General features: G+C 38.8%; 1 protein-coding gene across 11 annotated transcripts; it reads right to left on the bottom strand.

Annotated features, from left to right (window-relative positions):
* Positions 1–16971: 16971 nt before the first annotated feature.
* On the bottom strand, positions 16972–66406 carry RRAGB (Ras related GTP binding B). 11 transcript variants are annotated; one of them, XM_048213697.2, is made up of 12 exons: positions 66339–66364; positions 64828–64861; positions 63347–63485; positions 62416–62515; positions 58050–58133; positions 56065–56131; positions 52240–52462; positions 29977–30072; positions 27680–27802; positions 19670–19761; positions 18480–18595; positions 16972–17492 (listed from the first exon to the last, which is right to left on the bottom strand). In XM_048213697.2, exons 4-12 carry the CDS (start codon positions 62504–62506, stop codon positions 17395–17397), a joined length of 990 nt encoding a protein of 329 aa, XP_048069654.1. In that variant the 5' UTR covers positions 62507–62515; positions 63347–63485; positions 64828–64861; positions 66339–66364; the 3' UTR covers positions 16972–17394. The 11 variants fall into 11 exon arrangements, with proteins under 11 accessions (XP_048069654.1, XP_048069655.1, XP_026345131.1 ...); XM_048213698.2 differs by having other exon boundaries at positions 66334–66360; XM_026489346.4 differs by lacking the exon at positions 63347–63485 and having other exon boundaries at positions 66339–66406.
* Between the last annotated feature and the right edge of the window lie 5683 nt (positions 66407–72089).

The raw sequence follows: 72089 nt of genomic DNA, 5'->3' as shown, positions 1-72089 counted from the left end.
GAAGGATACTTGGCTGCATGTTTTTCTCTGAAAGAGCTTTAAACATGCTCCCCCAACCCTTTCTCTCATTCCAGGTCTGTGTAGACAGGTCTGACATAATTCTGATGCCTTTGCCTTGGTACGTGAGAAATTTCTTTGCCCTGGGTGCTTTCAATACTGTATCCTTGGATCTAATATTTGCGAATTGCACTATGATGTGACGTGGCGTAGGTTTGTCGTGGTTGAGCTTGGCAGGGGTCCTCTCTGCCTCTTGGACACGAATGTTCGTTTCCCTTGCTAGATTAGGGAAGTTTTCAGCTACAATTTGTTCAAATATCTCTTCTAGACCTCTGTTTTTCTCCACCCCCTCGGGGATGCCGATGATTCTAACATTGGATCGTTTCATTGAGTCAGTAATTTCCCGTAGCCAACATTCGTGGGCGTGGATTTTTTTAAAAGCATCTTCTATTTTCATTTTTTCCTCTATTAACCCATCCTCCAATTCACTAACCCTTTCCTCTGCTTCTGTGACCCTGGCCGTCAGAGCCTCTAGTTTTGCCTGCATTTGGCTCATAGAATTTTTAATTTCTGTCAAATTCGCTCTCATTTCTGTCCTTAGGGATTCTATATTCTCAGAAACCTTTCGTTAATACTTTTTTCAATTCTGCTCATCATTTTGACCATTGTTACTCTGAATTCCATTTCTGATAATTTGGTTACATCCATATCCATTATTTCTGTGGCAGAGGCCACAGACTCACTGTCTTTTCTTTGCTGGGCGGTGCTTCTCCTTCTTGTCATTCTGATGAGGAGAGGTTGCGGGGTTGTCCAGAGCCCAAATTATTGACTGGGTCCCAGGCCGTGCCCCTTGTTTTATAGGGATCTTAGAGATGTGGGCTTCTTCTTTAAAGATTTTATTTATTTATTTATCTGAGAGAGGGAGACAGACAGCAAGAACGGGAACAGAAGCAGGGGAGTGGGAGAGGAAGAAGCAGGCTCCCAGCAGAGATGCCCGATGAGGGACTCCTTTCCGGAACGCTGGTATCATGCCCTAAGCCGGAGATAGGCACCACCCAGGCGCCCCGGGTTGTGGGCTTCTTGATTTTTCAGCCTGCCTTCTGTGTTCTGGGGGAGGGGCCTGCCGCGCCGATACTCAGGCAACCCTGTTTGGGTAGAGTCTCCGTGTCCCCTGCGAGGGGGGATGGGGATGGGCACTCTCTGAGCCGGTATTTCCAGGCTTTTGTTCTCTGGCGGCTTTCCCTGGCAGTCGGCTATGCCTCTTCTGAGAGTCAGAGCAGCAGAGGCTGCATTGTCACAGAACAGAGGGATTGCGGCCCGTTCTCCACTGATGTTCTGGCCACTTTAACTCTGTTACTGTTGGTGATGCTCAACCCTGCAGCGTCCCGGGATGTGCGCCCCACACCCGGCTTCCCTGGCCTCACTTCCAGGGCCATCGCGTCTCTGTCCTTTGTGTTTCTAATGCCGCCAGCCACCCGCCGTCCTGCGTGCTCCCGGGTCTCCCAGTCTCAGTCTATGCCCGGTGAGCACAACGCGATTCCGGAGTTCTGTGAGAAGCCTGGTGGCGCGTGCACCCAGTTCAGGGTCTCAGTCTGCTGTTTCGTGGGTGCTGACCACGAGTCCGCCCGCTCCCCTGTGCAGGTGGCCCGCCAGCCACCAGCCGCCCCGCGCACGCTCCGGGAGCTCCCGGTCTCAGTCTGGATCCCGTGAGCACACCGGGATTCTGGTGTTCCGCGAGATGCCTGGTGGCATGCGTTCACGGCTCACCGGTCTCAGTCCGCTCTCTCGCGGGTGCCCACCATGGGTCCGCCCGCTCCCCCGTGCAGGTGGCTGCCGCTTCCCGGCGCCCAAACGCGGCAGCTCCCTCCCGCTTCCTTTATCTTCCGATATCTGCGCGGTTTTACGGCTCCCCTCTTGGTACCTCAATACTCAGCGCTGGAGATGTTCATTTGTAGAGATCCAGATGTATCTTCCTGCGTCTCAGGCTGATTCCGTCTCAGGCTGGTCTGTTACCTATCCAGCTCGACTCGGGGACCGGCTGAAAAAGGGGTCCCCTACTCCTCCGCCATCTTAACTCCCTCTCTACAGCATCCTTTCTTGATTAAAACTCTTCAAAGTGTAGGAATAGAGGGAATATATCCAAACATCATAAAAGCCATCCGGGAAAATCCACAGGAAATATCATTCTGAGTGGGGAAAAACAGAGTTTTTACCCTGAGGTCAGGAACACGACAGGGATGCTCACTCTCATCACTGTTGTTCAACATAGTACTACTAGAAGTCCAAGCTTAGCAATCAGACAACAAAAAGAAATGAAAGGCATCCTAATCAGAAAAGGAGAAGTCAAACTTTCACTCTTCCCAGACAACAAGATACTTTATGTAGAAAACCTGAGAGAGGAGAGGAGACAAGATGGCGTAATAGTACGGGGCCTTGTTTCATCTGGTCCACTGAATTAGCTGGATAACTATTGCACTATTCTGAACAGCCATGAATTTAGCCTGAGATGTAAGAAAATATGTCTGGAACTCCACTGGTAGAAAAGCAACTGCTGGCCACTTGTGTGGCTGTCAGTTAAGTGTCTGCCTTAGGCTCAGGTCATGACCCCAAGGTCCTGGTATCGAGGCCCACATAGGGCATCCTGCTCTGCATGGAGTCTTCTTCTCCCTTTCCTCTGCCTGTCCTCCACTCATTCTCCCAATCTCTCTCTCACTCAAATAAATAAATAAAATCTTTATTAAAAAATGTGACTGCTTTTTGCAAGGAAGGAGGTATGGAGAAATGAATCTGGGGGAGATATCAGAATATAAATGGAGGGGGGAGGGAGCCTCCATTATCTGGCTACCAGACATAGCCCCAAGCCAAAATCAGAACACTTAGAAAACTGCTCCAGTGAGAGGGGCTCAGGGGATGAAAAGGGCAGAATTCTAGTTGGCTTAGTGAGGTCTCAGGATCCCAGGAGTCACAGAACTAGTGGAGGAGACTAAAGTGGTAGAGTGCCCAAGCAGTGGAGCAGGGAAACTGGTTAAGACCAGTGAGCCCAGGAAGGGAGGCTCAGCTTGAGTCATCATAAACCATGAGCCAGGCCAATTAGGTGACTGCTCTCCACCTGAGCACCCTGAAAAGGACTAGAGTGTGGAGGCCATCTGCCATTCCCTGGAGGGGCAAAACAGGTGTGGCCATGCCTGGGAAACAGCCGTCAGGGCAGCAGTCCCAGAAAGAACAGAAAGGCGACACTCAGTCTCCCCCAAGAGCAGCAGAGCATGGAACCCGTACAAGCCCACAACCTCTCTCAGCCCCAGGGCACAGGAAAGGCAGTAACTCAGGTCTCTAGGACTATCCCCAGGAGGATGGCTATGGGGAGGCTCCACAGGAGTCTGTGGAGTTTGGCACACACTAAGTTAAGACTGTCCCAGAGGGTTTACTGAAGAGGGGGATATGATCTTTCAGCTCTGGGGCTGGAGATCTGGGTATAGCCATTTTTATTCTGATCCTCTAAAGAGGCATGGAAAGCCTTCAGGGAAAAAAATCGACACAGAGGACCAGCTTACACTGAGCCCAGGCCCTGGCAAGGGGTGGTGCAACTCCGCCCAGGCAAAGACACATGAGAAGCAGCACAGCAGGCCCCTCCCCCAGAAGAACAACCAGAGGAACCAGTACTCAATGAGTTTACAGATCCCAGAATAGTGTAAAACTCAAGCAGTAAGGGAAATTAGTATATAGAACTTGAGGTTTTTTTCTCATTATTCATTTATATTTCAGTCTAAAATCTTCCACTTCTTTTTTTTTTCTTTTTTCTCTTTTCGACTAGTTTCTTATTTTATCAACTCTTTGATTTTAACTTTCTTTTTAACTTTTATTTTATACATCTACCTTTTATAGACATTCATTTTTGGCCTTTTTACACTCTATTCAATTTTATTTTTGAATATATAAGTTTTGCTTTTGTTGAAGATATAAGTTTTGCTTTCATTGAAATTTTTGAAGACTTAGTGTCTTCTAACACATAGACCAAAATTCACTCAAGAATGAGTAAATCACTGCATTGTCCACCCTGTGAGATTATAGTTTCTCTTTCCCCCACCTCCTTTTTTCCCTCTTTTTCTTTTTTGTTTTGTTTTTGTTTGATTTTCTCTTTTGGTTTCTGACCACTTCGGATTTGTCTAGGGTGTATTTTGCTTGGGTCATGGTTGATATTTTTTATTCTGCTCACACACTCACCCATTCTTCTCTGGGCAAAATGACTAGAAAGAGGAACTCACAACAAAACAATGAAACAGAGGTAAAGTTCTCTGCCACAGATCTAATCAATATGGATATAAGTAAGATGTCAGAGATGGAATTCAGGATAACAATTATAAAAATAATAGCAGGACTTGAAAAAAGCATAAAAGAGAGTAGAAAATCTCTTAATGCAGAAATGAGATCTAATCAGGCTGAACTTAAAAATGCTGTAACTGAGATGCAGTCTAAATTACATGCTCTAATAGCTAGGGTGAATGAGGCAGAAGAGGGAATAAATGATCTACAGGACAGGCTGATGGAAAAGAAGATAGTTGAGAAAAGAGAGAAAGACAACTAATAGTCCATGAACAAAGGTGTTGAAAAATTAATTATGCCATGAAACATACCAATGTCAGAATTTTGGGGGTGTCTGAAGGGGAAGGGGGCAGAAGGTATATTTCAGCAAATCATAGCTGAGAACTTCCCTAATCTCAGGAAGGAAACAAGCGTTCATGTCCAAGAGACAAAAAGGACCCATCCAAAAATCAATAAAAACAAATCAATACCCCAAAATATACTAGTGAAGCTTGCAAATATTAGAGAAAAAGAGAGAATCCTGAGAGCAGCTCAAGACAATAGGCTACTTTCCTACAGAGGGGGGAACATTAGACTACCATCAGACCAAAACAGAAACCTGGCACGGCATGTCAGAAGGGGCTGGCATGATATATTCAGGGTACTAAATGAGAAAAACAGGCAGCCAAAAGTACTTTATGTAGCACAGCTGTCATTCGGAATGGGTGGAGAGATAAAGAGCTTCCAGGACAAACAGAAACTGAAAGAATATGTGACCACTAAGCCAGCCCTGCAAGAAATATTAAGGGGAAGGGTCCTATAAGTGAAGAGAGAGCCCAAGAGTCATATAGACCAGAAAGAAACAGATAATCTACAGAAACAGGGACCTTAAAGGCAATAAAATAGCCCTAAATTCATATCTTTCAATATTTATTCTGAATATAAATGGTATAAATGTTACGATCACAAGAAATAGGGTATCAGATTGGATAAAAAAGCAAGACCCATCCATATGCTGTCTACAAGATACCCATTTGAGACCTAAAGACACCACCAGACAGAATGTGAAGGGGTGGAGAAAAATTTACCATGTTATTGGACCAAGGATATCCACGCCAAGATAGAGATAGAGATCGGTAGGAAAAGAAAGGGTTAAAGAAGGGGGGGTAATCAGAAGGGGGAATGAAGCATGAGAGACTATGGACTCTAAAAAACAAACTGAGGGCTTCAGAGGGGAGGGTAGTGGGGGATTGGGATAGGCTGGTGATGGGTAGTAAGGAGGGCACGTATTGCATAGTGCACTGGGTGTTATACGCAACTAATGAATCATTGAACTTTACATCAAAAACCAGGGATGTACTGTATGTTGACTAACATAATATAATAAAAAAATATTATTATAAAAAAAAGAACATTCCTTCCTAAAACAGCTGAATACACATTCTTTTCAAGTTCACATGGGACACTGTTCAGAATAGATCACATATTAGGTCACAAAACAGGTTCATGAAATACAAAATCATTGAAGTCATACTATGCATCTTTTCTGACCATAACACTATTAAAGTCAACCACAAGAAAAAATCAGGAAAGGCCATAAATACAAGGAGTTTAAACAACATGCTATTCAACAATGAATGTAAATCAAAGAAGAAATTTTTAAAAAAATACATGGAAACAAATAAAAATGAAAACACTACAGTCTAGAAAGCTGGTTCTTTAAAAAAAAATAATAAAATTGATAAACCTCTAGTCAGACTTATCAAAAAGAAAAGAGACAGGATTCAAATAAATAAATTTCTAACAAATGAGAGAGGATAAATAATATCCAACACCATAAAACTACAAACAATTATAAGATAATACTATGTAAAACTCTGTGCCAACTAATTGGACCACCTAGAAGAGATGGATAAATTCCTAGAAATGGATTAAGTACCAAAACTGAAACAGGAAAAATAGAAAACTTGAACAGATTGATAACCAGAAGAAATTGAAGCAGTAATCAAAAAATATCCCAACAAAGTCCAGGGCCAGATGGTTTCACAGTTGAATTCTACCAAATATTTAGAGAGAAGTTAATACCTATTCTTCTCAAACTATTCCAAAAAATAGAAGAGGAAGGAAAATTTCCAAATTTATTCTATGAGGCCAGAATTACCCTGATATCAAAACCAGATAAAGACTTCACTAAAAAAGAGAACTATAGGCCAATATCCTTGATGAACATGGATGCAAAAATTCTCAGTAAAATACTAGCATATTGAATTCAACAATACATTTAAAAACCTGTCATGGGAGGGAGGCAAGAGGGTGGAGGAGTAGGGCACCTTGTTTCAAGTGGTCCCCTGAATTTATCTGGATATCTCTCAAAACATTTTAAATACCCACAAAATCAGCCTGAGATGTAAGATTATATATCTGCATCTCTACAAGCTGAAAAGCGACTACTTTTTGCAAGGTAGCACAGGTGGAGTCACAAATCTGTGGGGAGATATCAGAAGATAAACAGAAGGGGGAGGAAGACTCCATAAGCTGGCTCCTGGAAAGTGATATAACATTGGAGCACAAAATTGGAACCCTTAAGAATCTGCTTTAGTGAGAGACATCACTCTCTGAAAGGGACTCTGGAACTGAAAAGGCAGAATTCTAGGTGGGGCATTGTGGTCTTGGGATCCAAAGAGTCACAGTGTGAATGGGGATGCCTGAACTGGTGAGTATCCAAGTAGGGGAGCTGGGAAGCAGGTTATGGTCAGCGAGCCCAGGAGCTGACCCTTAGCTCGGGTGGCCATAAACTGTGAGCCAGACCTGTTGGTAATCACGCATTTCCTGAGCAGACTAAAAAGACTGGAAACTGGGGGCCATTTACCATCCCCTGGGAGGGGTGAAACAGCTGAATCCATGACTGGGCACAAGCTCACAGGGCGGTAGTGGCCTGGAAAGGAGTTTAGGGTGGCACCCAGACATGATCCAGGAGTTTTGGGTGCCTGCGCAAGCTTGCAGCCACTTGAGATATGAGAGTCACAAAGGGGAGTGGCACTCCCGGGCACCTAGGACTACATCTGAGAGAGTTTTAGTGGGCTCACACAGCAAGAGGCTGTGTTTTTTGGCGCATATAGAAGAGGAGACTCTTCCAGAGGCTTTATTAAAGAGGGCAGACTCAAATTTTCTGCTCTGGGCCAGAGGACTGGGTGGGGACATTTTTGCTCTGATCCTCTGAAGAGGCGCGGAAGGCTTCTAGGGAACAAAAGCCGCACTGAGGATCAATTTGCACTGAGTCCATCCCCCTGATGGGATGGGAAAACTCCACCCAGGCAGGGATACCTGTGAAACAGTGTGACAGGCCTCTACCCCAGAAGACAGACTAGAAGAACAGGTGGATGACAAGCCTATGGATCCCGCAACACTGCAAAATTCCAATGCCAGGGGAAAATAGTATATTGAGCTCCAGGTGTTGCCTCATGAGTAATTTTTCAGATAAAATTCTCCTTTTCTTTTCTTTTTTTTTCTAATGCTTTCTAATGCTTTTTCTCTTTTTTTTTCCTTTTTAACTTTTGCCCATTCAACTAGATGCTTATTATACCAATTTATATTTCACAGTCGCTTTTTAACATCTATTTAGTCACATCTACGTTTTATAGATATATGCTTCATTTTAGTCCTTTCTTCACTCTTCTCTCATATATATATATATATATATATATATATATATATATATATATATAGTTACTTTCCTTGCAATATTGGGATGTAGTGTCTTCTAACAAATAGACCAAAATTCATCCAGGAAAAGTGGATCACTCTGCTAGTCACTCTTCCCCTCCCCTCTTTTTAAAAAATTTTTATTCTGGGGCGCCTGGGTGGCACAGCGGTTAAGCGTCTGCCTTCGGCTCAGGGAGTGATCCTGGCGATCTGGGATCAAGCCCCACATCAGGCTCTTCCGCTATGAGCCTGCTTCTTCCTCTCCCACTCCCCCTGCTTGTGTTCCCTCTCTCGCTGGCTGTCTCTATCTCTGTCAAATAAATAAATAAAATCTTTACAAAAAAAATTTTTTTTATTCTATTCTTGTGTTTCCTTTTGGCTTCATTTGTTTTTCTGTGGTGGCTTCCAACAATTACAGATTTTTCTAAGGTGCATCTTGCTTGGGCTGTGGCTGATATTTTGGACTGTGTTCATTCGTTCACCCATCGTTCTCTGGACAGAATGACTAGAAGGAGAAACACACACACAAAAAGAAGAATCAGAGACAGTGTTCTCTGCCACAGAGCTAATTGGTATGGATATAAATAAGATGTCAGAGATAGAATTCAGGATAGCAATAATAAAGTTAATAGCTAGGCTTGAGAAAAGCATAAGTGACAATATAGAATCTCTAAGGGTAGAAATGAGATCTAATCAGGCCAAACTTAAAGATGCTATGAATGAGATGTGGTCTAAATTGGATGCTTTAACAGCTAGGGTCAATGAGTCAGAAGAGAGAATAAATGATCTAGAGGACAACATGATGGAAATGAAGGAAGTTGAAAACAGAGATAGACAACTAATGGCCCATAAAAAAGGCTTGGAGAGATTAATGCTGACATGAAACATTCCAAATACAGAATTATTGGGATCCCCGAGTGGTTGGAGAGAAAGAGAGGGCTAGAAGGTATATTTGACCAAATCATGGCTGAGAACTTCCATAATGTGGGAAAGGAAAGAAGCATTCATGTCCAAGAGGCAGAGAGGAATCCTCCCAAAATCAATAAAAAAAACAGATCAACACCCGGACATACACTAGTGAGGCTTGCAATTCTTAGAGCCAAGGAAACTATCCTGAGAGCAGCTGGGGAGATGAGGTTCCATACTTATGGAGGAAGGAACATCAGAATAACATCAGACCTATCCACAGAAACCTGGATAGCCAGAAAGGGCTGGCAAAACATATTCAGGGTACTAAATGAAAAGAACATGTAGCCAAGAATACTTTATCCAGCAAGGCTGTCATTCAGAATGGTTGGAGATAAAGACCTTCCAGGACAGGCAGAAACTGAAAGAATACGTGACCACCAAGCCAGCCCTGCAAGAAATTTTAAGGGGGATTCTGTAAGTGAAGAGAGACCCCAAGAATAACATAGACCAGAAAGTAACAGAGGCAATATACAGAAACAGGGACTTTACAGGCAATAAAATGACACTAAATTAATACCTTTCAATAGTTACTCTAAGTGTGAATGGGCTGAATGCTCCCATCAAAAGACACAGGGTTTCAGATTGGATAAAAAAGAAGGACCCCCGGGGCGCCTGGGTGGCACAGCAGTTAAGCGTCTGCCTTCGGCTCAGGGCGTGATCCTGCCGTTATGGGATCGAGCCCCACATCAGGCTCCTCCTCTATGAGCCTGCTTCTTCCTCTCCCACTCCCCCTGCTTGTGTTCCCTCTCTCGCTGGCTGTCTGTCTCTCTGTCAAATAAATAAATAAAATCTTAAAAAAAAAAGAAGGACCCCATTCATATGCTGTCTAGAAGATACTAATTTTAATGTAAACATACCTTCATATTGAAAGTGAGGGGATGGAGAACCATTTACCACGCTAATGGACCTCAAAAGAAAGCTGGGGTAGCAATCCTCATATCAGACAAGTTAGATTTTAAAGCAAAGACTGAAGTGAGAGATGTAGAGGGATACTATATCATACTTAAAGGGTCTATCCAACAAGAAGAACTAACAATTGTAAATATCCATGCCCTTAACGTAGGAGCAGCCAATCATATAAACCAATTAATAACCAAAATAAAGAAACATATTGATAAAAATACATTAATAGTAGGAGATGTCAACACTCTACTCACAGCAATGGACAGATCATCTAAGCAGAAGATCAACAAAGAAACAAGAGCTTTGAAGGACACATTGGACCAGATGGAGTTCGTAGATACATACAGAACATTCCATCCTAAAACAACAGAATACTCATTCTTCTCAAATGCATATGGAATTTTCTCCAGAATAGATCACATACTGTGTCACAAATCAGGTCCCAACCAATATCAAAATATTGAGATTAGTACCTGCATTATTCCAGACCACAATATTTTGAAACTGGAACTAAATCACAAGAAGAAATTTGGAAGGAACTCAAACACTTGGAGGTTAAAGAGCATCCTGCCAATGAATGAATGGGTCAACCAGGAAATTAAAGAACTTAAACAATTCATTTAAACCAATGAAAATATAAACACATCATTTCAAAACCTATGGAATACTGCAAAGGCAGTCCTAAGATGAAAGTATATAGCCATCCAAGCCTCTCTCAAAAAATCAGAAAAATCAAATGCACAAGCTAACCTTACATCTAAAGGGCCTGGGGAAAGAAGAGCAAATAAAGCCTAAACCAAGCAGAAGAGAAATAATAAAAATTAAAGAAGAAATCAATGAAATATAAACTACAAGAACAGTAGAACAGATCAATGAAACTAGAAGCTGGTTCTTTGAAAGAACCTCTGGACAGACTTAACCAAAAGAAAAGAAAAAGGACACAAATTAATAAAATCATGAATGAAAGGGGAGAGATCACGACTAATGCCAAGGAAATAGAGAAAATTTTTAGAACTTAAAAAGAGCAGGTATATGCCAACAAAGTAGGCAATCTGGAAGAAATGGATGCATTCCTGGAAAGTTATAAACTAGCAGGACTGAAACAGGAAGAAATAGACAATCTGAAATGACCAATAACCAGCAAGGAATTTGAAGCAGTAATAAAAAACCTTCCAAAAATTAGAGTCCAGGGCCAGAGGGCCTCCCAGGGGAATTTTACCAAACATTTAAAGAAGAAATAATACCTATTCTACTGAAGTGGTTTCAAATAATAGAAATGGAAGGAAAACTTCCAAACTCATTCTATGTGGCCAGCATTATCCTGATCCAAAACCAGACAAAGGCCCCATCAAAAAGGAGAATTACAGAACAATATCCCTGATGAACATGGATGCCAAAATACTCAACAAGATACTAGCCAAGAGTATCCAACAGTACATTTACAGGATTATTCACTATAGCCAGGTGGGATTTATTCCTAGGATGCAAGGGTGGTACTACATTCGCAAATCAATCAACATGATAGAGCACATTAATAAAAGACAAGAAACATATGATCCTCTCAATTGATACAGAAAAAGCATTTGACAAAATAAACATCCTTTCTTGATTAAAACTCTTCAAAGTATAGGGATAGAGGGAACATACCTCAGTATCATAAAAGTCATCTACGAAAAGCCCACAGAGAATATCATTCTCAATGAGGAAAATCTGAGAGCTTTTCCCTTAAGGTCAGGAATAGGACAGGGATGTCCATTCTTACCATGGTTGTTCAACAGAGTACTAGAAGTCCTAGTTTCAGCAATCAGACAACAGAAAGAAATAAAAGGCATTCAAATTTGCAATGAAGTCAAACTCTCCCTCTTCACAGATGACATGATACTTTACATGGAAAACCCAAAAAACTCCACCCCCAAATTACTAGAACTCATACAGCAGTTCAGCAACGTGGGAGGATACAAAATCAATGCATAGAAGTCAGTTGCATTTCTATAGACTAACAATGTAACTGAAGAAAGAGAAATTAGGGAATCAATTCCATTTACAACAGCTCCAAAAACCATAAGATACCTAGGAATAAACCTAACCAAAGAGGTAAAGGATCTCTACTCTAGAAATTACAGGACACTTATGAAACAAATTGAGGAAGACACAGAGAGAAAAACATTCCATGCTCATGGATTGGAAGAATACACATCGTCAAAATGTCTATGCTACCCAGAGCAATTTACACTTTCAGTGCAATCCATATCAAAATACCACTGACGTTTTTCACAGAGCTGGAAGAAATGATCCTAAAATTTTTATGGAACCAGCAAAGATCCTAAATTTCCAGGGGAATGTTGAAAAAGAAAACCAAAGCTGGGGGCATCACAATGCCTGTCTTCAAGCTATATTAGAAAGCTGTAGTAATCAGGACAGCATGGTATTGGCACAAAAACAGACACATAGATCAATGGAATAGAATGGAGACCCCAGAAGAGGACCCTCAACTCTGTGGTAAACTAATCCTTGACAAAGCAGTAAAGAATATCCAATGGAAAAAGATATTCTCTTCAATAAATGGTGCTGGGAAAATTGGACAGCCACATGCAGAAGAATGAAACTGGACCATTCTCTTACACCAAGATAAACTCAAAATGGATGAAAGACCTCAATGTGAGACAGGAATCCATCACAACCCTAGAGGAAAACACAGGCAGCAACCTTTTTGACCTCGGCCCCAGCAACTTCTTTCAAGACTCATCTCTAAAGGCAAGGGAAACAAAAGTAAAAATGAACTCTTGGGACTTCATCAAGATAAAAAGCTTCTGCACAGCAAAGGAAACAGTCAACAAAACTAAAAGGCAACCCAGGAATGGGAGAAAATACTTGCAAATGACAGTTTGGATAAAGGACTAGTATCCAAGATCTATAAAGAACTTGTCAAACTCAACACCCAACAAACAAACAATCCAGTCAAGAAATGGGCAGAAGACATGAACAGCACTTCTCCAAAGAATACATCCAAATGGCTAACAGACACATGAAGAAATGCCCCACATCACTTGGCATCAGGGAAATAAAATCGAAACTCCAATGAGATACCACCTTACACCAGTTAGAATGGCAAAAATTAACATGACAGGAAACAACAAATGTTGGTGAGGATGTGGAGAAAGGGGACCCTCTTATACTGTTGGTGGGAATGCAAGCTGGTACAGCCACTCTGGAAATCAGTATGGAGTTTCCTCAAGACATTAAAAATAGAGCTACCCTGTGACCCAGCAATTGCACTACTAGGTATTTACACCAAAGATACAGATGTAGGGAAAAGAAGGGGTACCCAATGTTCATAGCAGGAATGTCCACAATAGCCAAACTGTGGAAAGAGCTGAGATGTCCTTCAACAGATGAATGGATAAAGATGTGGTTCATATATAAACGGAGTATTACTCAATCTTCAGAAAGGATGAATTCCTACCATTTGCACTGACATGAATGGAACTGGAGGGGATTATGCTAAATGAAATAAGCAGAGAAAGACAATTATCATAAGGTTTCACTCGTATGTGAAATATAAGGAATAGCACAGAGGACCTAGGTGAAGGGAGGGAAAACTGAATGGAAAGGAATCAGTGAGGGAGACAAACCAAACCACTGGGAAGCAAACTGAGAGTTACAGAAGGGAGGGGTTTGGGGGATGGGGTAACCAGGTGATGGGTATTGAGGGCATGTGATGTGATGAGCACTGGGTGTTATAAAGAACGGATCATTGAACACTACATCAAAAACTAATTGTGTACTGTAGGCTAATTGAACATAATAAAATAGATATGCGGGTGAGAATAAAATAATTATTTTTTTTAAATTTTAAAAATTGTTCACCAGGAGCTATTGGGATTTATTCCTGGGCTGCAAGGTTGTTCAATATTCACAAATGAATCAACGTGATATACCACATTAATAAAAGGATAAGAATCATATGATCATTTCAATAGATGCTGGAAAAGTATTTGACAAACTACATCCATTCACGATAAAAACTCTCAACAAAGTAGGTTTAGTGGGACTATAACTTCAATATAATAAATGCCATCTATGAAAGACCTACAGCTCGTATCATCTTGAATGTGGAAAAAATGGAAAGCTTTTCCTTTAGGGTCAGAAACAAGATAGGGATATCCATTTCGTCCTATTTTTAAAGGGCCCAAAGAATTAGAGGCTAATTTATGCTCACAGTGGCCCAATTCTGGGGAGGATCCCTGAATACTGAAAAACTCCTTAAATTTGACTTAAATTCTTCAAGGTGGAATTTTTTTTTATCCTGAATCTGCTTTTCATTGCATATTGTGTTAAAGCTTTTTATTCCATGTGGCAAAGCCCCAGTGAAGACAGGAATAAGAGAGGTAAACAAGCATTTGGTTTACTATTTGCACAGTAGCCAACACAGTGGGAGTCTCACAGTTAGGTACCACACCTGGATGCACCTCACATTCTCCATTCTGAGTAGGCTCTTATTCAGGGAGGCCATATAACTTCAAGGTTAAAGTTAAGTGCACAAACTCTGGTGTTAGATTACCTAAGTTCAAACGTCAGCCTCACCACTACTGCATAACTGGGCAAATTTCTTATCCTCTCTGGGTCTAGTTTAGTCATCTCATTTATGGAACATAAGAAGTAGGAAGATCGGTAGGAGAAGAAAGGGAAGAAGCAAAGGGGGGGGTAAACAGAAGGGGGAATGAACCATGACAGACTATGGACTCTGGGAAACAAACTGAGGGCTTCAGAGGGGAGGGGGGTGGGGGAATGGGATAGGCTGGTGATGGGTATTAAGGAGGGCACGTATTGCATGGTGCACTGGGTGTTATACGCAAGTAATGAATCATGGAACTTTACATCAAAAACTAGGGATGTACTGTATGGTGACTAACATAATAAAAAATATTATTAAAAAAATTACCAAAAAAATAATAAATAAATAAATGGAACAGAGATAGTACTTACCTCAAAAAGTTATTGTGAAGATTGAATGAGGTAATCCTTATAAAGCATTTACAAGCTGACAGTAAATACTCAACTAAAGGTAATAGTGTTCTCCTTTGGCAACCCACATAAATTTTTATGATATCCTATTGAGGTAGAAAATAAAGCTGGTTGAAACTGGGAAAAGCTAGCTCCCTACATAAATCACTTCTCATACTCTATGCTAATAATGGTTTCTGTTTCCAACATATCACTTATGAAATAAAAGCTTCCTGGTCATTATGTTTGTGTAAAACAGTACTTCGCAAACATTTAGATCACTTTGAGAATCAGTGGTCTATACTATATATATTTTACTTGGTACAATGCCTTCAACTTATCCTTATAAACTTAGTGAATACATGTTGTCCTACTCCTGCTTCTACATTTCCTTTTTTTCCCTAAAGCAGTGGTTCCTGAAGTATAGTCCCTGGACCAGTAGGATCAGTAGCAGCTTCACCTGTTAACTTGTGAGAAATGCAGATTTCTGGGCTCCACCCCAGACCTACAGAATCAGAAACTCTCACTGGTGCATGCGGGGTAGGAGTGTATTTTAACAATTCCCTTCCAAGTGATTCTGATGCCTGCTCAAGTTTGAAAACTATTGCTCTATCTTACTAACATCACTAACATAGTCTATAAAAAGCACATTTCATTGTTATCAGTAATCCCATAATTTTCACATCTCTGGTTTTGATTTCATCTCTCCTTTTCTGTGTATATGTTTTCACTGTCCACTTCTGTTAAATTCAGTTTCTAGGTCGTTCCATCTTTGAACAAATGTCTATTTCAAAACTTTTTTTTGTTTTCAGTGACAAAGACGACTGGCTGGTCATTACAATAATAAAGATTAAGCTGAATCATAACCTTATTTTTCTAACCTTTCAACCTCTTATAGTCCAAGTTATAACTAGAAAATGAGCAAGGGTTGAACCAAGAGCAAATAATGATGTAACTGTATTTTTTTCATGCTCATTTAATGTCTGTATCTGTAGCTATCTATCCACTTTCTTAAAAAAAAAAAAAAAAGCAAAAAGCAAAACACCGACTTTTGTGTAGTTCCTTCAAATCCCACCCCAGATATTGAGGATAATGAGAACATGTCAAATCATGACTCATATTAGTCACAGAACAGACCCCTGGTTCATTTGCTTTTTTCATTTTCCTAGATATTAAGAAGATAAAGTATCTGGAACATCTACTAAAAAACTCCCATTCTGCAGAGGATTAATACAACTGTTGATAAAATTAGTTCCATGAGCTTTTAAAGCTGGAGAATTTTAATCTATGTAATGTAGGCTACCTAAACACCATGTTCTTCACTGCTTAGTGAAAACTATTTCTCTCAACTAGGAATGACAAGATTGGGAAAGGTGAGATTCTGTTGGTCTGGAAGTTTCTTCATGATACAGAGACAAAAGAAATGAGATGAATATACTGTGCTATAGATTCCCTAAATGCTTCTGTATTCTGTTATTACATCTATGGAAGCTGAAAAAATTAGGGCTTTGATTGAGTAATTCTAGTTAGTGCTGTCAAGCTCCATTTCTCCCAGTTCACAATGCTTCATCTTTTCTTTAGGGGATGAAGTTAAACACAACTTCCTGAAAAACATTTTAATACTACTGGACAAGGCATGCATTAGATGGAATATATAAAATTAACCATTCCTGGACTACAGAGAAAGAAGACTTAGATCTCATAAACCCTATCTCTTCTCCCTCAACTTTTTATTCATTCCTTCTCCAGTTGCATCCTGGAAGAGATTTTCAACACACCTCAGGCCTACATTACTGCCACAGCTTCCCCAAATACCACCAGTCAGCCCATACAGTCTAGGTTAATTTTCTTTCAAAATTCCTTTCACGTAATTCCCCTTCTCAAAAGCCTATAATGGTTTCCTATTTCTTATCACATTATATCTAAACTCTTCTACCTAACTTTAAGGCTATAATCTGGCTCCATCCTTCCATTCAACTTTATTCTGTAATATTTCCCAAACAGCACAACCCCTCTCCCTAGAATAACTGTGAAATTCATTTACTCTTTCTTAGGGAAAAGTTGAAGAAACAAGGAAAAGAAAAACAGACACTGAAATCCCTAACAGCAAAGTTTATTTATATTTCAAGTTAAGGAATATTTTTAATGCATGCTGAGAAAACAGTAATATTCCAAACTTACAGGTTGCTATCTGATAAGGAATACAAGATGATGTTGGGAAAGGCTTTGGCATACACAACTATTAGAACCAGGCTATCAGAACACACACAATTAGAATCTTGTTATCAGAACTTACATATCACATAATTTTATGTCACATCAAGTCCATGAACAGCTCATCTTCTAACTTCTTACTGGCTATTTCAGTAAATAGCATTCAAGGTTAAACATTAAGACTAGAGAGTAGGAAAGAAATACAGAAATGGTAAGCATCACATTTCAGAGCCTACATATACGAATACATTAACATTAATTAAGAAACAGTATTTCAAAATTTTTTGAAACAACATTTGGCAATGTTTAGCGCATGAGAAGACACTGCTTTGGTCCATCCACCCTTTCCAGCTTTTCAAAGTGTTTTCTGGCATTGCGGATGTTGATCAGAGTAGCGGCAGAAGCTGAGGGTAGGGGTGGAGGAGACAGCCAACAGAATAAGTACAGGCAGCCAAAGTAATGTCTGACTAATAAAAACAAATAAACTCTCTCAACATATGTCACAGAGAACATATAGGAATAGGAGATCCCAGGTTAACCATGACTTAATTTTTCTGAATAAGTAGACTTATTTATATTCTAAATACTACGTTTCCAAAATAAAATTTCAAAATCTTTTAGTTTGTTTTACTTTTAGAATAAAACCCATTATCTTATGTTGTATTTTAATATTAACCTAAGGTAGGAAAAGTGAGTGGATCAGAGATAATTTAAACTTCTGGGAACATCCTAGAAATATTAAACTAACGAAACATTGAACATTATATTAAAAACCAATGATGTACTATACCTTGGCTAAGTGAACTTAAAAAAAAGAAATACTGCTAGAACCTTTATTTCAGTGGGTATGATAAATATGGCTATTATGTCATGGAAGTACCAAATACCTCCCTTTATACCCATAACACAAAAGGGAATATGGTACTTAGGAATATACAATGACATATAAAATGGTTCAATATTTAGTAGTTCAGAACTTTGATTAGTCTTTTAAAAATGTTCATATATGAAGCATAAATCATACATTTGGGTTCTCTTTAAAATCCCTAGATTTAGTAACTTCATTTTTGAAATACCTTGAAGTAAAAACAAAATACCCTAGAGTCTAAATTATTTTTAAGCTTCAAAATATAAGTCTATGAAACAAAAAACTACTTACTACTAGTACTATTTTAAAATAGCTTTTTTATTGTGGTAAATAATACATAACAAAAAAATTACCATATTAAACATTTCAAAATATACAGGTCAGTGGCATTAATTATATTCATACTGCTATACAACCATCCCCACTACAAAATGTTTTTTTATTATCTAATAAAGTACTACCTCTAGGGCAATTAGTTTAAAGAATGTGGCTTTAAACCTATGTCAGCTAAGTTTAAACTTACGAATGGATGGATCGGACATCACAACCATCACATAAGTGTTGGAGGTAAAGATGTCAATGAAAGCAGCAAAGTTAGAATTTCTGACTTCCATGCTCTGAAAAGAAGCAGCTAGTTTGCTATAAGAGAAATAAGTAAAAGAAGTAAAGAACATAAAATAATATCAATATAAAACATTCTTACCTTTTATGTTAAACATTTCATACCATTATACCTTGATTCACCACTTCATTAAGATAATTAATCACTAACCCCACTTTGTCTTCCAAGGAAACTTTCATGCTAAATTTAGTATGTTTTGGAAAGTGACTTAGACAGAAAGTGAATTAGGGCTTGATATTGACTGTCAAATGGGCTTAGACCCAGATCCATGTTAAAATATCATGTTACAAAAGATTTCTCTAATATTTAAGAAGCTTACGTTGAAATTTTCCTATCATTGTGATTAATAACTGTATTTTTTGAACGTTAGTTATATTGAAATTCAAGAAATGATCTCATTTCTTCAAAAACAAACAAGATAATTATATTTGCATGTCATTTGCTATTTCTTCTTAAAAATGTAGGCATAAACATGCCAGTAAGTCTCAGAGAGTGCTAAGGCATAAAAAGAGTAAATTTATACCTGTACTTATACCTGTCCTATTGTCTGGGCATCAAAGTTTTACCAGGATAAGAATTTTGCTGATTAAATCTTTACTAAATTATAACTTTCCACCATTCTTTCTTCCTATATTCACAATGCTATGATTCAAACTGTATTTTATCAAAGGTGAGACATCATGGTTAGGCATTTCTAGAATCTATTCTGTACTATTCCTGAATCATTACCTCGCTATTTTAATTACTGTAGTTTTATAGTAAATCTTAATATTTGGTAGGGTAAATACTCCTTTCTTCTTTTTCAAAACTCTCTTGGACATTTTCTGTTTATTTCTTCCTAAATAGTATCAAGTATCTCGAAAGGGTATTCTGTTTAGTTATTTTTCACATGCTTCTTCTCTAACAGTTGAGTTTGCATTAAAGGACAATGACTTTTACCTCAGTCAATTACAGGCTCCCTTAAAGGTTAACTTTCTTTTCAATTAAATGAACTTTTCTGAATATAGAAATGCAGTCTACTATAGTTATTTGAACCTCTCAAAAACGATAATTTCTTTCCAGACATAAAGAAATCACATAAGATTTCTTACCTGCAGCTCAGCTTAAACTGTTTAATAATGTTGCTGATTTTCTCAAATCTGTGGGCATCACGCTGCTCTTTACACTGATAGTGAGAAATCACCTACGAAAAAGAGCAATGCCTTTAAATATGCAATGTAGTCATATCACCCTCTTCTACCTACTCCTCAAGGCAGACCTCTGTCAGTCTCCTGGTCACCCTGATTTTCAGGGTAGACTTGGCACCTGGCTTAATGTCTCTTCTTTCCCATATCATGTCAATGTTCTGCATAATTTCAACATCCCTATGGATAACCAATAGTAGTGTTTGGTTATAATTTTATTAGAGCATTAAAGTATTATCTATTTTGGTTCAGTGTTGTTCTTCCTCACTTATTTTAATCATTAAATGTTCATCTTATTTCAATATTTCACAGCATGTTTTTGGTTAAATAAGTACTAATTAAAAAGGAAAAATATAAAATTTTTAGCTGTTCTTCACAAGGACCTAATGTATTGATTTTAATGAAGGCTATAACTTCATTATGTAACTTTGGTATTACATTTAAAAATCTTAATTATGCAGTGAAGCAAGCCCCCGCCTGTCCCCACCTTTCTTATCAGTATCCTCTCCATGCTCCTAGCTGACTGTCCCATGGGGCCTGAAGTGTTTACTTTGAAACAGTGTTCAAAGCAGGACCATAAAGCATAAAGCAGGATTTTTTCCATAGCTGCGTGGATAGGTAGCTAGTAATTATGGAATAAGACTGTGGTTCTATTTTGTTGGTTTTCAAAACTGAGGGCAGGATTAGGAAGAACGGTCAGGGGCATTCACATTGCACTGCTACAGGTCTAATTCTTAGACTGGCCGAGACACACAAGAGTGAAAATACTTGCCAAGAATGTTTTCATTAATTAAGAATGAATGCTGGAGGTTCAAATACGATCAGATACCATTGTAGTTTCAACTACAAATGATGCTGACTGATGATGCAGCAGCATATTATAATCATGAACTGTGAGGCAGCTTCCAGGAAACCAAAGTCCTTGGGTTCCAAAGGGAATCTTTGGGTTTCAGAGGTTACAAAGCTGCAATTTAAAGGAATTGATGGAAGGGCACCACCCATCCTGGAGCCTATGGCTTAATTTGACTCAACACTGGAAACCTCACCCAGCCTGGACATGGACAGGATTGACACTGAAAGCTCTTTCCCAATTCTGTGCATGGTGGTGCATGGCTGTTCTTATTCAGTGGAGTAATTTGCCTGGTTAATTCCTATAATGAACAAAACTCTGGCATGCTAACTAGTACATGACTCCCAAGCTAGAAGCACCCAAATGCATAAAGCAGTTAATAACAAACATAAAGGAACTAATCAATAATAATACAATAATAGTAGGGGATTTTATATCACACTTACATCAATGGACAGATCATCTAAACAGAAAATCAACAAGGGAACAATGGCTTTCAAAGACCTAATGTAACAGATGGATTTAATAGATATATTCAAAACATTCCATCCTAAAACAACAGAATACACATTCTTCTCAAGTGCACACAGAACAATCTCCAGAAGATATCACATATTAGCCCACAAAACAAACCTCAACAAATTCAAGAATATAGAAATCACACCGTGTGTATTTTCTGACCACAATGCTATGAAACTAGAAGTCAACCACAAGAAAAAAATGGGAAAGACCACAAATACATGGAGGTTAAATGACACACTACTAAACACTGAATGAGTCAACCAAGAAATCAAAGAAAAAATTAAAAAGTACATGGAAACAAATGAAAATGAAAACACAATGGTCCAGATCCTCTGGGATGCAGCAAAACCAGTTCTAAGAGGGAAGTTTATAGCATTACAAGCCTACCTCAAGAAGCAAGAAAAATCTCAAATAAACAAGCTAACCCTACACCTAAAGGAGGTATAAAAAGAACAACGAAACAAAACCTAAGCCAGCAGAAGGAAGGAAAAAATAAAAATTAGAGCAGAAATAAATGATAAAGACATATAAAAAACAACAGAACAGATCAATGAAACCAGTAGCTGGTTCTTTGAAAAAGTTAATAAAATTGATAAACCTTTAAGCCAGACTTATCACGAAAAAAAGAGAAAGGACCAAAATAAATAAAATCATAAATGAAAGAGGAGAAAAAACAACCAACCATACAATCATAAAAGAGTATTATGAAAATGACAACGCAGAAGAAATGGATAAATTCCTAGAAACATATAAACTACCAAAACTGAAACAGGAAGAAATAGAAACCTTGAACAGCCTGATAACCAGGAAAGAAATGGAATCAGAAATAAACAAAAGTCCAGGGCCAGATGGCTTCACTGGCAAATCCCTCTAAACAATTACCTCTAAAATTCCTCTAAAAAATTACCTTAGGTGAATTCCACTAAACATTTAAAGAAAAGTTAATGCCTATGGTTCACAGTATTCCAAAAAATAGAAAAAGAAGAAAAACTTCTAAATTCATTCTATGAGGCCAGTATTACCCTGATAGCAAAACCATATAAAGACATCAATAAAAAGAGAACTACAGGTCAATACCCCTGATGAACATAGATGTAAAAATTGCCAACTAAATACCAGCAAAATGAATTCAACAATACATTAAAAAAATCATTCACCAGCCTATAGGCTGGTGATGGGTAGTAAGGAGGGCACGTATTGCATGGTGCACTGGGTGTTATACGCAAGTAATGAATCATGGAACTTTACATCAAAAACTAGGGATGTACTGTATGGTGACTAATATAATAAAAAATATTATTAAATAAAAAAATCATTCACCATGATCAAATGGGATTTATTCCTGGGTTACTAGATTAGTTCAATATTTGCAAATCAATCAACATGATACATCACATTAATAAGAGAAAGGGTACTATATGATCATTTCAATAGACTCAAAGCATTTGACAAAGTACAACATTATTTCATTATAAAAATCCTCAACAAAGTAGGTTTACAGAGAATATACCTCAACATAATAAAGGCCATACATGAAATGCTGACAGCTAACATCATCCTTAATGGGGAAAAACTGAGAGCTTTCTCCCTAAGGTTAGGAACAATTGGGACATGGATGTCCACTCACACCACTTTTATTCAACATAGCACTGGAAGTCCTAGCCACAGCAATCAGACAGCAAAAAGGAAAAAAAGCCATCTAAATTGGTAAGGAAGACATAAAACATTGACAACTGGCAGAGGACATGAAACTATATATATGGAAAACCTGAAAAACTGCACCAAAAAACTGCTAGAACTGATAAATTTATTAAAGTCACAGGATACAAAATCAGTGTACAGAAATCTCTTGCACATCTATATACCAATAATGAAGCAGCAGAAAGAGAAATTACAAAAGCAACACCATTTATAATTGCAACAAAAATATGAAGATACCTAGGAATAAACCTAGCCAAAGAGATGAAAGACTTGTACTCTGAAAACAATGAAACACTGATAAAAAAAAATTGAAGAGGACACAAAGAAATGGAAAAACACTGCATGCTCAGGGACTGGAAGAGCAAATCTTGTTAAAATGTCCATACTACCCAAAGCAATCTACACATTTAATGAAATCTCTATCAACATACCAACAATTTTTCACAGAACGAGAAGAAACAATTTTAATATTTGTATGGAACCATAAAAGACTGCGAATAGACAAAGGAATCTTGAAAAAGAAAAGCAATGCTGGAAGCATCACAATTCTGGACTTCAAGTTATATTACAAAGCTGTAGTGATCAAAACAGTATGGTAATGGCACAAAAACAGACACAGAGAGCAATAGAAGAGAACAGAATAGAACAGAATAGAAAATCCAGGAATAGGGGCGCCTGGGTGGCACAGCGGTTAAGCGGCTGCCTTCGGCTCAGGGTGTGATCCCGGCGTTATGGGATCGAGCCCCACATCAGGCTCCTCCGCTAGGAGCCTGCTTCTTCCTCTCCCACTCCCCCTGCTTGTGTTCCCTCTCTCGCTGGCTGTCTCTATCCTGTCGAATAAATAAATATTTAAAAAAAAAGAAAATCCAGGAATAAATCTACAATTATATGTTCAGGAGGAAAAAACATATAATGGGGAAAAGACAGTCTCTTCAACAAATGATGTTGGGAAAACTGGACAGCAACATGCAAAAGAATGAAACTGAACCACTTTCATACACCATACACAAAAGGATGAAAGACCTAAATGTGAGACCTGTAACCATAAAAATCTCAGAAGAGAACAGAAGCAGTAACTTCCTTGACATCAGTCATATAATCCTGTTGCTAGATATGTCTCCTGAAGCAAGGGAAACAAAAGCAAAAATAAACTACTGGGACTACATCAAAATTAAAAGCTTCTGCACAGCAAAGGAAACAATCAACAAAACTTAAAAGCAACTTACGGAATGGGAGAAGATATTTGCAAATGACATATCTGATAAAAGATTAACACCCCCCCAAAAAAAAGAATTTCTATAACGTAACACCCCAAAAATTGAATAATCCAGTTAAAAAATGGGCAGAAGACATGAACAAACATTTCTCCAAAGACATACATATGGGCAACAGACACATGAGAAAATGCTCAACAGCATTCATCACCAGGAAAATACAAATGACACTACAGATAAAAAACTGGTATCCAAGATCTACAAAGAACTTCTCAAACTCAATACACAAGAAACAAACAAATCATAAAATGGGCAGAAGATATGAAGACACTTTTCCAATGAAGACATACAAATGGCTAGCAGACACATGAAAAAATGTTCAAAATCATTAGCCATCAGGGAAATTCAAATCAAAACCACACTAAGACACCACCTTATGCCAGTTAGAATGGCAAAAATTGACAAGGCAAGAAACAACAATTGTTGGAGAGGATGTGGAGAAAAGGGATCCCTCCTACATTGTTGGTGGGAATGCAAGTTGGTACAGCCACTCTGGAAAACAGTGTGGAGTTCCCTTAAAAAGTTAAAAATTGAGCTACCCTATGACCCAGCCATTGCACTACTGGGTATTTACCCCAAAGATACAGACGTAATGAAGAAAAGGGCCATATGCACCCCAATGTTCATAGCAGCATTGTCCACAATAGCTAAATCATGGAAGGAGCCAAGATGCCCTTCAACAGATGACTGGATTAAGAAGTTGTGGTCCATATATACAATGGAATATTACTCAGCTATCAAAAAGAACGATTTCTCGACATTTGCTGCAACATGGACGGCACTGGAGGAGATAATGCTAAGTGAAGTAAGTCAAGCAGAGAAAGACAATTATATGGTTTCTCTCATCTATGGAACGCAAGAAGTAGGAAGATCGGTAGGAGAAGAAAGGGATAAAGAAAGGGGGGGGGCACTCAGAAGGGGGAATGAAGCATGAGAGACTATGGACTCTGAGAAACAAACTGAGGGCTTCAGAAAGGAGGGGGCGGAGGAATGGTATAGGCTGGTGATGGGTAGTAAGGACGGCACGTATTGCATGGCGCACTGGGTGTTATATGCAACTAATGAATCATCGAACTTTACATCAAAAACCAGGAATGTACTGTATGGTGACTAACATAATATAATAAAAATATTATTATAATAATAAAAAAAGAAAATACAAATCAAAACTACAATGAGCTATCACCTCACAGCTGTTAGAATGGCTAATTTGAACAACACAAGAAACAACAGGTGTTGGCGAGAATGTGGAGGAAAAAGAACTTTCTTGCACTGTTGGTGGGAATGCAAACTGGTGCAGCCACTCTGGAAAACAGTATGGAGCTTCCTCAAAAAGTTATAAACACAACTACCTTATGATCCAGGAATTGCAGCACTGGGTGTTTATCCAAATAATACAAGAACAAATTTAAAGGGATATATACACCCACCCCTAAATTTATAGTAGCATTATTTACAATAGCTAAGATACAGAAGCAGCCCCACTGTCCATCAAAAGATGTCACACACACACACACACACACACACACACACACACACATGAATATTACTCAGCCATAAAAAAGAATGAAATCTTGCCATTTGCAACGACATGGATTGAGTTGGAGAGTACTATCCTGAATGAATAAGTCAGTCAGAGAAAGACAAATACCATATGATTTTACTGACATGTGGAATTTAAGAAACAAACACACAAAGGGAGAAAATAAGAAAGTGAGAGTGACAAATCAAGAAACATACTTTTAATTATAGTGAACAAACTGATGGTTACTAGAGGGCAGATAGGTGGGGGGGATGGATTCAACAGATGATAGTGATTAAGAAGTGCAGTTGTGGTGATGAGCACAGTGTGATGTATGGAATTGTTGAATCCCTATATTGTATACCTGAAACTAATATAACACATATGTTAACTGGAATTAAACATTTAAAAAATTATAAATAAAATAAGCATTAAAAACAATAATAATCTTAACTAAAGGATTCCCATCTATGAGGATTTACTATTTATAAATAAACTTATTCATTATGGACATCCATGTTAGCTAAAAATACTTCCCCTAACACCTTCAGATTTTAATAAAACCATGTATTTTCTACGGAATGAATAGTCAGATATAATGTTTCTAGTAGGAAGCAAAAGTGAATTGCTCGCCAGAAGAAAATTCACAGGGCAATTTACTGAAACCATGTGAAACTTTCAAAACGTAATTCCTAGACCAATGATGGAACAGGGTGCTTGCTTGACTTCAACCTCCTCAGTGAAAATGGTCCATCACAACTAATCTTGGTCTTCAAGAGAAGCCAAAGCCACCTGTTACTGTTAGTGAGGAATAGGGAGCTTAGATTAGATTAGGTTAACCTCTATGATCATATGTGGTAGATAAGGCAGGAGAATGGGATTTTGCCATGCCATGTACACCAAGATGTTCAGAATAGCTCACTTGTTTGTTGCTTTTTACATTATCAGCAAAAGAGGCCCCTGCCAGTGGGTTGAGGCAGAAAGACACTCTAGTTATGACTCCTTGCCACAGCTGTACCACTTAGAAGGAAGTATGACTCACAAACATGGCTACTGTTACAAACAGTGTTTCCACAAAGGAAGGAGTAAAAATCAGTCTGCATTCTCTGCCCTCTGTTGTTAAAATAGCAAAAGGAACCAACATTTAATAGTTTGCTGAGTATATGCTAACCTTTGCATTAGGCCTTAACATTATATTGTCCCATTTTAACCCACACAATAAACTTATGATATGGATATACTTTCTCCATTTTATAGAAGGGGAACCAAGTTCAGAGATTTAGAAATGTGTTTTAAAATCAACAGGCATTAAATGAATGAATGAATGAATGAATGAATGAATGAATGAATGAAAGAAATCACCAGGCACTGGTAGAGCTCAGAAACAAATTATTTACTGTGAGTTGTTCTTACAGTTATACTTATTAAACTGATCAGCAATTCCTTATGCAGCGCTTTGTGACATCTCAAATTTGTTATTGTTCTTTAAAATTTTACTACAAATAAAATATTGCATCCCCCTCGGGGCCATATACACAGTAGGCTCTATAGTTAAGCTGAATTTATATAAGAAAAATAAAAATACCAAGGTGCCTCTTTCCCCTTCCACCTCTCCACCTGAATTCTTAGTTATGTCACCGAGATGACCATTACACCTCTCCCATGTTAAAAGTCTTCAAATAAATCTTTTGGAGAAAGGAGTGGGATGAGAATTTTCTGAAAAGGAAAATACCCCTCATTTCACAATAAAAGTCAATAGGAATTTAGGAATCCTTTAGCACAAATGAATTATTAGCAGAAATAATCTAAACTCTACAATAAGGCGTACTTGTAAAAATCTAAGTTTTACTAACTACTAAAGAGCTATACACCAAAGGACTTCTTTCAGGTCACTTGCTAACAATACTACTTTGTAAATAAAGTTATACATGCTGATGTAATAACAAGAGGGAAAAAGGTTTTTCCTGAAAGTAGCAAAATGTTGTTCTCTGTTGCTGGACAGAAGAAGGTTAAGTGTGAAGTACATCTGCAGAGCAGAAATTTCTCACCAGAAAAGTAGCTCTTTCAAACAAAAGCACTTCATCAGCCTCGATAATTTCAGCAAAATTCCTTAGGTTCATTTCCAGCTGCTGAACATTGGGAATCAGCTGATAAACAATGCTGGACCAAGCCTAACAGAACAGAAGTACAGTGTAATATTACCAACAGGTAGCCAGTCGCAGACCTTTGCAAATGAGTAAGTACATTATAACATATGGACAGCAAAATATGGTAATAGTTGAGTCCCAAACAAATACTGGCAACAAATATGATATAACACAAATAAAATGAGAAGATGAAGCTAATATTTGATTTTTATTCTTCAGCTGGAATTTCTTAAAGTTTTAAACACTTATAAAATGCTGGAGAAACTTCTTTCCATTGATAATTTAAAAAAAATAATAATTTAATTCCATCATGTTTGCCTAAAGAATAATTAAAAACTCTGATATACTGGGCCAAATAAAAAGTTTCTAATCCAGCCATTCAACAAATATTTAAGTCCAATAATGTAGACTGCTCTAAGGATCAGAACTTAATAATGCTATATGATCAGAACTTAATGCATACTTAACATAAATCTAAGAATCAATTTTGTAAAAATATCAGTCACATGGAAAAATGGCCCCTCCCAATGGGATAACATACAAAAGAAATTACAAAAGAAATTAGTGGCATTATCATTCCAAAAGGTTTATTGTCAGCTATATAAATTATTGATCCAATTGAATTAAAAATGGTCCATTGTTGTGTTTCCCTAAAATAGACTTTATCCAGAGAAGTATGACTAACATAAAGAGTTGGAATTTACCATACCCTCCCTCTATTCTCTTAAGGCTCTTTTATTTGCATTTCCATTGTAATAATTCCTTCTAATTTGTCTAGTAAGCTGTACAATGTTCTTCTCTCCCCTACTAGAGGGCAGGAACCTGGTCTTAGTCATTTGTGTGTCCAAAAACATCAAGCAGATATGCAATGAGTGCTTGTAGAATAAAACAATATAAAAATTTAAGTCAGCTCTATGCAACATTGATGTAAGAGATAGTAGTGCTATGTCTCTGTTCCAATTAGTTTTATTACTTAAGCATGGGGGTTCAGGTTCCAAGTTCCCAGGTCGGTGTTAATGTCACTGCTGAATTTACCTTGGAGAAGGCACCAAAGCTAACCACAGCAGAGACATTGTCACTCACAGCAGTGTTGTGATTAGCCAATTGTCTTTGGTCGTGTTATGTATTGCCATCCTTCACACCGCAGTTGGTTCTTATCAGTGCGTCATGTCCATCCTTATTCACGGTTACCTGTTCTATGGGAATAAGGCTTTGAGAGAAATTCGGCCCAAATTAATCTAAAGCAGTATTTCCTAGACAGGTATCTCAAAATGATCTGTTATAAGAGTGAGGCTGGGTCAACATAATATTGGGAAAAAATGAATTAGTTTAAAAAATAAATCAATGGTTTCTCCTTGGCAAATCAGGTTTCTGTGCTTCTCTGGTTGTAGATACTTGTCAGATGCAGTTGATACTGAGGCTGTAGCTACCAATGACAGAGAAGGATGCTTTCCCACCCACAGTCAGACTTGTCAATGGATACTAGCAGCAGTCTGAAGGAAAGGTCTGACCACTAAAGGACCCCAAAGAAGCCAGTCTTTCAAATCACTAGATCTCGTAGGAGAAAGAGAGGAAGCAGGATAAGGAGCCTATGTGCTAATAAGGTGATTTCAGCTTAGTCCGTAACACAGCTATTGTTGTAACCTCTACAACTACTGCAAACAGTATGGTATTCATTCCAACAATGGAAACAATCCTGGTTGAAAGAATGCTAGTCCCCAATTTGGCATGAAAGTTGAAGATACCATATTCTAGGCATAAAGCATCTCATTATAAGACTCCTTTCTCCAATCTCTTCCCTAAATATTGTTATTCTATGCCATCCAAATGGAGGCAGACTAGTTTATATCCTGAAGAGGTACCTGAATATTATATATAGCTCCAATCAGCATTGAGACCACAACAGGTCACAGTGGATGTTGGCCAAACCGCTGCTGTCACAAACATCAGTATGAAATTAATCATCATAAAACTGGATAATTCAGTGTGACTTGGTAGGTATCTCAACACAATCTAAGATCAAACCCAAAATCTCTTAAGGTTAAGTTTGATATTTTTCAAACAATATATCATAGATTATATATTTTTTTAATTCAACACATATAAACGGGTATGATAGAGTTTAAAATCTTTTAACAATACCCTTTTAGTTTTTTCTCATGTTCTTAAAATAAGGGAACTCAGGGAAACATACACACCTTATAAAGAGTTTCATCCCAGATAGATGTTCGGAAACAAGAACATTCCAATGGGCGAGACAACCGCCTCAGATCTTCTTCTCGCTCTTTAAAAATCTGAATTAAAAAGTCCACATATAGATCAGCATACAACAGCTCTTCTCTTCCATTGCAAAATCTGAGATGTAATTATTTCAGTGTTTTAAACAGGAGCATTTCCTCGTTCCTCAGAGGAATTTTTCAGTGTGTACATTACTTCATGCACTAGGATGGCAGAAATTATTTCAGGTCAGGTCTAAAAGTACAACAGCTACTAAAATTCCTCAGGCCTCTGCTGCTTGTGCCGAGTACTCACTGAGAGCACTGTGTTGGGAAAAAAAATTTACCATACAGAGGAACGTTAATAAAATATATCTAACGGTCCAAATCAGCTAATCTGTGTCATTTTTAGATAGTGATATTGTAATTTTTTTAATAATAATTTTTTATTATGTTATGTTAGTCACCATACAGTATATCCTTAGTTTTTGATGTAATGTTCCATGATTGATTATTTGTGTATAACACCCAGTGCACCATGCAATACATGATAATGTAAATTAAAAGACTTTAACCTTTGTAGATACCTTTCTCTCACACAAATATATGCATACACTCATATATATTATTTCTGAATGGTCTGTATTTATTTGGCTATACAGATATAACTCCCCCACCACACACACAAACACAAATATCTATCTTGGATATGCATCTATGTACATATGCCCACATACACATTAAAGAATATCTATTTGTACAAATATATATCCACAGATATTTTCCATGACTGGGTGGATTTGTAGTGAGCTTGTGTACACACTGTGATAGTTAATTTTATGTATCAACATGGCTAGGCCACAGTACCCAGACATCTGATCAAACACCAGTTTAGATCTTATTGTGAAGTGTTTTTAAATGAGATTAATATTTATGTCAGTAGAGTAAGTAAAGCATATTCCCCTCCATAATGTGGGTTGGCTTTATGCAATTAACTGAAGGCCTTAAGAGACGAAGACCACCATCCCACAGGAAAGCGGAATTATGCCTCCAGCCTGACTTCTGACTTGCAATACAACAATTACTCTCTCCTGGGTCTCCAGCCTACCAGCCTGCCCTGCATATTTTGGACTTGCTAGTCTCAATAACTGTATAAGTCAATTCTTTAAAAACTAATCAATCAATCTATCAGCCAATCCCTCTCTTTACACACACACACACACACACACACACACACACACACACTTACTGGTTCTGTTTATCTGGAGAACCCACACACATACAGAGGGAAATACCCTAGCCACTCTGACTTCAAGACTTGGAAGTTTGAATCTTTAATGAAATGGAGTATACTTTTTTTAATTGAGTTTAAAATCCCACAAAGAAGATTAATATATTTTTGAGGACATATAAGCATGTAAGAAACAATAAGTTGATTAATAAATAATGAAAAGTAATTTTAAAAATCCATAAGGATGTCATTTGTTGGAATGCTCTGTTTTTCTATTGCAAATTGGGCCAGGGAATATAATAATTTTTAAAGGAAACAGAACAGAAAACAAAACAACAGCAAGAATAACAATAACACAGCCCTCAGAGTCTCAAGACCCAACCTACATACAGGATTTTCTGCTGAATTACAATGGAATTAATACTTAGTGAGAAAAAGAGAGGGAGAAGGAAGAAAGACTAGATACTCAAAAGGACAGAATCCTGTCAAGTCATTTGTGAAAGCCTGCAAGCTTACTTAGAAACACCAAAACATGCCCAAACACTGAAGAAACACTGAAGGCAATACTGTAACTAGTTATAGAATAAAAGTATTCCTAACCACAGCTGCTACCAAGAAAAAAAAATCCTTTAAATAAAGGGTATCCTTAGACTCCTAGGCTCTAATCCAAAAAGGAACAGAATTCTTCTACATCACCAAAATATTCTAAAACTGCTTTTTCTACTGTTATCCTTAGAGGATCTTATCTTTCAGCTTAGACTTTACAATCAAATCCTCTTATTTTATACTGTATAAAAACTAAAGCTGAACTATATATTTGTCCCTTGCCAGTCTTGGGGTCTCATAGCTAACTAGGAGTCCGTTCTTTCTACTGTGTCCTCTTTGGTTTAACTTTATGTGTACTAATCCCCATGCTAGAAAAGAGGGCAAAGATACCATATCACTGCAATTAAAAGGGACTTGGCATTGAGTTCAACACAGTGTGACTGGCACTTTCATTGGTGCATATGTGTTTCCTAAGCCAACCCAGTGATAGCTATAATCTTTTCTCATCTCACCCCTGGTGGGTCTTCTAGCCTGGACAATAACTGCCTATTCTGAAGGACAATAAAACAGGGGCAACAAACATAAAGATATATAAAGGAGGATATACATGGGGAAAGTGGTGGAGTAGGAGGATACTAAGCTCACGTTGTCCCACAGACATGCATATATAACAGCCACATCAGTGCCAACAATCCAGAAAATGACCCAAAGACTGGCAAAACAGACTTTCCACAGCTGATCATAGAGAGAAGAACACACTGAAAAGGGTAGGAGGGGCAGAGATGTGGGGAACCAAACTCTCAGCCAGACTAACAAATGGGAGGGATACCAAAAGAATGAAGAAGGGAGAGCAGCAGACCCACACCCCAGACATAGGTGCACTAGATGCATTAGGAAGATGAGTCCCCATAACATTTGGCTTTGAAAACAAGCAGAGCTTAACTTTGTGAGCTTTTATAACCAGGGAGCTTAACTTCATTTACTTTAAAATCAGTTGGCTCAGCTCTGGGAGAGCTGGACGGCAATAGGAAATTAAGTCTTCATCCTCAAAGAGCCATCATATCAAACATCCACTGAGATACAGCATAGAAGCAACAGTGTGAAAAGTGCCTAGGGTACACATGAAAGAGGTTTATTTACTAATCTTAGGACATATGAAAGAGGGCAAGCGATCTTTAGGAGACTTCTCCAAGAACAAAAGAACTGGTGGGTGCCATTTCTCTCTGCACCCCCAAGCCTAGTTAGCTGGACACTTGCAGAAAACACCACAGGCACTCTCCACTTTCCTTGCTAAAACTATGTACCTGACCACCACAATCTCCTGCAGATCCATCCTATCCAACCTGCCCCACACAGCAGGAGTCCCTCCAAAGCAGCTCCTGCATGTCTCATCCTGCAAGGAGCCCTGGCAGTGGCCAGGACCATTCCAAAGTGACTCCTGCCTTGAAGAGAAGGGATGATAACAATAAACACAGCCCCAGCAGCCAAACCTTATAACTGGTAGTGCAAAGAGAGTGCCCTGTCAAAAAGTACATCTGCAGCCCCTGCAGGAATCTGGCCTGACTCCTGGCCCTACACACCAACAAAAACCTCTCAGGGGACAAAGCAGGGAGAGCATCCTGCAGGTTGGTGCTTCTGTAGCTCCTGCAAACATGCTGAGGGCAGGCATCTGGTCTGACTGCTGAAACCATCCAATGATAAGTCCACCGCAGCCTCAGACTAACTGCTAACAGGACCAAATCCTACCCAGTATGCACAACAGGCAAAGCAGGCCATTGTAGCATACTGATCTGAAGGCAAACACAGCTCAAACAGAAGAGTAGGGTGCACACAATCCACATAGGAGAAACTCCTGTAGCACCTGGTTCTGTTAAAAAGGGGACATTGTGATGTACTATATGGTGACTAACATAACATAATAAAAAATTTTTAAAAAAGGGGACATTGTACTACAGGCCACCAAAGGATCTTTTCTTCATTAGGCCATTACTTTCAATATCAGGAGACATAACTGATGATGTTCCTAATACACAGAAACAAACACAGAAAGTCAGATAGAATGAGACAGATGAATATGTCCCAAATGAAAAAAACAGGACGAAACAACAGCAAAACAGCTAAATGAAATGATAAGCAATATGTGTGATAAAGAGCTCAAAAAATGGTCATAAAATACTCACTGAATTTCAGAAAAGAGTGGGGATCTCAGTGAGATCCTCAACAAAGAGACAGAAAAGCAAATAAGAAATGAAGAACTCAATAAATGAAATTAAAAATACACAAGAGGGAATCAGTAACAGACTAGAGGAGGCAGAAGAATGGACCAGAGAGCTGGAACACAGAGTAGGTAATAGAAAGCAACTAAACTTAAGAGCAAAAAAAAAGGAAAAATAAAAAATAAGAATAGGTTAAGGAAATTCAGCAACATAATCAAGTGTAATAACACATTATAGGGATTCCAGAAGACAGAAGGGGCAGAAAATTTATTTGAAGAAATAATAGCTGAAAAATTCCTTAATCTGGAGAAAGAAACAGATATCTAGATCCAGGAGGCCCAGACAGCACCCAAAAAACCAACCTGAGGAAGCCGACACGAAGACACATAAAAATTAAAATGGCAAAAAGTAGTGATAAAGAGAGAATTTTAAAAGCAGCATGAGAAAATTATACACAAAGGAAATCCGATAAGGCTATCTACTGCTTTTTCAGCAGAAACTTGGCAGACCAGAAGGCAGTAGCAGGACATATTCCAAGTACCAAAGGGAAAAAATCTACAACCAAGAATACTTTACCCAGCAAGTCATCATTTAGAATAGAAGGAGAGAGAGAGTTTCCTAGACAAACAAAAGTTAAAGGAGTTCATCACTAAACCAGCCTTCCAATAAAAGTTAAAGGGAATTCGTTGAGGGGGAAAAAAGGCCATAATCAGGAGAAAGAAAATTATGAAAGGAAAACATTTCATAGGTAAATACAAATATAATGAAAGTAGTAGACTAATCACTTGCAAAATCAGTATGGAGGTTAAATGCAAAATGAATAAAATCAATTACAGCTATAAAAATCAATCTATGGATTCACAAAATAAAAAGATACAAATTATGACATTGTATACATAAAACATTGTTGGAGGGGAGTAAAAATTTAGTACTTTTAGAACGGGTTCAAATTTAAATGACCATCAACTTAATATAGACTGCTATATGCATCAGATGTTATATACGAGCTTAATGGTAACCACAAATCAAAAACCTATAATAGATAACCAAAAAAAGGAGAAAGGGTAATCTAAGCACATCATTAAAGAAAGCCATCAAACCATAAAGGAAGAGAGAAAGAGAAGAAAAAAAGACACAGAAAAAGTACAAAAACTGTAAAACAAAAAACAAAATGACAATAAGTACATACCTAACAATAATTACATTGAATTTAAATGGACCAAATACTCCAATCAAAAGACACAGGGTGACTGAATGTATAAAAAGCAAGACCCATCCATATGCTGCCTACAAGAGACTCACTTCACACACCTAAAGACTGTGTGCAGGTTGAACGTGAAGGGATGGAAAAACATTAACCATGAAAACGGAAAGTGAAAACAAAGATGGGATAGCAATGCTTATATCAGACAAAAAAGACTTTAAAACAAACACTGTACAATGAAGCACACTACATTATGATTAAGGGAACAATCCAACAAGAGGATAGAACTATTATAAATATGCACTCAACATGGGAGTACCTAAATACATAATGAAACATAAACACAGGTGTGTATGGGTGACTCAGTGTGTTGAGTGTCCAACTCTTGGTTTCAGCTCAGGTCATGATCTCAGGGTTGTGAGATCAAGCTCTGTGCTCAGGGTCCACATGGAGCCTGCTTAGGGTTCTCTCTCTCCCTCTCCCTCTGCACCCCCTGACCCACTCACACTCTTGTTCTCTCTCTTTTAAAAAGAAAGAAAAGAAACATAAACACATAAACATAAACATAAAGACAAGCATTGAGAGTAATAAAATAATAGTAGGGGACTTTAACACCCCCACTAACATCGATGGATAGATCACCCAGAGAGAAAATCACCAAAAAACAGTGGACATTGGACCAGATATAACTAACAGATACACTCAGAACATTCCAACCTAAAACAGCAGAATACACTCTTTTAAAGTGCACATGGAACATTTTCCAGAATAGATCACAATATGCCACAAAACAAGTCTCAATAAATTAAAAAGGAGTGAAAGCATATTATGCATATTTTCTGACCACAATGGTACAAAACTAGAAATCAATCACAAGAAAAAATCTGGAAAGAACACAAATAGACGGAGGATAAATGACATGGTACTAAATAATGATGGGTCAATAAAGATAAAAGAGAAAATCAAACAACTACATGGAGCCGGTTCAAAGGTGGCAGAGGAGCAGGAGACCTAAAGTTCGTCTGGTCCCAGGAATTCAGCTAGAGAGCTAACAAACTATTCTGAATACCAGTGAACGCAACTGGAGAATGAAGAAAAGAGTAGCAGAAACTCTATGAACAGAAAAGTGACCACTTTCTGATAGGAAGAGAAAAGATGGTGGAGGACTAGGGGACCCCTTTCTCAGCTGGTCCACTGAGTCAAGCTGGATATCTACCAGACCATCCTGAAAACCCAGGGAATCAGCCTGAGACTCAGGAAGATACATCTGGATCTCTACAAACGAACATTGCCAGTGCTGAATATTGAGGTTGGAAACGGGGAGCCGTGAATCCCAACACAGATATCGGAAGATAAACGGGAGGGGGGGGAGCCGACGTGCTCGGGTGCCGGGAAGCAGTAGCCACTTGCACTGGGGAGCAGGCCGGACTCACGGACAGGCACCCATGACAGGACAGACTAAGACCATGAGCCTGGGCACGCACGTGCGACCAGACTGAAAACCGGAGCTCTGGAGCGCGCGTGAACCACACTGAAACAGGGAACTCAGAAGCGCCCGTGGGAACAAGGGGTGGCTGGCAGTGTTAGAAGCACAAAGGAGAGAGACATGCCGGCCCTGGAAGTGAGGGCTGGGAAACCGGCTGTGGGGCGCACAACCCAGGATGCTCCAGGGTTTTTGGCAGCACCGACAGAAACAGAGTTAAACTGGCCAAGAGAGCTCAGTGGAAAGCAGACTGTGATCTCTGTTCTGAGACAGAGGCTAGGATACGGCCGGCCACTGCTGCTCTGACTCTCAGAAGAGTCACAGAAAACCACCAGGGAAAGCCGCCAGAGAAAAAAGCCCGGAAATAACAGCTCAAATTGTGCCCATCCCCATCCCCCCTTGCAGGGGAAAGGGCGACTCTACCCAAACAGGTTTGCCTGAATATCACCATGGCGGGCCCCTCCCCCAGAAGGCAGGCTGAAAAATCAAGAAGGACACATCCCTAAGGCCCTATAAAACAAGTGCACACTGCTCGGGTCTTGGTCAATAATTTGGGCTCTGGGCATCCCCACAACCTCTCCTCATCAGAATGATGAGGAGAAATCCTTCCCAGCAGAGAAAAGATAAAAAGTCTGTGGCCTCTGCCACAGAACTGATGGATATGGATATAACCAAATTGTCAGAAATGGTGTTCAGAGTAACAATGGTCAAGATGATGTGTAGGCTTGAAAATATATTAACGAAAATATTAACGAGAATATAGAATCTCTAGGGTGGAAATGAGAGCAAATCTCGCAGAAATTAAAAATGCTATGAATCAAATGCAGTCAAAACTAGACTCTCTGACAGCCAGGGTAAATGGGGCAGAAGAATGAATTAGTGAATTGGAGGATGGGATGGTACAAGAGAAAGTTAAAACAGAAACTTGGCTCAAAAAAATCCAATCTCAAGAATGTAGGTTATGGGAGATTACTGCTGAATGAAACGTTCCAATGTCAGAAACATCGGCATCCCCGAGGGGGTGGAGAAAGAGAGAGGTCCAGAAGAGATATTTGAACAAATTGTAGCTGAAAACATCCCTAATCTAGCAAAGGAAACAAGCATTCGTGTCCAAGAGGCAGAGAGGACCCCTCCCAAGCTCAACTATGGCAAATCTATGCCACGTGACGTTATAATGCAATTCGCAAATATTACATCCAAGGATACAGTATTGAAAGAGGCCAGGGTGAAAAAATTTCTCACGTACAGAGGCAAAAATATCAGAATTACGTCAGCCGTGTCTACATAGACCTGGAATGAGAGAAAGGGTTGGCAGGGACTTTTTAAAGCTCTATCCGAGAAAAACATGCAGCCAAGGATCCTTTATTCAGCAAGGCTGTCATTCAAAATTGATGGAGAGATAAGGACTTTCCAAGATCACCAGACACTGACCAATTTCGTAACCACGAAACCAGCCCTATAGGAGATACTAAGAGGGGTTCCATAAAAGTAAAAAGGCCCCAAGAGTGATACAGAACAGAAATTTACAATCTATATAAACAAAGACTTCACAGGCAGCGTGACATAATAATAATCATATCTCTCAATAATCACTCTCAATGTGAATGGCCTAAATGCTCCCATAAAATGCCACAGGGTTGCAGATTGGATAAAAAGACATGACCCATCCATTTGCTGTCTACAGGAGTCTCATCTTGAACCTAAAGATATATCCAGATGAAAGTGAAGGGATGGAAAACAATTTTTCATGCTAATGGACCTCAAAAGAAAGCTGGGGTAGCAATTCTCATATCAGACAGATTAGATTTTAAACTAAAGACTGTAGTTAGAGATACAGAAGGACACTATATTATTCTTGTTTTTGTAGGTTTCTGTAAAAGAAAAAATCAATTTAAACAATTTATGGAGACCAACGAGAATGAAAACAGAACGGTCCAAAACCTATGGGACACTGCAAAGGCAGTCCTAAGGGGAAAATACATAGCCATCCAAGCCTCACTCAAAAGAAGAGAAAAATCTAAAATGCAGTTTTTATATTCTCACCTCAAGAAGCTGGAGCTGGAACAGAAGAACAGGCCAAACCCACGCACAAGAAGGCAGATGATCAAGATTAGAGCAGAGATCAATGAATTAGAAACCAGGAGCATGGCAGAGCAGATCAAAAGATCTAGAAGCTGGTTCTTTGAAAGAATAAATAAGATTGATAAGCCAATGAACAGACTTATTCAAAAGAATAGAGAAAGGACCCAAGTTAATAAAATTACGAATGAAAGGGGAGAGAGCACGACCAACACCAATGAAATACGAAGGATCATTAGAAACTTTTATCAACAGCTTTATGCCAATAAATTAAACAATCTGGAAGAAATGGATGCATTCCTGGAAACCTATAAACTACCAAAACTGAAACAGAAAGAAATTGATTTTTTTAAACAGACCGATTAACTATGAAGAGATTGAAGCAGTGTTCAAAAACCTCCCCCAAAAACAAGACTCCAGGGCCTGACAGATTCCCCGGGGAATTCTGCCAAACATGCAAAGAAGAAAAAATACCTATTCTCCTGAAGCTGTTTCAAAAAATAGAAACAGAAGGAAAACTACCAAACACATTCTATGAGGCCAGTATTACCTTGATCCCCAAACCAGGCAAAGAGCACATCAAAAAGGATGGATGACCTGAGGAACATGGATGCCAAAATTCTCAAGAAGATCCCAGCTAATAGGATCCAACAGTACATTAAAAGGATTATCCATCATGACCAAGTGGGATTCATCCCTGGGATGCAAGGATGGTTCAACATTAGGAAATCCATCATGTCAACAAGAAAAGAGTCAAGAACCATATGATCCTATCAACTGATGCAGAAAAAGCATCTCACATAATACAGCATCCTTTCCTGATTAAAATACTTCAGAGTGTAGGGACAGAGGGCACATTCCTCAATCTCATAAAAACCATCTATGAAAAGCCTACAGAAAATATCATTCTCAATGGGCAAAAGCTGGAAGCCTTTCCCTTAAGATCAGGAACTCGACAAGGATGCCCACTCTCGCCAGTATTATTCAACACAATACAAGAAGTCCTTGCAACAGCAATCAGACAACAAAAAGGGGTAAAAGGTATCCAAAGCAGCAAAGAAGAAGTCATACTGTCTCTCTTCACAGATGACAGGATACTCTATATGGAAAACCCAAAAGAATTCACGCCCAAACTACTAGAAGTTATAGAGCAATTCAGTAATGTGGCGGGATACAAAATCAATGCTCAGAAATCAGTTGCATTTCTATACATGAAAAATGAGACTGAAGAAAGAGAAATTAGGGAATCCATCCCATTTACAATAGCACCAAAAATCATACGTTACCTTGGAATTAACTTAACCAGAGATGTAAAGGATCTATATTCTAGAAACTACATATCACTCTTGAAAGACATTGAAGAAGACACAAAAAATGGAAAAATATTCCATGCTCATGGATGGGAAGAATTAACATAATTAAAATGTCTATGCTACCCAGAGCAATCTAAACTTTCAATGCTATCCCAATCAAAATACCAATGACGTTTTTCAGAGAACAGGAACAAACAATCCATAAATTTGTGTGGAACCAGAAAAGGCCGCGAATCCCCAAAGAATTGTTGAAAAGGAAAAACAAAGCTGGAGGCATCACAATGCCGGATTTCAAGCTGTACCACAAATCTGTGATCACCAAGACAGCACAGCAAGATACTGGCACAAAAACAGACATATAGGCCAATGGAACAGAAGAGAGAACCCAGAAATGGACCCTCGGCTCTTTGGGCAACTAATCTTTGACAAAGCAGGAAAAAACATCAAGTGGAAAAAAGACAGTCTCTTCAATAACTGGTACTGGGCAATTGGAAAGCTACATGCAAAAGAATGAAACTTGACCACTCTCTCACACCACACACGAAGATAAACTCAAATGGATGAAAGACCTCAATGTGAGACAGGAATCCATCAAAATCCTAGAGGAGAACATAGGCAGCAACCTCTACAACATCGGCCAAAGCAACTTTTTTCATGACACATCTCCAAAGGCAAGAGAAAGAAAAGAAAAAATGAACTTGTGGGACTTCATCAAGATCAAAATCTTCTGCACAGCCAAGGAAACAGTCAAAAAAACTAAGAGGCAGCGCACGGAATAGGAGAAGATATTTGCAAATGACACTAGAGATAAAAGGCTGGTAACCAAGATCTACAAATAACTTCTCAAACTCAATACACAGAAAACAAATAAATCAAAAAATGGGCAGAAGATATGAACAGACACTTTTCCAAAGAAGACATACAAATGGCTAACAGACACATGAAAAAATGTTCAAAATCATTAGCCATCAGGGAAATTCAAATCAAAACCACATCGAGATACCACCTTACGCCAATTAGGATGGCAAAAATTGACAAGGCAAGAAACAAATGTAGGAGAGGATGTGGAGAAAGAGGAACCCTCTTACATTGTTGGTGGGAATGCAAGTTGGTACAGCCACTTTGGAAAACAGTGTGGGGGTCTTTCAAATGTTAAAAATTGAGATACCCTATGATCCAGCCATTGCACTACTGGGTATTTACCCCAAAGATACAGACGTAGTGAAGAGAAGGGTCATATGCACCACGGTGTTCATAGCAGCGTTGTCTACCATAGCCAAATTGTGGAAGGAGCCTAGATGTCCTTCAACAGATAACTGGATTAAGAAGAGTGGTCCTAGAAAGATGTGGTCAGTATATACAATGGAATATTACTCAGCCACAAACAAAATGATTTCAAAACATTTGCAGTAACATGGACGGGACTGGAGGAGATAATGCTAAGCGAAATAAGTCAAGCAGAGAAAGACAATTATTGACAGGAGTTAAGATGGTGGAGGAATAGTGGTCCCCTTTTTCACCTGGTCCCGAGTCGAGCTGGATAGGTACCCGACCATCCTGAACATCCACGGAATCAGCCTGAGATGCAGGAAGATACATCTGGATCTCTACAAATGAACATCTACAGCGATGCGTATTGAGGTACGATGAGGGGAGCAATGAAGCCACGCATAGACATCGGAAGATAAACGGAGGAGAAAGGGAGCCGCCGCGTTCGGGAGCCGGGAAGCATTAGCCACCTGAACTGGGGAGCGGGCGGACTCGCGGACCCGCACCCGCAAGAGAGCAGACTGAAACCAAAGCCAGGGAACGCATGCAACCAGTCTGAAAACCGAGGCTCCGGAGCGCGCACGAACCACACTGGAACGGAGCACCAGAGCGCGCGGGGGCGGCTGGCGGCTGGCAGCTGGCGGTGTTAGAAACACAAAGGACAGAGAAGCGCCGGCCCTGGAAGTGAGGGATGGGACACTGGCTGTGGGGCGCACACCCCGGGACGCTGCAGGATTGAGAAGCACCAACAGAAACAGAGTTAACGTGGCCAGAACACCAGTGGAGAACCGTCTGCGATCCCTCTGTCCTGAGACAGAGGCTGAGATTCGGCTACTGCTGCTCTGACTCCCAGAAGAGGCACAGCAAACAGCCAGGGAAGGCCGCCAGAGACCAAAACCCTGGAAATACCGGCTAACAGTGTGCCCATCCCCATCCTCCCTCGCAGGGGACATGGAGACTCTCCCCGAACAGGGTTGCCTGAGTATCGGCATGGCAGGCCCCTCCCCCAGAAGGCAGGCTGAAAAATCAAGAAGCCCACATCCCTAAGGTCCCTATAAAACAAGTGCAACTGCCTGGGTCCTGGTCAATAACTTGGGCTATGGGAATCCCCACAAACTCTCCTAATCAGAATGACGAGAAGGAGAAATGGCCCCCAGCAAAAAAAAGATAAAGAGTCTATGGCCTCTGCCACAGAACTGATGGATACGGATATAACCAAATTGTCAGAAATGGAGTTCAGAGTAACAATAGCCAAGATGATGTGTAGACTTGAGAAAAGTACTAATGAAAATGTTAATGAGAATATAAATCTCTAAGGGCAGAAATGAGAGTGAATATGGCAGAAATTAAAAATTCTATGAATCATAAGGGGTGAAAAATTGATGCTCTGACAGCCAGGGTGAATGAGGCAGATGAACGTATCGGCAAATTGGAGGATGGGTTAGTAGAAGAGAAAGCTAAAATAGAAACTTGAAACAAAATAATCCAATCTCAGGAATGTAGGTTACGGGAGATTACTGACTCAATGAAATGTTCCAATGTCAGAATCATTGGCATCCCCAAGGGGATAGAGAAAAACAGAGGTCTAGAAGAGATAGTTGAACAAACTGTAGCTGAAAACTTCCCTAATCTAGCAAAGGAAAGAAGCATTCGTGTGCAAGAGGCAGAGAGGACCCCTCCCAAGCTCAACCACGACAAACCTACGCCACCACACATCATAGTGCATTTCGCAAATATTAGATCCAAGGATAGAGTATTGAAAGCAGCCAGGGCAAATAAATTTCTCACGTACCAAAGCAAAGGAATCAGAATTACGTCAGACCTCTCTACACAGACCTGGAATGAGAGAAAGGGTTGGGGGGGACATTTTTAAAGTTCTTTCAGAGAAAAACATGCAGCCAAGGATCCTCTATCCAGCAAGGCTTTCATTCATAATGGATGGAGAGATAAAGACCTTCCAGAATTGCCAGTCATTGACCAATTTCGTAACCACGACACCAGCCCTACATGAGATATTAAGGGGGGTTCTATAAAAGTAAAAAGGCCCCAAGAGTGATACAGAACAGAAATTCATAATCTATAGACACAAAGGCTTTACAGGCAACATGGAATCATTAAAATCATATCTCTCAATAATCAGTCTCAATGTAAATGGACTAAATGCTCCCATAAACGCCACAGGGTTGCAGATTGGATAAAAAGACATGACCCATCCATTTCCTGTCTACAAGAGACTCATTTTGAACCTAAAAATACATCCAGACTGAAAGTAAAGGGATGGAATACAATCTTTCATGCCAATGGATCTAGAAAGAAAGCTGGGGTAGCAATTCTCATATCAGACACATTGGATTTTAAACTAAAGACTATAGTTAGAGATACAGAAGGACACTATATTATTCTTAAAGGATATATCCAACAAGTGGATATGAGAATTATAAATATCTATGCCCCCAAAAGGGGAGCAGCAAGATACACAAGGCAACTCTTACCCAGAATAAAGAGACATATAGATAAAAATACGTTAATAGTAGGGTACCTCAACACTCCACTATCAGCAATACACAGAGCACCTAAGCAGAAAATCAACAAAGAAACAGGAGGTTTGAATGCTATACTCGACGAGTCGGACCTCATAGATATATATATATATATAGAAGACTACACCCCAGAACCAAAGAATACTCATTCTAATCTAATGCCCATGGAACATTCTCAACAATAGACCATGTTCTGGGTCACAAAACAGGTCTCAACCAACACCAAAAGAGTGAAATTATTCCCTGCATATTCTCAGACCACAACGCTTTGAAAGTGGAACTCAACCACAAGGAAAAATTTGGATGAAACTCAAACACTTGGAGACTAAGAACCATCCTGCTCAAGAGTGATTTGATAAACCAGGAAATCAAAAATCAAATTAAACAATTTATGGAGACCAACGAGAATGAAAACACAATGGTCCAAAACCTATGGGATACTGCAAAGGCAGTCCTAAGGGGGAAATACATAGCCATCCAAGCCTCACTCAAAAGAATAGAAAAATCTAAAATGCAGTTTTTATATTCTCACCTCAAGAAGCTGAACAGCAACAGAGGAACAGCCTAATCCATGCACGATAAAGCAGTCGAACAAGATTAGAGCAGAGATCAATGAATTAGAAACCAGGAGCACAGCTGAGGAGAACAACAGAGCTAGAAGTTGGTTCTTTGAAAGAATAAATAAAATTGACAAACTCTGGAAAGACTTATCCAAAAGAAGAGAGAAAGGACCCAAAGTAATAAAATTGTGAATGAAAAGGGAGAGGTCGCAACCAACACCAATGAAATTGGAAGGATTATTAGAAACTTTTATCAACAACTTTATGGTAATAAATTAAGCAATCTGGAAGAGATGGAGGCCTTCCTGGAACCCTATAAACTACCAAGACTGAAATAGGAAGAAATTGATTTTTTAAACAGACCAATTAATTCTGAAGAGATTGAAACAGTGATTAAAAACCTTCCAAAAAACAAAACTCCAGTGCCTGATGGTTTTCCCGGGGAATTCTACCAAACATTCAAAGAAAAATAATACTTATTCTCCTAAAGATATTTCAAAAAATAGAAACAGAAGGAAAGCTACCAAATTCATTCTATGAGGCCAATATTCCCTTGATCCCCAAACCAGGCAAAAAACCCATCAAAAAGGAGAATTACAGACCGATTTACCTCATGAATATGGATGCCAAAATTCTCAACAAGATCTTGCTAATAGAATCCAACAGTACATTAAAAGGATTATCCATCATGACCAAGTGGGATTAATCCCTGGGATGCAAGAGTGGTTCATATTCGCAAATCTATCAGTGTCATAGATTTCATCGAGAAGGAAAAAGCCAAAAATCATATGATTCTCTCAATAGATGTAGAAAAAGCATTTGACAAAATACAGCATCCTTTCCTGATTAAAACCCTTCAGAGTGTAGGGATACAGGGTACCTTCCTCAATCTCATAAAAACCATCTATGAAAAACCTACAGAAAATATAGTTCTCAATGGGGAAAAGCTGAAAACCTTTCCCTTAAGATCAGGAACACAAGATAGATGCCCACTCTCGCCATTATTATTCAACACAGTATTAGAAGTCCTCGCAACAGCAATCAGACAACAAAAAGGGGTAAAAGGTACCCAAAGCAGCAAAGAAATCATACTGTCTCTCTTCACAGATGACATGATACTCTATATAGAAAACCCAAAAGAATCTACTCCCAAACTACTAGATGTTATAGAGCAATTCAGTTTTGTGGTGGGATACAAAATCAATGCTCAGAAATCAGTTGCATTTCTATGCACTGGGTGTTATATGAAACTCATGAATCATCGAACTTTACATCAAAAACCAGGCATGTACTGTATGGTGACTAACATAATATAATAAAAAAATTTAAAAAATAAATAATAAAAAATATTTTAAAAAAAGAAATCAGTTGTGTTTCTTTTTTTTTTAAAGATTTTATTTATTTATTTAACAGAGATAGAGACAGCCAGTGAGAGAGGGAACACAAGCAGGGGGAGTGGGAGAGGAAGAAGCAGGCTCATAGCGGAGGAGCCTGATGTGGGGCTCGAACCCAGAATGCCGGGATCATGCCCTGAGCTGAAGGCAGATGCTTAACCGCTGTGCCACTCAGGTGCCCCATCAGTTGTGTTTCTATACATGAACAACGAGACTGAAGAAAGAGAAATTAGGGAATCCATCCTATTTATAATAGCACCAAAAATCATACGTTACTTTGGAATTAATGTAACCAGAGACGTAAAGGATCTATATTCTAGAAACTACAAATCACTCTTGAAAGACATTGAAGAAGACATAAAAAGATGGAAAAATATTCCATGCTCATGGATCGCAAGAATTAACATCGTTAAAATGTCCATGCTACCCAGAGCAATCTACACTTTCAATGCCATCCTGATCAAAATACCAATGACATTTTTCAAATAACTGGAACAAATAGTCCTTAAGTTTGTATGGAACCTGAAAAGGCCCCGATTCGCCAAGGAATTGTTGAAAAGGAAAAACAAAGCTGGAGGCATCACAATGCCGGATTTCAAGCTGTAATACAAAGCTGTGATCACAAAGACAGTATGGTACTGGCACAAAAACAGACACATAGACCAATGGAACAGAAGAGAGAACCCAGAAATGGACCCTCGGCTCTTTGGGCAACTAATCTTTGATAAAGCAGGAAAAAACATCCGATGGAAAAAAGACAGTCTCTTCAATAAATGGTGCTGGGAAAATTGGACAGCTACATGCAAAAGAATGAAACTTGACCACTCTCTCACACCATACACAAAGATAAACTCCAAATAAATGAATGACCTTGATGTGAGACAGGAATCCATCAAAATCCTAGAGGAGAGCATAGGCAGCAACCTCTACAACATTGGCCACTGCAACCTTTTTCATGACACATCACCAAAGGCAAGAGAAGCAAAAGATTAAATGAACTTGTGGGACTTCATGAATTAAAAAGCTTCTGCACGGGCAAGGAAACAGTCAAAAAAATTAAGAGGCATCCCACGGAATGGGAGAATATATTTGCAAATGATGCTACAGATAAAAGACTGGTATACAAGATCTACAAGGAACTCCTCAAACTCAACACACGAGAAACAAATAAACAAATCCTAAAATGGGCAGAAGATATGAACAGACACCTTTCCAATGAAGACATACAAATGGCTAACAGACACATGAAAAAATGTTCAAAATCATTAGCCATCAGGGAAATTCAAATCAAAACCACAGTAAGATATCACCTTATGCCAGTTAGAGTGGCAAAAATTGACAAGGCAAGAAACAACAATTGTTGGAGAGGATATGGAGAAAGGGGATCCCTCCTACATTGTTGGTGGGAATGCAAGTTGGTAGAGCCACTCTGGAAAACAGTGTGGAGGTCCCTTAAAAAGTTAAAAATTAAGCTACCCTATGACCCAGCCATTGCACTACTGGGTATTTACCCCAAAGATACAGATGTAGTGAAGAGAAGGGCCTTATGCACCCCAATGTTCATAGCAGCATTGCCCACAATAGCTAAATCATGGAAGGAGCTGAGATGCCCTTCAACAGATGACTCGATTAAGAAGATGTGGTCCATATATACAATGGAATATTACTCAGCTATTAAAAAGAACGATTTCTCAATATTTGCTGCAGCGTTTTTGGCACTGGAGGAGATATTGCTAAGTGAAATAAGTCAAGCAGAGGCAGACAACTATCATAAGGTTTCTCTCATCAATGGAACATAAGAACTAGGAAGATCAGTAGGAGGAGAAAGGGATAAAGAAAGAGGGGGTAATCAGACGGGGTATGAAGCATGAGAGACTATGGACTCTGAGAAACAAACCGAGGGCTTCAGAGGGGAGGGGGGTGTGGGAATGGGATAGGCTGGTGATGGGTAGTCAGGAGGGCACGTATTGCATGGTGCACTGGGTGTTATACGCAACTAATCAATCACTGAACTTTACATCAAAAAAATAAATAAAAATAAAAAATTTTAAAAAAGTTATAACCTTGCACATATGTTTTTTGTGAGTGATAATTATCTTCTAATTAAAAAAAATAAAGACAATTATCATATGGTTTCACTCATTTATGGAACATAAGAAGTAGGAAGATCAGTAGGAGAAGAAAGGGAAGAAGGAAGGGGGTGTAAACAGAAGGGGGAATGAATCATGTGAGACTATGGACTCTGGGAAACAAACTGAGGGCTTTAGAGGGGAGGGCGGTGGCGGATCGGGATAGGCCGGTGATTGGTATTAAGGAGGGCACATATTCAGTGGTGCACTGGGTGTTAAATGCAAGTAATGAATCATGGAACTTTCCATCAAAAACTTGGGATGTACTGTATGGTGACTAAATAACATAATAAAAAATTTATTAAAAAAAATGTGGTCTATATATACTATGGAATATTAGTCAGCCATCAGGAAGAATGATTACACAACATTTGCAGCAACATGGATGGGACTGGAGGAGATTATGCTAAGTGAAATAAGTCAAGCAGAGAAAGACAATTATCATATGGTTTCACTCATTTATGGAACATAAGAAATAGGAAGATAGGTAGGAGAAGGAAGGGAAGAATGAAGGCGGAGTAAACAGAAGGGGGAATGAAGCATGAGAGATTGTGGACTCTGGGAAACAAACTGAGGGCTTCAGAAGGGAGGGGGGTAGAGGATTGGGATAGGCTGGTGATGGGTATTAAGGAGGGCATATATTGCACGGTGCAGTGGGTGTTTTATGCAAATAATGAATCATGGAACATTGTATCAAAAACTGGGTATGTACTGTATGGTGACTAATATATCAAAATAAAAATTATTAAAACAAAACAAAACAAAACAAAAAAACTACATGGAGATAAATGAAAACACAATGATCCAAAGTATTTGGAATGCAGGAAAAGCTGTTGTAAGAGGGAAAATAATAGCACCAATGTTCTATCTCAAGAAGCAGGAAAAATCTCCAATAAACAATCAAACAGGATCTAGAGGTACAGGGTCGCTCAGTTGTTTGAGCCTCCAACTCTAGGTTTCAGCTCAGCTTGTAATCTCAGGGATAAGCAATCGAGCCCCACGTCAGACTCTGCATTCAGCACAGTCTGCTGAGATTCTTTCCCCTTTGCCTTCTCTCTCCCCCTCTTCTCCTCCCCCTGCTTGTACTCTCAATAAAAAATAAATAAATAAAATCTATAAAAATTAATAAAGAAACTAGAAAAAAATGCTCAATGGCAATTAGAAGGAAATAAGAAGAACTAGAGCAGAAATAAATGAAATAGAGACTAAAAAAACAACAGTATAGGTCAATGAAACCAGAAGCTAGTTCTTTGAAAAGCTCAACAAAATTGATAAACTTTTAGCCGGACTTATCCAGAAAAAAATGAGGACTCAAATAAAATCACGAATGAAAGAGGAGAAATAACAACCAGCACCACAGAAATACAAAGGATTACAAGACACTATTATGAGAATTTACATGTCAACAGAATGGGCAACCTAGAAGAAATGGATAAATTCCAAGAAATATATAACCTCACAAAACTCAATCAGGAAGAAACAGAAAATATGAACAGACAGACCAATTGCTAGCAATGTGATTGAATCCATAATCAATTAAAATCCCAACAACAACAACAAAGTGCAGGATGAGATGCTTCACTGGTGAATTCTACCGAACACTTAAAGAAGAGTTAATATCTACTCTTCTCAAACTATTCCAAAAAAAAAAAAATAGATGAGGAAAGAAAGCTTCTAAATTAATCCTTTAAGGCCAGCATTACCCTGATACCAAAACCACATAAAAACACTACAGAAAAGAAAACTACAGGAAAAATCGCGATGAACACAGATGTGAAAATCCTCAACAAAATATTAACAAACTGAATCTAACAATGCATTAATAAAGTCATTAACTGGGACACCTGGGTGGCTTAGTCGGTTAAGCACCTGCCTTCAGCTCAGGTCATGATCCCAGGGTCCTGGGATTGAGTCCCGCACCAGGCTCCTTGCTCAGTGGGGAGCCTGTTTCTCCCTCTGCCTGCTCCCCCTACTTGTGCTTTCTCCTTCTCTCTCTCTCCCTGACAAATAAAATCTTGAAAAAAATCATTCACCATGATCAAGTGGCATTTATTTCTGGGATGCAAGGGTGGTTTAATATTTGGAAATCAATCAACGTGATACATCACATTAGCAAGAGAAAGGGTAAAAACCATATGATCATTTCAATAGATACAATGAGAGCATCTGACAAAATACAATATCAATTAATGATAAAAACTCTCAACAAAGTAGGTTTAGAGGGAACATACCTCAACGTAATAAAGGCCACATATGAAATACCCACAGCTAACATCATTCTCAATGGTGCAAAACTGAGAGCTTTCCTCTATGATCAGGAACAAGACAAGGATATCCACTCTCTCCACTTTTATTCAACATAGTATTGGAAGTCCTAGCCAGAGCAATCAAACAAGAAAAAGAAATAAAAGGTATCCCTATTCATAAGGAAGAAGTAAAACTTTCACTGCTAATGGCATGATACTATATATAGAAAACTCAAAAGAATCCACAAAAATTACTAGAACTGATAAATGAATTCAGTGAAGCTGGATACAAAATTAATACACAAAAATCTATTGCATTTCTATACACTAATAATGAAGAAGAAGGAGGAGAAATTAAGAAAACAATCTCATTTATATTTGCACCAAAAAGAAGAAAATACATAGGAATAATCTTAACCAAGGAGGTGAAAAACCTGTACTCCGAAAACTGTAACACACCGAAGAAGGAAATTGAAGATTATACTAACAAATGGAAAAGATATTCCACGTGCATGGATTGGAAAAACAACTATTGTTAAAATGTCCATACTCCCCAAAGCAATCTACAGATTTAATGCAATCCTATCAAAATACCAACAGGATTTTTAACAAAACTAAAACAAATAATCCCAAAATTTTTATGGAATCCCAGAAGACCCCAAATAGCCAATGCAATCTTGAAAAAGAAGAACAAAACTGGAGGTATCACAATCCCAGATTTCAAGATATACCACAAAGCTATAATCAAAACAGTATGGTATTGGCACAAAAACAGACACAAAGATCCATGGAACAGAATAGAGCACAAATACACCCATGCTAAATGATCAATTAATACACCATAACAGAGGCAAGAATATATAATAGGAAAAAGTCTCTTCAACAAATGTTGTGCAAAACTGGCAGCAACATGCAAAAGAATGAAACTGGACCACTGTCTTACACGATACACAAAAAATGAACTCAAAATGGATTAAAGACCTAAACGTGAGACCTGAAACCATAAAATTCCTAGAAGAAAACATAGGCAGTGATTTCTTTGACATTGGCCATAGAAACATTTTTCTAGATATGTCTGTTCTGGCAAGAGAAACAAAAGCAAAATCAAACTATTGGGACTACACAAAAATAAAAAGCTTTTGCATATTACAGGGAACCATCAACAAAACAAAAAGGCAACCTACCAAATGGGAGAAAATATTTGCAAATGATATCTCTATTAAGGGGTTAATATCCAGAATATATAAAGAACTTAAACAATGCAAGCCCTCCAAAGAACAAATAATCCAATTTAAGGAATGGGTAGAGGATCTGAATAGACATTTTTCCAAAGAAGATACACAGATGGCCAACACACACAAAAAGATGTTCAACATCACTAATCGTAAGGGAAGTGTAAATTAAAACCAGAACACAATTATCATTTTATACCTCTCAGAATGGGTAAGCTAAAAAAAATAAGAAATAACAAGTCTTGACAAGGGTGTGGAGAAAGGGGGACATATATACATAATACATAGAAAGAGAAAGACTTTGTATGCCATATGACTTCACTCATTTGCGGAATTGAAGAAACAAAGTAACAAACAGAAAAAAAAGAGAGACAAACAAGAAAACAGACTCTTAAATACAGAGAACAAACTCCTCGTTGACAGAGGGGAGGGGTGGGGAAATGGATGAAATAGATAAAAGGGATTAAGAGAACACCTATCTTGATGAGCAGTGAGAAATGTACAGAATTGGTGAATCATTGTATTGTACATCTGAAATATAACATTATATGTTAATTTTACTTGAATAAAAAAATACATAAAGGCTGTTTAATGATATCACATTGACAAGTTCCTTACCTAAATCTGAAAATTATTTGCCAAAGGGATATTATATTTCCCATACCATGGAAAATTTGTTTATGTTTTTAAAAACCGGACAGAACTTTACTGTTCCTGAAAACAATCATACTATTTACCTATTTCCCTACAAAAGTTCAGAAAGCATGTCAACCATTTTGTGCAGCATCCTTTATGTTTCTTACCAGGTCCCGTTGATCCTCCTGTACCAGATCCATTTTGTGTACCAAGCAAAAGATTTTGGCATCTGGAGAATTCTGCAGAATGGCCTCTAGGCATGATTGGTAATAGTGCATGTCCTTTTCCAGTTCACGGCTTTCCACATCAAACACATATATCAGAACCTCCACATTTCGGAAGATGTTGTCTCGTTGGCTGGTGAAATAATTTTCCATGAAGGTATCCTGTCTGGTAGGAAAAAAATATCTAGGTAATAAGCAAGTCCTCAGTTTAGTCACTCCTACTTACAATTTATTTTTGTTGGTTTAATCAATGTGAAAGATAATCTTAAGGCTTCAACAGGCAAATAATAGTAAACTGGTACGGCTTCACCTTCTTAGTTGAACCATACCTTGCACCACCCTTTGCCCTCTCCTTGTGTTCCAAATACACTGTGACCTTCCTCAGTTCCACTGGCCTGTGGTGTATCCACCAAGGGGCATTTACATATGCTATTTACTCTGTTTCACATGCTATTCCCCTATCTCTACATCTAATTAACTCCTACTTGTCCCTTTAGATTTCAGTTCAATCCATATTTCCTCACAGAAACCATTCCTGACCTCCCTGTCTTGAGCAAATCCAGTCACTATGGGCCCTAATACAATTACATTGTTTTTATTTTTAACACTTAACCACAAGTGTGATATTACATCTATTTGTGTGTGGTTTTTTTGGAAACATGATTTTAAAACTCTTTATTAGCTTATTCTAAAACACAAAATGGAGATTTTTTTTGATTATGATATGTTAGTCACCATACAGTACATCATTAGCTTTTGATGTAGTGTTCCATGATTCATTTTCTGCATATAACACCCACTGTTATATGAGCACCCAGTGCTCATTGCAATACGTGCCCTCCTTAATACCCATCACTGGGCTAACCCATCCCCCACTCCCCTCCCCTCTAAAACTCTGTTTGTTCCCCGGAGTCCACAGTCTGTCATGGTTCATCTCCCCCTGATTCCCTCCCTTCATTTTTCCCTTTCTTCTAATGTCCTCCATGCTATTCCTTATGTTCCACATTTAAGTGAAACCATATGATAATTGTCTTTCTCTGCTTGGCTTATTTCACTTAGCATAATCTCCTCCAGTTCCATCCATGTCGATGCAAATGTTGGGTAATCATCCTTTCTGATGGCTGAGTAATATTCCACTGTATATATGGACCACATTCATCTGTTGAAGGGCATCTCAGCTCCTTCCACAGTTTGGCTATTGTGGACAATGCTGCTATGAACACTGGGGTGCATATGGCCCTTTTTTTCACTACATCTGTATCTTTGGGGTAAATACCCAGTAGTGCAATTGCTGGGTCATATGGTAGCTCTATTTTTAACTTTTTAAGGGACCTCCACACTGTTTTCCAAAGTGGCTGTACCAGTTTGCATTCCCACCAACAGTGTAAGAGGGATCCCCTTTCTCCACAACCTCTTCACTTCCCTAGAGTGTAAGTTCCATAAAGGCAAGGACTATGTCTGTTACTGTCCACCATTTAAGCAAAGAGCCTTCCATAGGGTAGGTGCTCAGTGAATATTTACTGAATAAATAAATACTCTAAATTATATGAAAATGACACCAAGATAGCTTTTTAGCAGTTTTGTTGATTCCTAGGCTGTGTGCTGCTTTTCAATTACCAAGCACCCAGCAAAAAACAGTTTTGTTGGAATTTAAGAAACAAAACAAATGAGCAAAGAAAAAAAAAGGAGATAGAGATACAGAGAGACAAACCAAGAAATAGACTCTTAACTATTGAGAACAAACTGATGGGGGAGAGGAGGTAGATGGAGGGGATGGGTGATATGGGTGATGGGGATTAAGGAATGCACTTGTCATGATGAACACCGGGTATTGTATGGAATTGCTGAATCACTATATTGCACACCTGAAACTAATGTAACACTGTATATTAACTATACTGGAATTAAAACAAAATAAATAAATAAAAACAGTTTTGTCATGAAAAAAAAAAAACATGAACCTGGCTTTTTTTTTCATTTTAGAGAATTTATTTTTAGGAAAAAGGAACAGAAAATATTACATGCACACAATTTATTAATGAGTAACAGAGCAAACAAAATATTATTTGATGAATACAACATGCATGCACTTAACTTTCACACTATAGTCAGTTAAGGCTGAGAGAAAAGCTGACCCAGGAAGAGAAGAGGAAGGTAGGGGACACCCACTGGTCCCAAGTGAAGAGTCCCAAGCTCTCTAGTTCAGAGCACAGGCTCTGTGTTCAAATCCCAATCCTGCCATTTATCCCCAATGACTGCTTGTCCCCTACCTGTGATGGTGCGAGTGACCAACATATATTGAGACTTACTAGGTGCCAGGTCATTATTCTAAGCACTTCATTATTTATTTACTTATTTTTTAGTTTTAATTCAATTTAATGTTTTATTTTTTTATTTTTAATGTTTTTTTATTATATTATGTTAGTCATCATACAGTACATCCCCGGTTTCCGATGTAAAGTTCGATGATTCATTAGTTGCGTATAACACCCAGTGCACCATGCAACACGTGCCCTCCTTACTACCCATCACTGGTCTATCCCATTCCCCCACCCCCCTCCCCTCTGAGGCCCTCAGTTTGTTTCTCATAGTCCACAGTCTCTCATGCTTCGAATGAAGCATGAACCTAGCTTTTAGTCTTGTACTTTGCTATTGATTAGCTGTGTGGCCTTGGGGGAAACTTAATATCACTGTACCTCAGCTGCCTTATCTGCAAAATTAACTGTAACATCTTAGGGCCTAAAAGCAAGGAACTTGGACTAATCTCTTGAAAGAGATTACAGATATTAGAAGAATGATAAGGAGGAAGGATTTGTACGGAGACAGCTGCTAGAGCATTAAGTGGTCCATCTGCTAGCAATAATGGGAGTCATTTTCTTATAGAATATTTGGCTGTTTCATTATTCTTTCAACAAATAACTCATTGAGCACCTGTTCCATGGTTGGTTCTATGCTAGGAGCTGGTAAACACCGAGCTAACAATAATGTCTATTTTGTGAGGAACTTTGCTATACATTTATATGTCATCTTAGTTAATCATCAAAACAACCCTATGATTTAGTGCCATCATTATCCCTATTGTACAGATGAAGAAACTGGCTCAGAGAGTTTAAATGATCTACCCAAAATAACACAGCTAATAGAGCTGTGCTACAAACCCCAATCTAACTCCAGAGCCTAGGCTCCTAACCACTGTGCACTACACACTGCTGCTGCAGCATGGAGATGCAAATGGCCATAGGGTAAGGAGCAATACCTACATATAAGCACAGTGAATGTGCATTTGTGATGGAATATACTGGAAGTACCTCAGCCATGGGAGGAAAAACTGTTTCCTACTCCTCCAACAGTTGGTAATTCAGCTGAAGAATATGTGCTTAGGGCTGATCTATAGTGCTTAGACTGCCTGGAGATTGAAATAATAAAGAATAAGGTGATATGGTATGATGAATAAGAGCTCAGCATTGGTATTATGCCACCTGAGATAAAAACCTAATTTCTTCACCTGCAGAAGAGGGGAATAATCTATCCCATACTATAGATATGTAGACACAGCTTGTGTTAGTGCTGATTAAATATGTCACATAGAGAGGGCATTTTCACAATTACATGTAAGTAAGAGATATTTACTCAAGTGCCAATTCTGAAGCAATTTCTATCAAATGTATCTATTACAAATGATAGTTACTATAATGTATTTTCCATGCTGATTATACTAGGTGCCATGATTACGGCTACTGGCCCCACAAACAAGCAGATAGTACTTACCCACCACAGTCCCACAGGTTCAATACCAGGTTTCCCAGAAATCGGACATGAGAATGTTCTACATCAACTGGAAGACAAATACGACAAATCTAGTAATTGTAGCATGTGAGGTTAAATTCAAAATAAGCAATGAACTAACCCATGGAATTCAGAAGGACCAAAGTGGAGTGAAATGCTCAAAGCTACAACAAGAAGGTGATTTTCAGCTCAGTAATGTGGTTTCGTGGCAAGGTGGGCACCTAAACTACTCTGAGCTACAGAACTGGCTCTCAGTGTAAGCAATTTTACTTTTTAGTAGTTTAGTGCTTAGAGCAGAAGCAATCTCCAATTATAATATCACTGTTAAAATTTCAACATGTAAGACAGAGACATATACCATTTAATAGCTCTTCACTAACCCACCAACACCCTCCACAAAAAAACTTAAAAAACGACAACAAACACCAAATACGAAACAAGGATAAAACATAACCCAACTTGCTCCCTCTATTGGTTTCCCTATTTCAGTTAATGACCCTATCATTGTCCCATTTCAGGGGAGGTGGTCATTGTTGACTCCTCTGTCCACATTCATCGTTATTCCTTTGTAATTTCTGGATTCCACTCCTTGTTTTACAACCTGCCACTAACAATAGGAAGGCCCTTACCTCTCAGGCCTACACAAAGACAATAGTTCCATAATTACCTCCCACCGGGAAGCCTTACCCACTTTACTTCATCCTACAGGCTACTGTCATATTCATCTTCTTAACACTACTTTGAACATGTCACTCCCCATTCAAAAAACTTTCAATGGTTCCTCCATGCCTACAGGGGGGCATTCAAGGTCCTTCAAATTTGGCTTCCAATCTACCTTTATATTCCCCCATGAGTCACGTTAATAAAGACTTTTGTTCCAGTCCAATTTGGTTTATTCTTAGTCCTCCCCAACCCCACTACCTCCCCAACCCCCAACATACCTTACATCAGGGGTCGCAAACTTGCTAACATGGGCCAGGCCAGTAAATGTACAAAAGCAAAGATGATTATGTATGGAGAGTAAACATCCACCCAAGCGGATGATAGAGTGGGTGGCAATTACTCAGCTCTAGCTCATTTGTCAGGCAGGAATGTGGGATCAAGATGATAATATACATTCCTCAATAGTAGTGAGAAACCAGATTTTTATGGCAACTCTTACATATTTATAACTAATTCCAATTTTTCTAAAACATTGTACAGGCCAAACAAAACATATCTATAGGCCTTATCCAACTTACAGACTGCCTGTTTGCGACCTCTGCCTTACACTTCCCTCCCCACTCTGTATTTTGCCTACTCTGTTCATCTGCCTAGAAAGTCCTCCCCATCTTTCTTTCAAAGTTATATTCATCTAATAAGACCCAGCTTAAATTCACCTTCTCTAAAAGCCCTACCTGGCCACCCCCACTTACTGTCATCACTCCCTCTGAATTCATTCAAACATTTATTAAGCATCTACTCTCTGCCAGGCACCAAAAATCACAAGGAGGAATAATGAAAGTTCTTATCTTGAAAATTTCTTAAAGTCTAGCAATTGTAATTTTTACGATTTATGTGACAATCAATCACACAGTGGTGTTTCTTCTATGACTATCTTGAAGCTATTGCTTAAATTTACTGCTAACTTTTGTGCAATTTTATCTTCTTATAACCTAGACCATAAGTGGCAAACATTAAAACATGGGCATTAAAAAAAAAAAAAAAACACGGGCATTGGAGTCAAACAGTTCTTAGTTCAAATACCAGCTGCACCTCTCTGTGTGACCTTGGGCAAGTCACTTAACCTCTGAGTATCAGTTTCCTTTTCTATTACAAAAGATGGGAAGCATGCTATTGACCTCACAGGACTGTTGTGAGGATTAAATGAGTTATCATACATAAAGTGCCTGGCACGTAGTAGGTGCTCAAACTACTTCCCTTCTCCCCCTTACTTCCCCCTCCTTGGAAAAGGAATCATATCTTACATGTCTTTGTATTTCCAACAGAGTCTACGAGAGAGTAGGTGCTCAAACTGCTATTAATTTGAAGACTATGTAAACGGTCTAGTACTAAAAAAAAATGGAAAGAAGTGCTACTGAGAAAGGTAAAGACAATAACAAAAGAAGTGACAGGATTGAGTGACTGTTCAGATATGAAGTACATGGGACAGAAATCTGATTTCTACTCCCGTATCATAGAAATTATTCTCATCAAGTGACCAATGGCCCCATTACCAAATCCAGTGGACTTTTTAGTCCTTGTCTTACTTTCTGTAGCATGACACTGTTGACTACTCTCTTCTCAAAAAATTCTCTTCTCTTGGCCTCTGATGTCATACCTATAACCTCTCTGGTATATCTTTCTATTCTTCTTTCTGTCTCTTAAATGTTGGAGCTCTTCAGGATTTCATCTTTGGCTACCTACTTTCCCCTCATGCAAGCTAATCTATTCATGTTATTTTATTTGCCATTTGGATACTGACAACTTGTAAGGGTATATCTCTAATACAGATGTCTCTCTCCCTTTCTGAAACATACATTGGACATCTTCATTTGAATAATACATAAGTATCCCAAACTCAATGTATCCAAATATAACTCATCTCCCCATTTTTTTCCTACAAAAATCTATTCTTCTTTCAGTCCTCTCCATCTCAGTGAATTTAACCAGTTGCCTAAGCTAAAACCTTAATTTCATCCTTGAGTCCACTCTTTCCTCCACTATTCCACCCAAACCTATCAACAAGTCCTATTGACTCTATCTCTTAAATATATCCCAAATGCATTTGCTTCTCACTAAATCCACTACCACTACCTTAACCCAAGTTAAGGCCCCATCATCTCTTACCTGGTCTACTAAAACAATTACTTAATCTGTCAACCTGTTTCTACCCTTGCCTCCCTCCAATCTGTCCTCCATATTAGATATAATGGTCTCTCCAAAATGTGGATTTTACTCCCATTATTCTTTAAAAAGGAAAAAAAAAGTCTCTGTGTATATATGATTGTATATACCCAGAAAAAAAAAAGGCCTAAAGGACAATCTCAAACTACTAATGGTGGTTGTCCCCAGGAAACAGGCCTGAGAATGAGGGAAGGAGTAGACTTTCTGTACTTCTGCAATGCTTGAATTTTTCACAATTAAAATTGAAAATTAGAAATAATAAAATCTGATCATGTTAGTTTTCTATTTAAAACCCTCCATGGGCTGTCCTCTACCCTCAGTTCAAACTACCTGACTTGGCTTATAAGGCACTTTATGATCCAATCCCCGTGTTCTGCCTTTCTTTTTAGTCTCATGTCTTCTATATGGCCTTCCGGCTCTCCTAGTCTTCCTGTCCTGCTGTCATAAGAGCAACTGAAAAGAACCAGAACAGAGCTTTATGAAATCACATACATTTATGGGGCAGAAAGAAGAAAATTTTTTTTAAAGGGGTAGGGATGGTTAAAGATAAAGGAAGAAAATCAGGGTAATAAAGCATTAAATAAAAGCCAAGGGAAAGAGAATTTTGAGAAGGTAGGAAATCTTGGAGCCATCAACAGTGTTTGTGACTAAAATACTTTATAATCTTATTTTTATTGACAAGTTTACTATTCCAACAAATACATTTTAACAGCCCACGAATAAATTAATTATATCACCATTCTGTACCCTTACCGTGAATTTTAAAACACAGTAGACTCTAAGTTTAACAAAATAAAATTGGATTTTTTTCAGCAATAACAAACTAGAAAAACACTAAAACATTAAAGATGACATAATATTTTAGAAGTACTCTTTTTTCTACTGTTAAAGAACATCAGCAACTTCATAAAAAGGAACAGTAAGTAAAAACCAATGCACTATATGTATTGTCAAGCAGTCTATAAGTTTAGCAGTAAAACCCAGACCTTTCTTCAGCAATGACAAACTAGGTAATGATACATTAAAGCATTAAGTCCAACATAATCTTTTAAAGCATACTTTCACTACCTTTAAGGAAATACAGTAATTGTTAACAAAGTGTATCAATAAAGGTCCCATTTGAGAGAAGAGCCCTGTCCCATTCACAGTGCTGGCACACAGGATGGTCCAGAAAAGCACTTATTGAATAAATGGGAATGCTTAAATGTATAATGTACATATAATTTGCAACATTCTGTTTGTAATGTTTTAATGATGCTGCTAGATTACTTCAAAACTACTTCAAGTAGCTTGAATAGTTCTGAAATTTGGGCTGTATGACTATTCACTAGACTTAGGGTAGTAAATCAACTCAGCTGATCAAAACAAAAATATTAATTTACTAGAAAATTGAAAATTTGCTTCAATAAAATGTACAGAACTTAAAACACACAAAGAAAGAAATCCTCCAGGAATGGTGGCTGTGGCACGATGGATAGAGCAGAAGCATAGAGTGACATTCCAGCTCTAATGCTTGCTAGTTGAGTAAACTCAACTTCTAGGTCATCTACCAAAATGAAGTTAATATAAAAACTGAAGTAAATAAAAAAGCATTTAATAAACAGAAGCTTCCTCTAATCTACTGAAACCATATGATTATTAAGTCCAGATCTTTTACTTGTGAGAATAGAAAAAAATTAAAATCTACCAAATCAAGACACAAAGAAGTCTGGGCAGGTCCTTTCTAGAAGGAAGTCTCTCAAGGAATGACAGGCCATAGGACCCTGTCCCGACCAAAATTTCTGATGAATGACTTAGATGAAAACTAGATGAGATGCTTATCAAATGTACAAAATACACAAAGCTAGGAAGAATAGCTAACATATCAGATGAGATACTAAGCACCTAAAATGAAAACAGATCTAATCCCTTTTCTACAGATAAGGAAATTACGGCCCTGAAAAATAATGAGTTGTCCTGGATTTCACAGTTAACAGGGGATACAGGAACATAGGTGCTAAAACAAACAAAACTGAATAATTTAATCGAGTAAGAATTTATTTAGATTCAAAATATTAGCTGCACAAGAAGCAGAAGGATTATATGTGTTTTAATAACAATGTATGTGAGAAAGAACTGTTTTTTTTTCAGTACGACTCATATAATGAAAGCCACTCCACAAAACAAGAATAGGGGACTAAACTGCGCTAATAGCAGTGTGAGGCCCAAAATAAGAGATATAATAGTTCTACTCTGCCTGATCAGATCACACTTATATTCAAGTCTCAGCACTTTAAGAAAAATGTAGACACATTCAAACAAGTCCTTAAAAATGTTTCAAAATTATGTCACATGAGGAACAGATGGAGAAACTGGACACGTTTAACTTAAGGAAGGTTAAGATTTGGAAAGCAAGGATGGCTAGGATAGATTAAGACATTAATCATACTCAAATGTTTGTAGAGACTCAAAGGAACAGAAAGGGGGCCAGATAACAGAAATAAAGAGAAAGAGATTCAGGGTTCTAAGAAATAGCTTTCTAACCATTGAAGCTGCCCCAATTATGAGAGTATATATATATATACTTCAAGCACTTTATGAAGAAAAATGAGGTTTCCTTCTTTATATCCTAGGGTCTGGAACATAAGTTGTTTCAAAAATGTTTGTTTTTCTCGGAACCAGAGTGAGATACCTTACGAAGTAGTGGGTGAGTTGTCCCTAAAAGTGTTCAAGATGCTAAAAACTCAGATCAGGAATTTTGAAAGCCAGGTAGGGAATGCTTTCATCACTGAGAGGCCAAGGACCATAGCAGAATCCAGAAATGCCTCGATGTTGCAAAATAAAATGGCATTACAGTCTAGAAACAGAAGAGGTCTCCCAGAAGCATAGCCCAGCTAGCCCATATTAAAAAGCCAGATTTAACATTCAAATCATAAAGGGCAATGAAATATTTCTCAAGTCAGAGCTGGAACTCCAGTGAGAACATCTATGTATATTCAGAAAGAGAAGCAGCAGAGTACACTAACCTCCCCCTCATAGGCCCCCCTCAGAATTTACCTTTTAATGAAGACTAGTACTAATTATAGCTTTAAAAAATCTTAGATTTTATTGTTATGCTTATTAATACCTATCAATATCCCTTTATATAATAAATTAAAAACAACCTCCCACAAAAAACAAATAAGGAAACAAAAGGGTCCCTATGTTTGTTTAATAAAGAGCAGGATAAAAAACAAGTTGGACAAGGCTATTCCACTTGGTAAGCAACCTAGAAAGAACCTCCCCAAGAGAGCAAGCAGTAATAACCAGAATTAGGTCACACCCCTTTGAGAAGGAATGAAAAAAACAGGGAAAACATGCTCTGAAACAAATCTCTCAACCTCTGCATCCCTAAGTGACCACAACCGTGTTATGCAGATTTTTAATAGTTAAGATCACCTGATTTCACAATAAGATAAAACATCTTACTTGTTGCACCAAGGCGACGTGTGTCTCTGGCAATATAATTTGCAAAGATAATAGACCTCATGCTGGTCTTACCAGACCCACTTTTACCCATTAACAGCACCTAAGGACAAAGTGAAAAAAAAAACACAACAAAGTCAGAAATCTAGAGCAAATCAAGTCTAAAAGCATCTATTTCTCTCTTGTACTTGATGTTTTACTGACAGTATCAACAACCTATTGCAGATACTTGTAACTAACCAGTTCCCTGACCAATGGTAAATGCAGAGATACCTAAAATTCCAGGAGCCAGGCATTTACCTGTCATGCGTTACACATCCTCTTGGCGATAAAATCACATGAATTTATTATGCTACCACTATACACTATCATAAATTCAGAACTATATTAGAGAAATAACAACTTGAGGAAATGGAACCCTGATCTCTCATAATCTAATGCTTTATGCACTGAACTACCTGGCAGGGGATTTCATTATAACTCAAAGTTCTTCTCCCTGCTCAAGGTCAACCTTTCCACCTCTGCCCTTTATCTAATCCCTTCTACTTACTCTATGATTTTATTCATTAATTACTCTGGATCTTTTTTTTTTTTTAAGTGTCCCACGGCCTACAAGCTCAAGTCCTTAAACTACATATAACATAAGATCTGGCTTATCTATTCCTCTGCCCTTACCTCTTGGCCTAGAACTTTTAGAGTCCAGCCATTAATGAACTGAGCTAAACATCTTACAGTCCCCCTGACTGCTCCCAGAATTCCAGGGAGCTCAGCTCTATGTCTTTGTTTCATGCTGTACACTCTGCCAGTAACTTTCCATTCCTTTTTTTTTTCCTTCAGCTAAGCTCCACTTATCCCTCAAGACTTGATTCAGTAACCATCTCCCCAAGAAGCTTCCCTGACCCCAATGCCCTAGGTTGGCTTAGGTGTGTCTCACCTCTTTCCTCCCATGGCACTCCTATAGCACGGCAAAGACCAAAATGCACTGCAGTTATCTGGGTTTATTTTTTGGTCTGCTTCTCACAAGACTGTAAGTTCTTGAATGGCAGGGAGAATCCCCTTTGTATCTCCAGTGCCTAACATATAACAGATGCTTAAAATATGTTCATCAAAAGAATGAGCAAGCTATCTAAACAAACATATAAAACAAGTGAGTTTTTAATGAAGAGAACTGTCCAATGGAAAAGGTGACCTTATGAAGATGAACAGCCTTTATGTCAATGTCAGCACCTAACAAAGACAGAAAAACACCTATCAAAGATAGTGTTGATTCTTGCACAAGGAGGGTTTTGGGTAAGGTGACTTTCAAGAATTTTCTCAAACTAACATTTATGGACTATAGTTCCAATTACCTTGCTTTTCAAATGGAGGGGTTACAGGTTTTATCTTTAATCCCAAGAAATTTTGTTTTAAATTATAATTACGAATACAGGAAATATTAATGAAAGTATACTGCACTCAGGTTCAATTTAATCTAGCTATTTAGCTACATAACTTTATCTCACTAAGGAAACGTTACTGACAAGCCAGTCTAAAGTAGTTATAAATAATTTTTGTTTTATTCTTAATCATGTAGAAATTTCTGGTATTTTTAGCCGTCCTTGTTGATAGCAGCTTTAGGCAGGCTCATCAAGAACATTCCTTCAGGAAATTGAGTTATAAAACTGAATTGTTAGATGAAATTAAGGGTAAATATGGTATATTTATTGTGTTTTTATTTAAGAAATCTTCGACTGCTTATGAAAGACTAACCGAAGATAACTGTGTTAGGTAATGACCCTATGAGAGAGGTAATATTATTATGACCATTTTACAAATGAAGAAACTAAAAGCCCCAAAGGTTCAGAAATTTACTCCAAAACTGTGCCCTTACTGATTCTCCCTAAATGCCAAGGTGGGGCACAGTACCATAAGAGCACAAGGGAAGGAATGCTCAATTCCACCTAGAAAACACATATAAAGACCTTATATAGGTGACATTTAATTTGGGTTCCACATAAATGTGCAGGAAGAGGTCTGTGTAGTGTTTGTGTATGGCTTGCACAAAATGCAAATTAATTTGTAAATTTGGAGAAAAACAGATTCTGTATGGCTGTAATGGGTGGCACAGGTGTGGCAGATCAGTTTAGTCAGGAATAGATTTTTAAAGGGCATTGTGTACGGTGAAATCATTTGGATTTTATTCTATGGGTTTTGGGGAGGTATGAAAAGGTCTTAAGTATGTGAATGACCCAGTTAGATTTAAATATTAGAAAAATTAAATCTGATAGCAAAGAAGAGGACAAGAGTCGAAGAGAACACATAGAAGATTCTTGCAATGGTCCAGGAAAGATGGTATATATACACTACAAATATATTTCCTGAATCGTAAATTCTTACCTTTACTTTCATGTATTTGATGTACCTAATATGTCTTACCTTTTTCTTCATGGCTGTATTTGGTAGCACCCACCTGCAGATATAAACCAAAAGATAGTTTCCAGGATCCATTGCCTTAGAAATTGGAATTTAAAAAATACAAATAAATGTGGAGGTGCAAAAGAACATGTTTAGCACAAAAGCTGAGTACAGCTGTGTGTAGGAACTCAGTTAAAGTGGCCCTTGTTTTCTTAAATTATAAAACTGGGTTCAAGCTACCTTGCTCCTAATTATAGTACTCAGGAGATGGGTCCTAAGAAGACTGACTTAGTAATATAAATGAGCAATAAAATTCAAGATTCAATTTTTTTATCATCTTAAAAAATGCATCAAAGCAACATATACAAGTGCTTTAATAAATCAAACAATATTGTCTTATTTGAACGTCCACTATTATTTTTAAGTTGGGCTATTTTTAAAATCTGGAAGTATGTTTAGCCAGCTGTCCTTCCAAGTCAGAGTTCACTCATTACAGGTACAAAGTATATATAATACAAATCTCAAATTCAGGTACAAAAAGGCACTGAAAGAACTTTTTAAGCCACTGCTCTCTGCCCCAGAAATACCAACCTTCTCCCTAATCTTCTTATCCTCAACATGATGTTAAATCTCCTTTACTGATAATTCAAAGCAACTCGGAACTACCTTCTCAATTAGAACACCCAACCCCAAACCTCAGGACTGATATCAGGCCCATCCCAAGGGCTGTTTCTACCCAGTTAACAACCAACCAGTCCTCTTGCCAGTTTATCCCGTCACCAAAATCATGATACCAATCAACCTTACGGTAAATCAAAACAATTTATCAAAGGTGGGGTGTTCTAATTCACAATATTTTCTAAGTTGGAACCCCACCACCACCTTCCAGGTTTGACGTAATAAACTTCACCCACCCAAGCGATCCTTCCGGTTCCCCTATGGGAGGATCCATTCTTGGCCCCAGATTCTCTTTCTCCATCTTTCTCTCAGAGTCAGATTCTTCCATCGTGCAACAAGTCCTTTCCAGTCTTTTCTAAACCGCAGTACTCTTTTCCTTTTTTTTTTTTTTTCTTTTTCCTTGTTCACACCCTCAGTTGCCTATTTTTACTGCCTGTGGCCGCTAGGCCTGCTCTATTCTTGCCTCCGCCTTTGTCCACTGGGGGGCTGTTTTCCCCACGGTTACCTTAACCACCTCAAACTTGGCCTCACGACACAGCCGAGTTGGCCAGCTCAAAGGCTAAATGATGTGGTGGTGGAAAGGAAGAGACGGAGGGTGAGTGGGGAAGGGGGAGTGGTGGGGGTTCGTGTCGAGTCTGGGCCTCAGGCCCCAAAGTCTCGAAACGCAAAGGTGACTTCACCCGCAAAGAGGTGGGGACGGCGGAGGTGGAAGAAAGAGCAGACCCCTGCGGTAGGCACTAAGTGGCAAACGCTTTCGCCGGCTTATTGTTACCGAGCCTGGTCGCCCGAGAGCGTCCGCCTTTAGCAGCAGTTACGACCTAACCGCCCGCCCTCCAGGAGCCCAGGTACCTCACCGCAGGCACAGACTGCAGGCCAGGATCACGTGGGCACCTGCCGTAAACCCGGAGCCCGTCACGTGACTGCTGCTACCCAAGGGGCGGGTGGACTGGGAAGAATACCATAGAGACTGCGCCGAGAAAGACAGAGTGCCGCCAGTCGCCGTCACGTGTCCCCGGCTCTCCCTCTTCCTTGAGCCCGGTGGGGAGCTACAGTCTGCAGACGCTTCTCTTGTGCCGCCCCCCCCCCCCCGCCCACCCGGCCGACCTGTCTGGCACACAGAATTAAAGGAGACGTTTTCAATTTCAGTGCTTCAACACTAGCCCCTTTGTGTGTATATGTGGTGTTGTTTTAAACTGCTATTTCACCCTTACCGTTTTTTGGTGAGGAAGACCAAGCATTGTTTTTGTCTTCCTGTTTTTTTATATTTTAATGTATTTTTATTATATTATGTTAGTCACCATACAGTGCATCCCTGGTTTCTGATGTAAAGTTTGATGATTCATTAATTGCTTATAACACCCAGTGCACCATGCAATACATGCCCTCTTTACTACCCATCACCAGTCTATTCCATTCCCCTGTCTTCCTGTTTTTTTAAGTCTTTCTCTTCTGTTTTTTATTACTAGTCCCTGTAACTGGTATTGTAATGAAATGAGTTAATACATCCACAGTGACTACAACTATGTCTTCCACATAGTAAGCACACAACGAAAGTTACTACTGCTGGGACCAGGGATTGATTCATTGGGAATTTTAGGACACACACTCATCTCCCCACTTGTTTAAAACTGAAAGTAAGGGAAATAAATTCTCATAGACCATAGTAGGAAGTCAATAAAGTCTAGAATTGATAACTGAAGGGCTATTGATATGTATTTACATACTATTTTTAGATACAGAGACTTCCAGATAAAATGGCCAAAAGAGTTCAAAGGGGTTGCTTCTGGTAATGAGGCAGCAGATAGAAAGTGAGAGGACTGATACTTTTCATCTTAAGCCCCTTTGCACTCTATCTATCTATCTATCTATCTATCTATCATCTATCTATCATCTGTTTATCTGTAGGTAGATAGATAGATCACGTGTATATGTTACTTAATAAGAAAGGAAAGGAAGGAAAGAATGATGGGAGGGAGGGAGGAAGAAAGTTAGGAAGGGAAGGGAAACTGTATAGAACCAGGGTGCTATCTGTTTCCAAATTTCCGCAACTGCTGTTCTATATGATCCCTTCTCATCACAACTGCCATGCCTCAAGAAAAATTTATTTTATTCTGATCACAGCTTCCTTAGCCCTATCACTCCCTAGTCTCTTCTCTCCTCCCACCAACTCCCCCACAAAAAACACTTGTTCTAGTTTTTCTTGTGTAGTGAAAGGTTCTGAGCCCCAAACCAGGAAGTCACTTTAGATTCATCACTTTCCATACCAGACAGTGATAAACACATTGAGTTAAAGCAGTGAAAACAGACTTTATTCAATAAATACTGACAGTAGTGGGGAAAGCTGAGCTCCATTCCAATATGTGCTGAGGTAATTAGGCCTTTTATTTTTTTTTAAAAGATTTTATTTATTTATTTATCTTAGAGATAGAGTGAGTGAGTGTGTGTGTGTGTGTGTGTGTGTGCGCGCGCGCAGGGGGAGGAGCAGAGGGAGAGAGGGACAAGGAGACTCTGTGCTGAGCACAGAAACCCCACACCACACTCCCATCTCATGACCCCAAGATCAGGCTCTGAGACAAAATCAAGAGTTGGACGATTGACTCAGTCACCCAGGAGCCCCACTTGGGCCTTTTAAAGGGGCAATGAGGGAGGGGGAAGAACTAGGCTTCATTTGAGTCAGAGAAGTGAAAAATTATAAAAGGTTGGTAAATATAAATGTAGTTAAGCTGTTTGTTAGCTGGCATTTATCAAAGTTAGGAATCTATCTTCCCACAGAGACTTGAAAACAAAAGCCCTATCCTTCCTGATGATTACATTTCAGTGGGATGGCTCTCAAGGCCCTGAAAAAGACTTCTGAGTTGTAAGAGATACATATTCACAATTTCAAGAGTTTATAGTAAATGATCTGAGAAAAGTTGGTCAGGGGCCTACCATCAGGCTAGAACAAACAGTAAATTATCTTTGCTGTGTTGTGCTTTCTCAGTCAGGCATTTTAATGGAGTGTTGAGATCAACAGAGAACTGGGGGCCATCCTAGGGGCATGGTAAGTCTCTTGTGCAGGGGTTTGGACTGAGTTATGTAGTGAGAGGTCTGCTGTACTCATTAGTGCACTTTCTACAACCTATCTGCTCCTCTCTACACTTCTGCTATTTTTGTTCCAGCTGTTGTAATATTTGGTCTGGATAATTGTAATAGACTGCTAAATAATTTTCCTATAGTGACAGCTCCAAAGTTGTTAGGAGTGGGTGAAATAATCTTCATCAGTCGTTTCAGCCTCTAAAAGCATTCAATAGAAGTAATATGTGCATGTTATGTAAAGGCAGCTTTCAAACATATCCTCCAACCTCCATTACCAGGAGGCATCACCAGCCAAATTGTTTCCTTACACTCTTCTATTATAGAAATTCATTTTCTCCCTGTTGCCAGTCTCCCTTTCCACTTCTCCAAACTGTCACATCTATCTACCCAATGTGATTACTTCCCTCAAGGTCCATGAAGAACAGATGAAGACAGGGAGGAGAAGGAGTGAAGAAGAAAACCGGGGGTTGGGGGGGGGTGGCCGAGTGGCTCAGTCAGTTAAGTGTCTGCCTTTGGCTCAGGCCATGATCCCAGGGTCCTGGGATGGAGCCCCACATTGGGCTCCCTGCTCAGCAAGGAGCCTGCTTGTCCCTCTCCTCCTGGCTTGTGCTCTCTCTCCCTATCTCTGTCTCTCTCTCTGTCTCTCTCAAATAAATAAATAAATAAAATGTAAAAAAAATGGAGGGGAGAAGTGAGGAAATGAGAAGAGGGAAGAGAAAGAGGAGAAAGGAGAAGAAAGAGGAGAAAAAGGAGTAGGAGGATGGGAGTGGAAGAAAGGGATTTGAAAAAAAAGACTGAAGAAATAAGCCAAATTAAGAGTTCATCCCGAAGAAGTTGAGTAAGACTATTGATACAATGCATTCCCACATAGTCTAGAGGTTGAGATTCTGATTTCCACCCAGGCATCCTGGGCTGCTTATTTTTACATTTTCACTGAAGAATCTTACATATATAAAAGATAACCTTTTCTTGTCAAATTAATTTTTAACTTTTAATTATACATACTTTTCAAAAAGTGTTGATTAAGCTCTGCAGAGTTATTCATGCAACCATTTGGCAAATATTTATTGAGCAGCCATTCAATTCCAGAAACTACATTAGACACTAGATATGCAAACATGTCTCTATTTCTGGTCCTATTGCATGTAAGGTGCTTCTGTCTGACACCTCAGCTCCACTATACTCATACACACATATACACACACATACAAACACATTAGCATTCTCTCTATCCAGATCCCACATCGTATTTTTTTACAACCATCCATCTCAGCAAGAAAAAGTAATAGACCCTTAAGATCATTCTAGTCACTTTTATCCTCAACCACATCCATGGGTCTCCAATTCCTAAACTGTCCTTCATAACTTCCTGCCTTTCTTTTTCTCCACCCCCTCTTCTTCCTCTGTTCCCACAGCTCACTGATTTTTCCAGAGCCCCATGAGCTTATTCTTACAGCTTTCTGGCAGCTCTTTCTTTTCCATTCCCACCACTTTGTTTGAAATATCAGGAAATAATCTTCAGTTAATGAGACTTAAGGATTCCATGAATGAAATTCTAATGCAGTGACTTCTGGTTTCATACCCAACGTGCAAGGACTTTAGGAGTTGCTACTCAATACTAACAACAAGCAAAAGGCTGAACAAGCTGGAAAATAAACAAATCTTAGATTTATAAGAGAAGTGAAGTCACAGGACAAATTGCTGTCCCTAAAACTGGAGAGAAAAACAGGTGGATACAGAGAATAATAACGCTCTAGAACAGAACCCACCCCCCCGCTGAAACACCTATAGGAACCATTATCAGGGTAGAAAAACCTAAAGTGTAGTTGACAGTTTGTTGGAAGCTCAATGTGGAAAGTCTGAGAGTTAAAAACTCCAGGGTGGCCCAGAGAGGTCTCCACACTTTTGTGAATTTTACCTCCAGGAACTCAACTAGGTCTTCACAGTAAATATCAGAGAAAATTATCTTCCTACTACTGAAAGTGAGAGGTGAAAAGTAACCAAATTGAAATAAATGAGAACTTTTTGTTCTTCTTAACAAGGCTGGCCCTCAAGAGAAACTCCTTTATTAGAGCCTAACTTGTTAGGGTTTTATCAGTGCATAGCTTACCTGAGGAAAGGGAAATACTCAACTCCAGCCCACTTTAGACATCCTGTCCCACCCAGAGGAAGAAAAACCTGAGAAGCACTGGGGAGGATCATAGTCTAGAGACAGAGGTTCAGCAAAGATAGACATAACCATGGAAATATAGATTATAGCCCCTCAAATGCACACATATATTCATACCACCACACTACTAAAAACCAATTTGCCAAAGTTCCTTTAACTTCTCCATTATGTCCACATTTCAACAAAAAATTATAAGTCATACAAAAGGCAAAAAAACCCCACAAATTGAAGAGACAAAAAAAGGACCATAACCAGAGTCAGATAATGGCAGAAATGTTAGAAAATCCAACTGTGAATTTTAAATGATTAATATGCTAAGGACTCTGATGGGAAAATGAAGATAATATGCAATAACTGATAAGTGATGTAAGCAGAGAAATGGAAATTCTTTTTTTTATTTTAATGTTTTTTATTATATTATGTTAGTCACCATACAGTACATCCCCGGTTTCTGATGTAAAGTTCGATGATTCATTAGTTGCATATAACACCCACTACACCATGCAACACGTGCCCTCCTTACTACCCATCACCAGCCTATACCATTCCCCCACCCCCTCCCCTCTGAGGCCCTCAGTTTGTTTTTCATAGTCCATAGTCTCTCATGCTTCATTCCCCCTTCTGATTACCCACCTTTCTTTAACCCTTTCTTCCCCTAATGATCTTCCTAGTTCTTATGTTCCATTGATGAGAGAAATCATATGATAATTGTCTTTCTCTGCTTGACTTATTTCACTTAGCATTATCTCCTCCAGTGCCGTCCATGTTCAAGCAAATGTTGAGAACTCGTTCTTTCTGATGGCTGAGTAATATTCCATTGTATATATGGACCACAACTTCTTAATCCAGTCATCTGTTGAAGGGCATCTCGGTTCCTTCCATGATTTGGCTACTGTGGACAATGCTACTATGAACATTGCGGCGCATATGGCCCTTCTCTTCACTACATCTGTATCTTTGGGGTAAATACCCAGTAGTGTAATGGCTGGGTTTTAGGGTACATCAATTTTTAACTTTTTAAGGGACCTGCACACTGTCTTCCAGAGTGGCTGTACCAACTTGCATTCCCACCAACAATGTAGGAGGGATTTCCCTTTCTCCACATCCTCTCGAACAATTGTTGTTTCTTGCCCTGTCAATTTTTTCCACTCTAACTAGCGTAAGGTGGTATCTTAGTGTGGTTTTGATTTGAATTTCCCTGATGGCTAATGATTTTGAACATTTTTTTCAAGTGTCTGTTAGCCATTTGTATGTCTTCATTGGAAAACTCTCTGTTCATATCTTCTGCCCATTTTTTGATTTGTTTATTTGTTTCTCATGTATGGAGTTTGAGAAGTTCTTTGTAGATCTTGGATACCAG

The sequence above is a fragment of the Ursus arctos genome, chromosome X (assembly GCF_023065955.2).
Source record: "Ursus arctos isolate Adak ecotype North America chromosome X, UrsArc2.0, whole genome shotgun sequence".
Taxonomy (NCBI): domain Eukaryota; kingdom Metazoa; phylum Chordata; class Mammalia; order Carnivora; family Ursidae; genus Ursus; species Ursus arctos.
This window is presented reverse-complemented; position numbering and strand designations above follow the sequence as displayed.

Coding starts and splice junctions, on each gene's coding strand:
- RRAGB (XM_026489344.4), bottom strand. CDS start 65,812: ATGGAAGAATCTGACTCTGAGAGAAAGATGGAGAAAGAGAATCTGGGG. Junction 52,463..56,064: donor AACCTGTGGGACTGTGGTGG/GTAAGTACTATC, acceptor TTTTCCTACCAG/ACAGGATACCTTCATGGAAA. Junction 17,493..18,479: donor GATGTCCGATCCATCCATTC/GTAAGTTTAAAC, acceptor CCCTACCCTCAG/CTTCTGCCGCTACTCTGATC.